The following is a 72,089-nucleotide window of genomic DNA, read 5'->3' as shown; positions in this document are numbered from 1 at the left end:
TGCAGGTTTTATCTGTCTATTTCTCTCCAAAATAGATCATTAGTGTGGTGCTGTTTATTTTATGAAGGAGGACAACTGACTTGAACAGGGAGAACATTTTTCACTGGCCTGGTGCTCTGCAAGGCCTTTGAATGAGAAGAGAGAGATGTGTTCGCACATCACAGTGTTATTCTTCTGTACACTAACATCAGTGGGAGAGGTTGCTGCCTTGTTCCAAGGATTTCTTAAAAACAGATGACAGCTCCTTGTGTTGTCTGTATATATCTTTTGGCTTTTAAACATCTTTTGGAAATTGGCTTGTAAACTTTTTGATGTAGCTCAGCTTACCCGTTGCCAACCTTTGGACTTTCATGTATCTGCTGGCACAGTTTTAAATTGTATTTCTTACATCTGACAGAGGAAAAAAGCTTGTTAAAACAGCATTTATGTGTCCTATATGCAGGCTGTGCAGACCAATGCAGTCGCATTTCTAACACGTGAAGGAAATATTCAACCCATAGATTTGGCTTTTAAGATGTGGATATGAACAGACAGAACAGCCAGTTGTTTGTTTGGGGTTTTTTCCTAGCAAAACTAAAGCTTCAAAAGCAGAGTCCTCTGTGTATGTGATTAAGTGAATGAAGCTTCTCCTGTGTGACCCATAGAAATAAACCAGTCTCTTGGTCTTCTAGGGATGCAACGCAGTGCTAACCAGTCCATCCTTTTTAATTCTGCTGCCCATTCTTCATCTGCTGCAGTGATCCCTCAGACACATCACGTTTGCAGTCCTTTCTCTTTCATAGCCTTCTGGAATGTCATATGGCCCTACTGAATTACCAGAGAAACAGGCTTTTCAGTGCAGGCAACTCTGTCCTTGCTTATAAGCATATTTCACATGAAGGGCAATACCTCAACTCTACAGACAGCAGAAGACAGCACAAGAATAAAAGGCACAGGAGTACGGCATGTCTCACAAAACTATCTGTGAGTACATGGCTCAGCAACTTTTCTTATGAGACCAAAAAACCCTAGCTATAGCATGTAGCAGCCTTTCAACCTGCACAGCATCTTTTTTTTCCTCCTTCTCAGTCTTCCCCTCCCCCACCTCAGCACACGGTATGTTGTATTTCACACTTAAGAGGGAGAAGATACTCAGCAAAGTCTCACGTTCCTTCTATTCAGAGTACTTAAGTCCTGAGCAATGTTCTTTAGAATATTCTTATTAAAATAGAATTATTGAAGTGCAGAGATGTATGAACATAGCCAATTTAGCATCTTAGCCAGAGTGCATGTTTTAAAGCCTCTGTGTAGAAAAAAAATGAAACCAAGAAGTTGACAGAGCTGTTGTGATCTACAGTACAAAGCAGTAAGAATAATTCTTACCACGTGTGTGCAAGAGAATAATGTTTAGATGTCATTCAGCCTACTTAAGATGTTTGACATATTATTTGAAGCAAAAAACATCCCTAGCCAAGCAGTTAAATAATAGTTTCACAATGTATTTTATAAAGAGCCTACTGTTAATGACATACTGGATTGAGACTTTTTTTTTTTTCAGAGATAGCAACCCTAATGCAAGAGGTCCCAAAGCACTTAATAAGCTAAGTTTATAACACTAAGAAACATTTTATCATTCAGAAGACTTTGCAGTAAATAAGGCAAGGGAAGAAATGTGAGAAGGCCAAAATTCTGAGTACCTGCTTCATGCACAACTGATTTCTGTCCTGTGCACTGCCAAGAGGAGAGAACCAGAGTGTGTTTAACTGAAGGTGGTGCAGTAATACCCACAGTCAAGCTTGCATGGCATCTTCTTACATTCTAGCTTTTCATGACTTGCATCTCTGGGTTTGTGCTCATAACAAACTTTTAATGTTATTGTGATTGTGGGTTTTTTTTCCTCCCCCGAGTGGAAGTGGAAGGCTCTGGAAAGCACCAGCTCTCTATTTTACCTTACAATAAACAGAATATGTGTCTTGACCAGTCACACAACTCCTGGTGGTCCAGCCGGGTGGGTAACTGCGTCAGGCCTGGCTCCTGGTGCCTGTTGGTGCCTTTGCTCTGTGCATCACCTCTAACAGACCTCAACCACCTGCCAAGGGCCAGCACCACCAGCAGCAGTTCAGTTTTTTCACTTGTTCACGCTTAAGTGACGTTACGTTTTCTTACCTCTTTCTCTGCTGAAATGTGTGACATGGCATTAAAAATGAGTTGATTCAGATTGATCCTAATTTGGTGGATTTCATTCCAGTGATATACCCACTTAAGATACTGACCAAATATTAGCACCACACAATTTTGTTCTAGTGCTGATGGCGGAAGCATATTTCAGCTGCAGGGTATTAGTGAGATTGTTAATTGATATTTGTGTTTAATAAACTCACCAATAGTAGTGCATTAAAGGATAAATATGCATTAGAGATGGTGGGGAAAAAAAATTGGATGCCTGTGGAATAATTAGTTTAGCAGAAATTATTGTTGGCAAGGCCATATGCTAGCAAGGCCAACAGTGTCTTTTTCAAGAATTTGAGTTGTCCTGGAAACGTGGAGGTTTTGTTTTCAGTAGTCTGTATTGTATCTACATGACGTAGATTGCTTGAGAAATCCAAAGTTAATGTGTAGGGCTTTATATAACATTGCAAAATAAACTTTCAGTATGATTTTGCCTTTTATTCTCAAGAAAACTGAGGCTAAAAAAAAAACGTTGTCAATCTGAGAAAATTCTTTACATGGTGCCTGTTTTAATTCCTGCCTGTGTAGTGACAAGAAACATGGAACACATGAATCATTTATTGCTAGAATCTGGGTTGATTGGTGATTATTTCAGAATTGAAGCAGGGCAGGGGGTAGTTGTAGGAGGGGTTTTGTGCCTTTTTTTTAACTTTTCTGAATACACAAATAAATGGTTAGCTTGTATGCTTGAATTTCAGCCAAAAAAAAATCAGCCTGAGTAGATACCAATTCTGAATTTTATAATCAAATATGTAATTCATAATTTTCACTGTTGGTGGTTTGCAACATAAATAGAAGGAGTAATTAAATCAAAATAGGAGTAATTGGAATGTTGTGCAGCTTATCAAGGAGCCCACACGTAAAGGGTTTTTTTTTTTCTTATTGCAAAATAGGGTTTTGAAATGTTTGTAGAAACCTGTATTTTGAAAGGTTTATGTTTGCTTAGTAAACGAACAGAAGTAAACCAAAAAATATTCTAAGAGAAATGGTCTGCATTCTTTTGATTGTGCGTTGCTGTCTTAGGCATGCTTTAATTTTGTAAATCAAGGTATATGAAGACACAGGGGAGATTTTTCTGACAATTTTAGGCAGAAATTCTGTAAGAGCTTTGACTTCTTGTATCACACTATGAAATGACCCACACCAATCAACTATTAATAGAATACATATTTTTATAGAGAATCTGAACCTACATTCCAAGAGGGACAGCTTGGCTTTAAACAGTATCTGCCCATTGCTAGATGGGTAGATCTGTTCTATTCTCCTCTGCTGTGTGGGAACTGTAGCGTTGGGGGATCTGGACTTTCATTTGGTCCAGTGAATCATGCTCTTTAGGCAAACTTCCTCTCCCAAATTCAGTGGGATAAAATTCTGTCTCCTAGCTCTACCAAAAATATCCAACAGCAAAAAAATATTTCCTAATGTTCATTTGGGTTTGCCATGGAACAGAAAAATAACTGTTCATAATTCTGCACCAGTAGCAAATGATTGGGCAACTTTCTGTTTTGTTACATTGCACTTAATGCTCAGAAGGAAATCAGTGTGTTTCTAGTAACAAGAAGTGTGGAGAGGAGATCTGTAAGAGATATACATTACCCATATGCATATGCGCGGGTTCATATACCCAGCAAAATATGGATTCACTGGCTAATAATTACTAAGAATATTGGTAAATTAAAGCAGTGTGTTAATCCCTTGTAGACGTTTATATTAGCAGCTTTCTTTAGGATTACATCTAATATTCCCACCTTTGATTTAGCTAAACAGTGAGTAGCTGAATACAATTGCACCATGGAAGCAGGGCAGGAAGCAATAACATGGATGACCTTGCTAATGTAATGAACAGAAAGGTTATGAGACAGTCCCTGCCTGCTGGTGGTGTTATTTACGGTAACATCCAGAGAGACAGCAGCTGTGATTTATGCCGCCTTTTACAGAGCATTTTACAGACCTCCAATCTAGGTATGTAGTTAAGGAAAATGTTAGCAGACATAAAAGCAGCATGTTCAGTTCATTACTTCTCTGAATCCACTGCTATCTAAGTATAATTGATTTTGAAGTCTTCAGCCAACTTCATTTCTCATTTCCACATGCAAAGTACTTTTAGTTTCACTTGTCCCCTCTAAAGAAATACCCTGCTTGCTTAAGGACCAGGTTGTCATTTTACCAGTCAAATGGGAATCTGTAGATGACTTCCCATCCGGCCTTCGTCATGACACCTGACCTTTACTTGGTGAAATCTCAGTGAGCTAATGAATGTTATGGTCTTCTCCTTACAGCAATGAATTTGCTCTTTCTCAGCTTCTGCCAATCTCCATTTTGTCCGTAGAGCTGGTAGATGTCCCGATGACCATAGAAAGAATTGAGACAATGATATTGTTGCTACCTGACCTGTCAATCTTTTTTGCATCTATAGATCCTGGCAGGAGTTTAAAAAGAGTAATTCCTAGTTGGTTTTGACTGCTTCCAGTATAATCCAAAAGGCTCAGGTTAGTAGGTGTTTGTCTTAAGAGCTCTGATGTATAAAGTCAACAACAATTCTGGCCTGCCACTGCTGACACCGAGTCACAAACAGCTCGCCAGCGAAATCCTTTGCCCAGCCTTATTAAAATGTCTCGAGGGGGCTAGGAAGGTGGTGGTGGGGGGTTATTTCTATTGATGGCTGTGTTAAGGAGAACATGTACTGCCATTTCAAGGTATAGCAACCCTGCTTCAGTGCAGGCTCTAAGACCACAGGCAATTAACAGCAGATAAAGGAAAAAAAGTCTGGTTTCACATGCCTCCATCCTAGCACCTGTCACTTTTATGCTATACAATGAACCAAAGACAGCCTCAGCTTATCTAGACATAAAAAGTTCATTGGAAATGGAAAACCGCCATGTGTTTGGCTCCTAGGAGACAAGTAAAATAGTGTAGGACATGTCTACAAAAAGTAATAGCTACAATCTGGACAAAGGCGTTTCTGTCCAGGCACCTGAATATTAATAGCCTGGAAAGCCGGTATCATTCATCGTATATTGAGTAATATAATCACTTTGCTATATTTGCTGCGGTTTGGATTCCAGGTTTCAGTAGGGCATGATGGTACCTTTTTTGATGTGCCATGCATTACATAAAAGTGAGAAACGGAGGCTTTGGCAAGTGCATTTGCAAAAGACAGGATAGAGCATTTTTGGACTAGAAAAGGAAAGTGGTTAGTATGCCTTATTGAAGCAGTTGAAATTTATGAAAGGGTTATCAACTATTTTTTTCCCATTGAGTGTCATGGAGATAAGGCTTCACAGTATCTGAAAGGCAGTAGTCTTCAGTGCAAAAGAGTAAGTACTCTTTGAGAAAGCATCTCATACTATTCAGTGCTGCAGGACAAAGTGAAACATGATTTTGGTGTGGGTGTTGTGTTTGGGTTTGTGGGGGTTTTCTGTTGGTTTTGTTGTTGGGTTTTGTCTTGTTTTTTTTTTTAATGGGAACACTTACATACTTTTTCTTGCTGGCAGCAAGGTATCATCATAAGACAGTGTGTGTAGGTACTGAATTGTATGCCACCAGATATAAAAACTGCTCTTCTCCAAAAGGGACTTCTCTTTCCTAGTTGGATGTACAGTTTTTCATCATTGACCATATTGCTTATGCTTGGAATGATGTTCTTTGTGTGAGTGCAGGATATCAAGCCAAATAACTAGTGCTATGGGAATTAGAGGCCAGCAGGTACCTTCTCCACCATGACAGGATGAAATGTCTAAACAAGGCTTTGAAAAGTGAGTCTCTTGAAAGGCTGGGTAACAATGTTAACAGTAAAAAACAACCAAACATCTTGCAAAGACATTTGATGTTTCTAGTAAAGAACTCCACAAACCAGAAAGTTTGATTTGTTGCACTTCATGTACTTTTAAATTCTGTATTACTTCATGATTCAGTATAGCTGACTCAACAAAAATCCATTCTTGTTATAAAGTACAAATAGAAGCGTGTTTTATTATATTTTTGTGTTCGGCATTTTGAGCTACATTTAATTTTTGGGGGAAACACGATGTGTAAATTCTGATCCATTAGAGAGAGGGAACCTGTACTTGTAAATCAAAGACTATGATTAATAGCAGGTATTTTTCCTCTTGAGTGGCAGGCACACTTAGGCATCAGGGAAACACAGTTTTCATCTTGAGGAATTGCACCTGTACTTGGAGCGTGGCACTTCTGTTCAGCAGTGGACAGGTCTAGAAATAAAGATGCTCTAAATTCAAAGATGTCTTTACCATGAGCCAAAATTGTAGAAGCAAAACATAACACATAAGTAATTCCTATTTATTCACCCAAAAATCCTAGAAATGTGATGAGAATGGCTTTAACAGAGAATTAAATGAAAGTCCAGTCCTTGAAACTGCTACCACCACTCCTCCGCCATGCTCATGTGACAAAAATGGCGTTAGATAATGGTGCTCTCTTCCTGAAATGTTACTTTAAAATAGCTAAAGAACCGTCCTGGGCTGCTGGGGTCACCCCACTGATGGGAAGCCCTTGGGCTGGCCTCCTGTCTCCCTGGAAGCTGAGGGAGGAGTAAGGACAGAGAGGCAAGGGCTAAGGGCTGCCCTGTCTAAATGGGGTTTAGTAGCTTCTTGGCCAGAATCCCTCAAAGGGAGAGGGAAGCCAACAAGAGTTAACCTCATCAAGACAGTGGTGGAAGACTGTCTTGCATACTACCTCTATCTAAGAGAATGAAAAACTGTACTTTAGCAATCTGCAGTTCCAAGATTCTGAATAGACAAGTTCATTGTATTTATTACATTTATTTATTTATTTATTATTTCATCCTACACAGAAGAATATGATTGCAGGCAGATACCTGTCGCTGAATCTGGTCATAATTTCAGTTGTTGGTATTAAATCAGGATTCATTCTAAGGCTTTACAGTATTTTTCCTTTATTTAAAGAGAATGACAAGTTATTTTGCAGGCTTATTTTCTGACATCAGCTGTTACAAACTTCTGTGCAAGATGATTTCTGCATATAGAGGATGTCCTGCTAGGACATGACCTGGCAAAAGGCAGCAGCTAATATAGTGCTAAACAAACTTAACAGTCAGCATGCCCAGAGCCTGGCACTTCAAAAGCTGCAAGTGTGCTCAACATTACAGTGTCTTCTATCTTGATATACCCATTTCTACAAAATAAAGGCACTCCCCACTCCTAAAACCCACACCTCATTTTTTTTCTTTTACAAAGATGATGAATTTTAGAAAGCAAAGCAAATACATCAGATGTGAATCAAATGTAAGTCACCACTGAATAAAAATACCCCACAACTTCAAGAATTATCCACCTAGTGTTTTCTATTCATCTTCCCCAAATGTATATATCTATATATTTGGATGGTATTCATTCAAATGTAAATCACTGCAGTATTGAATTTGAATATTCAGGTAAATTAATTTACATAACAGTAAAGATGGTAAGTCTGTAGAAAACAGAAAGTGTAGGCAGACTTGTAGACCCGCAGGCTTGTAAAATGGAAATTTGCCATATTGAAGTTAACAGCTCCCTTGAAAGGAGCTTAAGAACAAGTGAAGTGCTAGAACAGTGCTTTCATGAACATAATGAACATAGAAGTCAAGGTAAATTAATATTAAAAGTAGCGCTGATCCTCCAAGCAAGGTGCAGTTGATTTTTCAGAGGCAGGCTGCTGTGTCAGGAAGTCAGCTGCTCCGTCACGTTGCCATGGAGGAAGGACATGGAGGGAGTACAATGGCAAAACCCCAGTTCCATTGACTTCCAGTGGTGTGAAACTATAACAACTTTGAAACGCCATGCTGAGTGTGGGTGGGTCGTATGCAGCTCTTCCACGTGCTGCCATCTCTTTCTGGTGCTGAGCAGAGGTCTCGGCAAGGAAACCACCAGCAGCAGAGCTCCTAAGAGGCAAATAACAAGGTACTTTGAAGCCTCCTCCTCTTACAGGGGACCTGCTGCTGGGCTTGTAGCTTCATCTTCTCCATACAGACCTAGAGGATCTGCAGCATTTCAAAGTCCAGCCTTATGACACCCTGTGAAAATGCTTCTTCCATGAACACCGAGGTTTTTTAAACTACTGTTTCAATCTTTCTGATGTTTTTGAACATAAAACCTGAAGTTTGTCTCATATGATTTGATTACATAGTTCAGGATGTAGCTAATCCTCTGTTATCAGTATCCTCTCTTCTGCTACTTTGTAACTAACAGGAGAAAAAAAAAAATAATTTTGACAGTTAAAGTACCCTTAGTTTTTTATGTAACAGATTTTGATTTCCAGAATGTAAAGACCAGATGCTCCTGATCGGTATCTTTTGAGTTCTGTGTGTTGGGGGAGAGGAGGAGGAGGAGGAGGAGGAGGAGGAGGGCTGCTTTGGCGTTTTCCTAAAAACATTTCCAGAGTTCATCCCATGTCAGGTTTCCCTGCTCCTGCAGGTTTCAGTACCACTGAAGGGTCCCATCCATGAGTTACCTCCTGCTGTTTTCCCCTGTGTCCACCATATGTTGTTTGCTTATCAACAGTAATTAAATATAAATGATGAAAATAAGCTAGGAATAGGCAAACGTTTTACTAGAAATCAATGATGAAATTAAATTTTTTTCTTTTTTTCTTTTTTTTTTCATAGAAACAAGACCTTGCTTCAAATGGCTCTTCATCCAGGGATCTTGAAGTTCAAGTGCAAATGCCTCCTCTCAGAGATGGAGCAACTGAAGGACAGATGGATGGCCAGAATCCCTTCCACAGAGTATGAGAAATGTTCTAAAAACCAGTAGTCGCTAATTCACGTGTCCCCCTGCTAAAGGCACTGGATGATGCTTCAGAACATGAAACTTTTGGAGGGGTATGGAATGTGCAAACATAGATAGTAAATCTTCTGCTTTTCCCCTTGGATATACTTCTTCCATGTTCTGGAAGGATCTCTGACTGCCTTTGGGATGGCCTGCAAACTTGCTTTACTCTTCTGGGTCTCTGCTGAGATTATCACCGAAAATGCCAGCACTAATTGCGAAGGGGTTTTGTTTGTGATCTGGATACCTGCCCGTTAGGAAATTAATTGGAACAACTTGGTCTTTTAGGGATTAACTGAGGGAGAAAAACAATCTGTTTGTTTCAATCAATGCTTAATTCATATTTTTGCCTTGTGCAAGAATAAATTTTCTAAAGCCCAGATTCTGAATTCACAGAAAATAACGCTTGTGGGTTTCAATGGCAGTTTTGCAAGAGCAAAGGCTATGTTACTTCTAGAAGGTTTCCCTTACTGTTTTCCTGGAAATAAAATAGTTTGTCTGAGACTTGACAGACCTGAAGTTGGAGGGCCTACAAGACCTCCTTTAACAGCAACATTATGTCTTGTAATTTATGCTTGATTTTGTGGCAGTTTTGTGTTTGTTTTGTTTTATTTTTTTAAATATAGACACTAGCTTACCCTGTAGAAAACACCTGTTTTTGGAGTATTGCCACAATGTTTGCTTTCAACTAAGAAAACGTTAAGCAGAAGTTTGAATATTCTCTTATCTTTTTGTGTCCCTGGTTTTGCTTTTTTCTTTGCTTTTATGGATGAGAACGTGTATTTGAAGCAGGGGCTGATTTAGCAAGCATTTCACAGGTCACCTTCTGTTGTTTTATGAGCCGCCAGCGGTCCATGAACTACGAGCTGAAAAACAATTTAACGTATTGGGCTGGAGCCCTCTCCCTGTTTTACCATGCAGAGCAGCAGGACAAAATTTTGGCCTGATGTTCAAAACTAGAGAGGAATAGAGGGCCAGATTTGGCTGACTATACCTGCTCGTGTGCCATGAGTTCTCATTTCTTGGCTAGTGGGTAATGGCCAGCTCATTCCCTGCACAACCAGAGGATTTGCTGCCATGGCTGAGGTGCCCTGTGCATAGGCCGAGGTGCCTACTGGCAGGTACATGAACCGTTCCATATGTCCTTGCGACTGTCTCCCTGTGTCTTAAGGAGCCTTTGACCCATAAGTAGTGAGCGTCTTTTTTTATCATTAAGTTCCTGATTCACAGACCTGGTTATTTGTTTGTTAAGAGTATTCATTTTCTTTCTCTCTTTCTTTAAAGCATTCTAGATATTGATGCGGCTCTCTGGAATTTTAATTATTTTCTTCATGAGCTGGCCACTTTGCTAATGTTCTTAGGGTTTGAGGTACTTGGAAATAAGAAAATGTTCTTAGGGTTTGAGGTACTTGGAGTCCCTGGTATTGTTACTACAATATGCACCTTTATTCTACTACTTTTCAAAAGGTAAGCGCATCAGTGAATTTCCAGGAGAATCATTTCTGTTGAAGATCTATTTTCAGTGCTCAAAAGGGATGATGGTTTCTCACTGTGGAGCTGAGAGATCAGGCAGGAAGGAGACCACTGTGTTAATGAAAGCAAAAGCAAAACCAGATCCCTTAGGGAAAGGGTCAGGGGAAAACAGCCAAGGTGCAGGACCTTTCAAGTTTAGGCAAATCCCCAGCAGGGGAAACCTGAGGATCAGAACGGTAAAAGTAGGACAGATGGTCTTCCTTGTTAAAACCCTGGGAAGCTGTGAATTCCCTAGCATCTGTGCTGTGGTGATTATCCTCTTCTGTGCCTAGCAGTGTGCAATGCTTCCCTGCTTCATAACTGGAAATCACTATCCCTCTTAGAGGTATTAGCGTTCCAGCAGAAAGAAAACCAACAGGCTTGCTTGGAAGAAGTGGCTCCTTCAGCTAGTCACACCCGTTAAAATCATAGTCATCTGGATGAATAGTCCGAGGAGCAGCAGCTTAGGAAGTTGTCATGTGCACTCAAATACTGTGTCATCTTTTCTGACTGTATAGTCAACCCTTGCTGCTCCTGTGTTTCATATTCTGAAAGTGAATCAGGAAATTACGGGTTATTTTAAACCTCTATGTAACTTCTTTCAGTGTCACCATCTAACAGAGGTGGAATTGACTAAAATATATTTAGATTAGATCTTGACTTATTGAACCTCAGACTGATTAGGTCACTAAAAATAGCTGTTTGAAGTACAGCGCTTTCTCTTTTTTGTTGTCTTTCTAGATGGACAAATACCTAAATCAATAATTGAATATCAGATAAAATATCAGTGACAGGAAGACAGATTGTATTAATATGGATGTGGTCACGCATAAGAGAAATCTTACAGAATAATGAAGGTAAATGTAAAAACAATTGAGGTAATCACAAGTTTATTGTCTTATGATTTTTTTTATACAGTACAAAAGTTCTGTTTTCAGTTCTGTCTGCTAAGTCATGCGAGGACTAATTGTTTTTCTGTGACCATCAGATCATTTCAGTGAGTATCTATAACATAAATGTATATTGATGGGGTTTAGACACATTAACAGTCAACAAAATGATTTGATCTGATGGGCTAAAAAAGAACTGAAATGCAAGAGTATATTTAGGAACTGACAGAAGGAAAGTTCAATGTGAAGTTCAGTGTAAATCTGTCCATTTTCTGGAGGAAAGTCCTAACATTAGGAAGGGTAATACTCCCTGCCATCCCCACCCTGCCGACTCGGTTCAGGTACTTACTGCAAACTTGATTCTCTGCTTACCATCGGTTTTGGAAGGATTCCCCACCCTCCGACACTCAATTTTTGTATCTCTGGCTTACAAGTCTGGGCTCCATTGACTTCTCAAACTCAGAATTAAGCCCTGCATAGCTTTGCCTGCTGCTGAAAATTAATTCTTCACTATATTATTAGGTTTAAGCGTGCGGGTTTAATTTTCTCCATCTACACCTAGACTAAAGGGCATCTTTCAGGTTCTGGGTATCCTTATGCAGCGAAGGCATGCAGTTGCTGAACGCCCTGCCCTCAACCCTCTCCCCTGAGAGCCTGCAGAGGCCGAGGGGGCCAGGAGACAGCACCCCCGGATGGTCCTGAGGGTCCAGCCCTTGCCTCTCAATACCGCCTATGGACACCCTCTGCTGGGTAGCTAGAAGCCTGTAATTAATGTCCCATTATTATCAGATTTACCTTCCCAACCTCATCCCTAGTCCAGCCTCTTTCAGCTGATATTCTGCCAAACCCAAAGAGGCTGTTTCCTGAATATCACCATAGAGGCAGGAGAGCTGTACCATACTCCCCATTTCCCCACCACACAGATGAAACCAAAGATGTATTTTTCTAATATTTTTTTTAGCTTTGTTTACAAACTAGGGTTGGTCACCAGAGAACAGTTAGTAACCAGTAACTGCTTTCTTTTCCTGCCCCCACCCCCCCAGATTTCTTTCCTCCTCCCCCTTCCCCAATCCATCCCCCATTACAGCGTCATTTTGGAAAAAAAGAATGTTTTCTGCTTCTTCTGAAAATTCCCTCTACTTGTATAATTCACAAAATGACAACCTGTTTCCAAAGCCATTTGAGGCTTTTGAGCTTATGAGAGCCATGTTTTTCTTAAAACTCTAGGGTTTGATGTTATTTTATTGCCACTGAATTCTACTGGACACCATAAATTTTGGATTGCCATTTCTCTAGTAACAAAGAAAGCACACAGAATTTGGTGTGTAAGAGAATCACTTAAGTATAAGTTATCGTGGTTTAAAAAAGTAACATTAGAAAAAAGTAGTCCAGCTCTAGCAGTTAATGAATGTTGCATATACCTGTGATATATTATCTCAGACCACTGATGTTTGCTATGGCATATTTATTTGTATTACAGGTGTGAGAAAAGGATTGAAAATTATTCCAGATTTTAATTGATGTAGGCATTATTCATGAAGGTAGAAAAATTACTGCCTTGCAAAAAGTGCAAATCTACTGGACAAGAAAGAAATGAAAGATTATTAATTTTGATGAAGTACGCAAAATTAAAGGACTACCTGTAGCTGCATAGGAAGCTATAAACCAAATTGCAATCTGTCAGGCTAATTCAGGTTTGAATAATCTCAGGTGCTTTCACATACAATATTCTGGCATAACAGAATGGAAAAATGCTTTTCAAAGTTTGGCTGGGTTTCCTAAAGAAATGGGAATTTGCAGTCCTGCTGTTTTAGTAGTGTTTGAGCTCACTGGCCAATTTCAGTCCAGTTTGACAGGAGGCTGGCGGTCCTAGGAAGCATGAGATTTCATGAAAATATTCATTCAGTTGAGTAGCATGAAGCTGCAGAATGAGGCTATTTGGTGTTAGATATTGTGGAATCACGGGAGGGGAAAAAAATATTACTATTGCAGGAAAAGCTTCACACATGAGCAGGTAATCCATGGAAATCCAGACTTCATTTCTCATTTTGTACAATGAAAAACTTGTTTTTCTGGAGAAACTTTAGTTCTTTGGTGTTGCTTGAACTGGACTTCTTACTTTCTTAAACTTGTAATTGAAAAAACTTGTGATTTTTCATGATCGTGGTGAATGCGAGGGAAACTCGGGTCCAGGCATGAGGTGAGCCCCATGCTCTGCTCCCCCATATTTACTCCATGAGATTGTATTTGGGCTACTGCAGTAGAGCAGCCTCTTGCCAAGGACACCCTGGCAGGGTGAGGGAAGAGCACAGAGGGGGTTCTTGCTCAGTGCCAGGCAGAGTTTTGATATTTGTTGTTGTTCAGTGTAACCTGTGCCTCAAGGGTCTAATTTTAAAGAAAAATCTGGGGTAATGTATTTTCTAAACCCCAACGGGCAGCACTTAGTTTTAGGAAAAAGGACTTTGAGAAGTATTGATGACAAAATCTGAGTGGCTGTTACACCTTAACTTTGAAAATATAAGTCCCCTTTTTAAAGAGGGGAGAATGAGAGGTGTCGGAGAACTCAGAACTCTATTTCTAGGATCTCCAAAACTGAGGGGAACCAACCAGCACTCTAGCTTTCATGGTTTGATGGTATCCCCTTAAAATAACTTCTGTTATTCTCCCTAAAGGATTAGGTGCCTTCCTCATTCAATATGAAACATCTTTATTTTCTGACAGTGTATTTCTAACACATAACAGTAGGGATTCAGACTTCTGGGTTCCAGCCACTGTGGTAAGAATCAAGCAGTAAAGTTGTTGCTTATTGCTTTTGAACTGTACTTTCTGTATTCTGTTACACCAATGTCAGGTCTGTGCTCTGACACTCTGTCACTGTCACCCACTTCTCCACACAGACAGCTAAACACAGAGATGTATCAAGAGTGGAATGCACATGTGTTAACAGGACACAGGTTTCCACTTATTTGTCAAGTCCTTCTTTAATTCTTACCATGAAAGTCATGGTTGATCAAAACAGCTCTTTTTTCCCATGTGAAAGGCCAGGGGACATTTGCAATTTAGCCTGCTAAACAACTGTGTGGGTGGTGGAAGCAATTACAGAAAGGTCTGTGTGATCAGGGGGTGGTTCAGAAGTGATGTGAGAGCATGCTGGTTCCTTTAAAGAGAGGGTCAGAAAGGAAATTCTTGGTCTTTTTCCCCTCAAAGTAGCACACGCTAATCTTTGTTCCCTTTCAGTGCAGGAGGTTTGTGATGTGGGGGGAAACAGAGGTGTGGAGAGCTCAGGCTGGTGACAGACTCAAGAACAGTATCCAGCTGTCTTGGACATTAGTACCGACCCTTAAACTGAGACACTGAGGCAGCATAAATTTAGCAATGCGGCCTTGCAACTGCTGAAGCTTGAGGCAAAGATGCACACGTACTCTTTTCTGCTACACCTGGGTTGGGATGGCTTTTTGCTACAAGTTGTGCACCATCTGTAAGCTTGGAAGTGCCACGATAGTGATACAGCGATCACTGTAGGGACATAGTGCCCCCCTTTTGGGCCATTAGTTAAGTTTTATTCAGTATTTAAGGTTCTCTTTCTGCCACGGATCTGCAGAAAAAACCATCAGTGATGACCAGGGCTTATTCATCTTCGAAACAGCTGTCCTACTGCTTTTGGGAAGTAGAGGAATTGTGCACCATGCAAAATACTGTTTTCCCCTTGCCCTTGACTCTGCAATATGAGAAGTCTTTTGAAAGGTTCACTGAGACTTCCATGGTTTGACTAGTTCTAAAGCTTTTGATTGCTTAAGCGCTCTCCTTGCAAAATGAGTGTTCACAGTGGCAGTGCATGAAATGACGGTAGAAGTCTGGTGAGGAGCCCGAAACGTGTCTGCCAGCAGGTGTGTGGAAAGTCTCACTGGTTATGGCTAAAAGTCTTGCTGAAGTTTCGTTAAGGGGGAAGCTAAAAGCATACAACTCCCTAGCAGAAGTATCTTCTATTGCCCTCTCGCCCACACTGTTCTAGGCAGAAAACGTGGAAGAAACTACCATTTAATAGCTTCCATTCGCCAACTGAATCTAAAGGAGAAGCCAGAACTTGCAAAAAATTGGCTAAGTTAGCTGCACTGGGGGTGGACTTACAGACACACACTACTTAGGAGGAAGGCATAAGCCACATGCACAAATGGCTCTTGGGAGCTTCTACCTTGACGTGATGGTCCCAGCACAATGGGCAAGGCTGTCAGTAATGACTGTGAATGTCCCCGACTGCATTAGAGCTGGGATTGACTTGGATCAAGTGTTTACAGAGCGATTAGCTCATCTTAAAATTATGTTGCTAGGTGCTAGTGTGATTAGAATAAAAAATGTATTGAAAACTAGATGGACAAAGAGTTATAATTGTGGTGTGATTAATGAGGTGGATTAAACTATTCCCACAGGCTATTGAGATAGAAATGAATGTAATTAGCTAAACATCATGAATGAAGAAACTTTTCTTCTCAGTGAGCAATATGACCGTCTGACAGCAATTACGACTTAGTTCTGCAAGACACCAAATAAATACGGCTTTGAGACCACTGATGATGTTTTAAGACTTTGGAGGATTGAAGCCTTTGTATTTGGAACATCATCAAAGGCTTAGGGTTTAGCCCATGAGAAAAATCTGTTTGTCCTGTTGTTCCTTCACTACTTTTACTATAGATGTATACACAGGACACTTCTATCAAAGGATTAAATCAAATACTTAGAGGGTAATCCTCTCAGCTTTACTGAGGTAGCAAATTTGTATTGTTCTTGGCTTGCACAGATATTCCTGGTTTCAGCTGGGACAGAGTTAATGTTCTCAGTAGCCGGAGCAGGGCTGTGTTTTGGGTGTGGTGTGAGAGCAATGCTGATGGCACACGGATGGGGTTGGTTGGTGCTGGGTGATGTTCATACTGAGTCAAGGACTTCTCAGGTTCTCGGGCCCTGCCAGGGAGAGGGCTGGGGGGGCACGGGGAATTGGGAGGGGACACAGCCGGGATGGCTGACACCAACTGGCCGAAGGGGTATTCCATACCATGGGGTGTCATGCTGAGTATATAAGCTGGGGGGGAGTTGGCTGGGGCTTGCTGATCACTGCTTGGAGACTGGCTGGTCAGCGGGTGGTGAGCAATTGTATTGTGCATCACTTGTTTGGGTTTTTTTTCCTTCCATTTGGATTTTATTCCTCTCCCCTTCCTGCTAATTTTCATTATTATCATTATTATTATCATCGTCATAGTCATCATCACTTTATTTTGTTTCAATTATTAAATTGTTATCATCTCGGCCCTCAGGTTTTAGCTTTTTCCCCCAATTCTCCTCCCTGTCCCACTGGGGCAGGGCAGGGAGTGAGCAAGTGGCTGCATAGTACTTGGTTGCTGTGTGGGGTTAAACCACGACAGATAGCAAATCTCACCAAAGGTAACTTATTCTCTCAACAGGTGACCACATAATTAAACTGGATTTTTATGCAATAGAAATCAGGTACTCCATATAAAGCATCAAACTTTTCCAGAAATCATTCAGATTTTAAACCAGTGTGTGAGAGCAGTAAAAGTATTTGGAGGAGGAAAAATGGTTTATGAGTAGTGGAGAGCAGTTTTATTCCTTGGAGCATCTGACCTCGGCACATGGGCAGTCCTGGTGCGTTGGCAGTCTGTCACACTGAAGGCTGGTTCCCTCCGCACCTCACCCTCGCATTCCCTCTGCTGAGATGCTGCTTCCATTGCACAGACAAAACCGTGTTGCACCACGCGTTGCACCACGTGTTCCCCTGCGTTACTACCCCCCCCCCCCCCCCCCCAAAGTTACGGTGATGAGTGACTGTTTGCACTTATAGTACCCATGGGGGAAGTTGCTAAAGAAAGGGTCAGTGCCAATTGTGCTGCACGCTGTGTATTTGTAGAAGTCACCTCTTAGTGCAGTATGAAGATTTCATGGAAAAGCTCCCAAGACAAGCCAAGTAACTTAGGGGAAGGAGAGAAATCTCCACCTGCAAGAAGAGAGGGTCTGGGCCACGTCAGGCATGTTGTAGCGTGAAGCAGGTGACCAACAGTACGCTGGTATACCTGGAGTAGCTTCCTGGAATGCTGTGTTCATGTCACAAAAAATCATGCTAGGTTTACACTTTCTTGTTTTAAAAATACAGATGGTGTTTTCATATGCTCCTCTTTCCAACACCGCACTTCCTCAGACCTTACCTGAAGCTGCTTGTTTCTCTGGGTAGATGGAGAAACATTTCATAGTTATGTGCTTCTGAACTGGTGATGTTAATGGTGCAGAGAAATGTTCATGGCTCTTTGGAGCTCCAGGTGAGGGAAGGTTTTACTGAGAAAACATGTATATATGCCTGTTATGTCTGACCTGGTTGTCCTGGATCTGCTTTATGGCCAATGGAAAGAAACAGACACTTCTTGTTGCAAGTCAGTTCATCTGGGAAAAACAGTAATCTAAAATGGGTCAGATAATTGGGCCCTGAAGTACTTACTTCTCAGTGTTGATTATGAAGGGAGTCTAAGGTGACAGGCTCAGCTGCTGACACCTTTGCTGTAAATTTCCAGTTAAGTGAAATAAATCAGCCTTGGAAATAAATGGAAAATGAATCCCACTCTGGCCACAAACATGATTTTGTTCCTGTTCTTGACTCTTTGGACACTAAACAACTAGGCTGTTTTATGTATTTTCCTCTACCCAGAACTATCCACCTACACTAACCAAAGGATTAAAACTAAGCAAATAACAATGAGTCTTTCCACTGACTTCTCTGGCTTTGTATCTTTCTTATAGCCTGTGAGGGTTTTTGTGTTGTAGGGGTTTTCTTTGGTTGGTTGATTTAATTGTTTGAACAAATTAATTCTCTCAACTCCTGGAAACATTTTAGAATTAAATGGATTTGGAGGTGATTATTTTGCCTCTGTCGTTGGTGGATGCTGACATAACCCTCGCCTGTCCTGGAGGCTGGGGACCAAGGAGCATGAAACAGTCCTGGGCACAGCCAAAACAGCATGTGCTGAACTACAGATCTGTGCCTTGCATTTGAGGCTCCAAGCCTTGAAGGAACCTGCTGCAGTCCTGTGGGTCATCAGGTCTCTAATCAGTTGAGCTCACACTGCACCTTCTTCCCTGCTGAGCTCGGTGCTTTTATTTCATAGTCAAACCTGGAAAAATATGTATCCTTAAAAGAGAACTTTTGGTGTGCAAACAGCTGTGTACACATGTGCACGCAAAGTGTGACTGCAGAAGCCTGGCCTGACTGAGAAGCCAAGAGGGTTGCTCATTATTTTTTCAGGTTTTGGGGGTGGTTTTGTTGTGTGGGTTTGGTTTTTTCCTAAGAGAAAAAGGGGGGGGGGGGGGGGGGGGAGGGGGAATGAAGCAGTGGTGGTGCAAGGAAGAAATTGCAGAATGGTGGTGGTACAAGGAATGAAATGCAGAATGGTGGTAATGCAAGGAACAAATGCAGAATGGTGGTGATGCAAGGAACAAATGCAGCAGTGGTGGTGCAAGGAACAAAATGCAGAATGGTGGTGATGCAAGGAATGAAATGCAGAATGGTGGTGATGCAAGGAATGAAATGCAGAATGGTGGTGGTGGTGCAAGGAACGAAATGCAGCATGGTGGTGATGCAAGGAACAAATGCAGCAGTGGTGGTGCAAGGAACAAATGCAGCATGGTGGTGATGCAAGGAACAAATGCAGCAGTGGTGGTGCAAGGAACAAATGCAGCATGGTGGTGATGCAAGGAACAAATGCAGCATGGTGGTGATGCAAGGAATGAAATGCAGCATGGTGGTGATGCAAGGAACGAAATGCAGAATGGTGGTGGTGATGCAAGGAACGAAATGCAGAATGGTGGTGATGCAAGGAATGAAATGCAGAATGGTGGTGGTGATGCAAGGAACGAAATGCAGAATGGTGGTGGTGGTGCAAGGAACGAAATGCAGAATGGTGGTGGTGGTGCAAGGAACGAAATGCAGAATGGTGGTGGTGGTGCAAGGAACGAAATGCAGAATGGTGGTGGTGGTGCAAGGAACGAAATGCAGAACGGTGGTGGTGCAGTTAATGCGATGAGGCGGGGGATGCAATGCCCTGGTTCTGCGCCTGCTTTGCGAGGAGCCGCCGTGCGCCCCTGCGGAGCTTTGCGCTGTTGGTGGCTGCCTGGTTTGGCGGTGCCACCTGCCGGTAACACTGCTGCATCCCTTGCTTTAACACTGCTGCATCCCTTGCTTGTGCTTCCCGGGGGGGAGGCGAAAGTAAGGATGAGCTGCAAAACTACACGAGTGGGTTTTTACCGATTGATTGGTTTAATTTTTTTCTTGGAAATTTGTTTGGACTGTGGCCCTAGTTATTATTTTTATCAAATATAACATATATCAGTTTACTGCTCTGCTTTTTGAGGATTATGCAAATCACCAAATATTCAAGAGAGCAATGCTTAAATTGTATAAATTGCAGTTTTCATTTATTGCAGTTTTTTTAACCACTGTAACAAGCAGTTTTTCAAAGGGACCTAAAGGACCTGAATTTAGTAATCCCATTAAAACTCAAGAGTTTCAAATTGCCTAGAGCAGCTTTGGAGAGCTCATTTCGAAATGCATTTCAAAAGCTGGTCAGGGAAATTAAAAAAAAAAAAAAAGCAGCATTTTTTTGTGGCCAGAGTTGCATGCAAGGACACCGTATATTGCACAACCTTATTTTTGTCCAATGAAGATGCCTTTCTTGTTCATTTTTCAATTTTTTCACTGTAATATCCTCTAGAGCGTGACTGAGATGACCCGAGGAGATACATGCTCTGGATTTCCTCCTGGAATTAAGTGTGACCACCTAACAGCCCGTCTTGTTTCTGTCTCAAGCTCAAACATGCAACTTGTGGTGATTTGCAAGTTGTCATATTAATAGTGCTGCTGCAGTAACTGCTCATGCACGTGTTCCTGCTCCATTGGCTCCGTTTGCATACGTGACCTCTGCTAGCTTGACGCTCTCATGTACCACATAGCATTAAGAGCTTCTGTCTCTGCTGTTGAAATTCAGAGGTGTGTGTAGCAACTGTGCCGGGGGGGAGGAGATGTCCTTTGCTCAGAAAGGTGTAAGGACCCCCTGGGAAATTCTGCTTGTGTATGGTACAGCCCTGTGCTGACCGCTGCCAGTCAACACAGACCTGCTGGTCGAAGCTGGTCAGCCCTGGAGTGGGAGTAGTGGTGGTGATGGAGTTTGGTGGCCCTTTGCTAGCCCCCAGGGAGGGGAAGTTGTATGGAAGAGGAGGCCTTGAGTATCATATTGCTATCTAAATGATTACCCCTAAGTCCCGGCTTAGTGTTGCCAGCCCGTTTTGGGAACTGGTCTCCTTGTCTTCTGGATAGCATGTACTTTCACACAGTACAATAATTGTCAGCTACCTCCTGGCAATTAACAATTTAACCCCCTGTAGAGTGTGTGCCATTTGCTGTCTGAGCAGCAGTTTGATGGCTTCCAAAGGGATCTGGATATGGGCAAGGTCTGAGACCTCCTGTGGCAACCCCAGGGAGGGGGAGACATTTCAAACAACTGATGGGAGGACCTGCAGGTCAGATGCTTGAAGGGGACTTGCCACAGCAGGGTGGTTTTATTGAAGGCCATGAAGCCTGTGCTGTCTGGTCCTGCTCCACACCGTTGTACGTGCCTGTCATTTGCTTCTGACACAAAATTAATTTTTGTGTGGATTCAGCACTATCTGTGTGTACGGGCCCATGGGACAGTTCTGAAGAGAACCTGCTTTTCACCCTTTCATCTCTACGTAAGTATAGGGACAGGGGGCACACCAGGGTCCCTCTGCCTCATTTTTTTTAAGAAATATTTTTATTTTTGGCCCTCCATCCAGCTTGTGAAAGGGTTGTTTTCCACTTCCCTTTCCACCTCCCTTGTTAAGTTGTGTGGGGACCGGAGGACAGGCAGGTGACTCCTTGGCCTTCAGCTTTTCTTTCAAGGCATTATAATAAATGTTTATTTCCTTCCCTGATTAAAGATGGGTTGAGTTATAGCTAGGGTTGCCTGTTGTTAAGGCTGCCCATCCCTTTGTCTGATTGTGTGTTGCTAGCAGTTCTTTAGCTGTCAGGCTTTGACAAATCAGGATGACATTTTTCATGCTTAGTAGGAGTCTCAGATGAATTTTTATGGACAGTTTTGCCAATTCCACTTTTTATGAGAGAAGAGCAAGGGAAATTACTTTGATCATGTTTAAAAAGACACCAAAACCAACAAAAATTCCTCTCTTGAATTGTGTCTGTTTCTACCCCACACTTAAAACCTGGAATATGGAGAGATGTGTTTTAACATCCCTTTGAAACACTTGCCTATGCTTGGTCAATAAAATAGCATTTCAAGAGTGTAACTCGGTCCAAAAGAGCAACAAAATTCTGCAGATTAAAAAGATACAATAATGAACAGCTGTGAAGAACATCTTGAAGAAGGTGAGGAGCAGTGATGATGAGCTGAAGGTATGGGCGTAAATAGGAGATAGAGGCAGACTAGAGAAGGCAGGATAAAAAGGAGTCAAGCATACAAAGAATCAGTGGTGAAGACCATATATGTTTGTGCCACTAAAGCCTTCTCCAGGATATGTATATTTTGGAGAGGTTAGGTGACATCATCCTTGATTTTGAGACACCTGCATTTTGGGTATGTGACTTTGCAAATAGGGAATGCCTAGGGTAGAGCAGATAATTGTTTTGATTTGCTTGTCTACAGTAAGCAATAGAAGTTGACCTATTAATATGCCAGAAAAGTTACTCTGAAGATAGGATTTACAATTCCTTCTCAAATATTTTTACTTTTTTTGCAATACAGTCAGTCCTACAATGATTGCCATTCTGCCCAGAAGAAAATGTAGGTGCATAAGAGGAACGGTACACAGGGCTGCGCACCGCCCCAGCAGAGCTGGAGGTCAGAAGCTGTATATCAATGTGACTGCATCATGCTATAGTAGTATATATCGTGTGGCCAGTCCTTTAGCAGAGACCATAGACCCCTTACACTCCTCACCGGTTTGTGACTATGGAATATATACGACTACAAAATATTTCCGGCCTGGCAAATAGCACTGACTTTGGATAGACATTGCGTATGCTATTTGGTTGAGGAGGATGGGAATTAAAAAGAAGTGGTAAAGAAGAGCTCGTTACTGGCCACAGGAGAACGTTATGCACTCACACCCTTATTTTAAGGGTCCATGGCGAGGGGGAGGCAAATCTCTCGCTCCTTCACTGAATGCAGATAAGGTATGTTTGAAAGCAGTCTGAGTAGCTGCCACTGAAAGCCTAAAGCTTTCGAAGATTCTGCCTTGGTGCCCCCCTAAGAACTGTAGCTCAGTGAAATACAGTCATCCTCAGATTCCAGTCCCAGGCCTCTGAGCTCTGAATATAAACAGCCCAGTTGTAAAGGCTGCAGTGCAAGGAATGAGGCTGCTGAGACCAGAGAGGTGATGCTCTCAGCAGCTTGCTCATGGGGCTGGGGCTGCCCTCGGAGCGTGTTGGAACAGGTGCCAATTTCCCGGCTTCCAGAACAAATCAGCTGCTCCAGGCATGGGCATTACGGTTGCTCCTGGCTCGATAGGTAGGAGAGAAGGCTTAAGTGTTCTACCTTTCTTAAATAACAACTCCCTTGAATTTAAAATCAAAGCTTTTCACCCTAAGATCAGAAAAAAACAGTAGAAACCATAGTTCACTTGTTTGGGATGACAGAGCCCAGTGGCGAGTGGCACTGCACCAGAGCAGTCTAACTAGTGACATGTAACTCCGTGCATGTCTTCTGCTGTCAGTGGTGAGCTCCAGATCAGCAGCTGCCCCTGGTGAAGCAGGTGAACTCGAGTCACGTCAACAACCCTCTTCCCTTGTGCCAGTAGTTTGCAGCTCTGCTTTCTAAGAAGTGGATCTGCATGTTGTGAGAGAGAGGTATTCAATCTTAAGTATGTGTGATGTAGGGAAAGAAAAGCCGTTAGGTGCTTGCTAAAGCAAGAGGTCAAGAGTTGGGTGATCCGAGTTTCCACTTCTGACTACTGCTCGTTATTTTGTGAATCCTGAGCTAAATTCTGCGGACAAGCTTGCAACAGCTCTTGGGTGCCGATTCCTCACATTGTGGGGTCAGTAGGTGCTGGCACAGCACAAAGAATTTGTTGTTTCTGCCTTAGGTATTAAGCTGGCATAAAACTAAGAGAAGCCAATGAGACCGATCCATAATTAAGTTTTATGGTATCTGATTGACTTTGAGCACTGAAACCTTGCCAGATTATTTTATCCCTTATTGTTCTAAAATGAAAAGATTAATGGAGCAAATGTACACTTGAAGTCTCTGTGGTGCAATTTTTCTGGCCCTCTATAGAAAAACTAGATGAAGCCTACATAGAATTGAACATTGGATTGACTATGAGAGGGTTAACTTATCCACTGCTCTTTAGTTTGAGTATAGATATTAGATGCCTAATGAAACAAAGGAACCTTACTTCTGATTTTTTGATGCCCCAAAAATTCAAGCCAATGCTATGGAAAGAGTACAATGTAGAGATTAGCGTGTGTGTGTGTGTGCATGTGCACATGAGCACACAGCTTTTCATAATTGGTGTCTTTGTAACAGCTGATTACTTTTTATGCTAATTTTTTCTATAGAAAGGATTCAGTGTGTTGTAAAATATGGTGTTCAAGACATACTGAATGCTGCCAGCTACTTCTTTTTCTGAAACATCAATCTCAAATCAGTTTTTTTGCTCCTTTATTTTTCAATTACTAAGAAAAAAACATCCAATAAATTCCTTTTTATTAATGTTTCAATTTACTTCATTTAACCCTAATTCCCAAATGTTTTCCTAGGTATTTGATATGAAGATTTATCTGTTACCTGTGTTCCTCCACATGTCTGTACTCTCTCTCGAGGCGATTTTGATACTGTAGTGTCTGAGCATCTACCTGTACTTTATCGACCACTGTGGCTGACTGCTGTTGTTAATGGTGATCATGTTTGCAGCTAATTCATTTTTTTTAAAAAAAAGTATATCTTGCAACAGTTTAAAGTGTGGAAGAGTGTTTTTGAGGAGCTAAGGGGGAGTTTAAATTTATGTGTGGTTTACATTAGAAAACTGAAAGTAGAAGGTTACTAAGTGAACTCAGTGAGATTTGTGATCATTTTGTGTTGAACCAATTGCTAAGGGAATTCAGTTTGTTACAAAAATAAACTTTATTCCTTGGTTATATATATTTTTATATATATTTTTATATATAATATATATTTATATATTATATTTATATATTATATTTATATATATTTAATATATATGTAATACATATAACCTATATTTCTTGGTATAATGTCATTCAAAGATTATACTTGGAGATCATATCAAACATCAACTCTTGGTGATTTTTTAAAGTATATTTTGAGGTATTGCATTTAAAGTATGCAATAGCTCTCACTACCAGAGAACACAAAAATATTGGCTTAAATCCACTCTCATGCACATACTCTTCCATCACTTTTCACTTTCCAAATTTCAGTTAAGAGGAGGTGGTTGTATTTAGATATTGTCAATAAAAACAGACAAATGCTGAATAATGGGCATGATGCTTTCAAAAAAAAAGCTGGTCTTGATTAAACTTTTTGCTCTCTGTAGGAATTAAGGTTGGCAGCTGAGGAAAGTGGAACTAGCTGATACGTTCGAACAGACCCGTAGTCCAGCTTTCACACAACTCACTTTCTTCCAATTCAGGAAAGGGAGGGTAATTCTTCCCTTGTTTATGTACAGGTTTCAGTGCTAACTTCCCCAAAGTGACCTGTAGGCAGGATGGTGTTTGGACGCACGTGACATTTGGATAGAAGCTCTAAAATCCCCAAACCAGTTTGCTAAAGGCTGACAAGCTTTCAAATTGGAACAATATTTTCTCTGAAAATGGTACTGAAAATCATTATTTCAAATAGCATTCCAGATGTAATCTGCATCATTCTAAGAACAGTAAAACCCCCTTGCATGACAGTTAAGTACAAATGGATATTTATATTCTGTACCAGTTGTCGTATGTCCTCACATGCCATCGTGTCTCAGTGCTCTCAGTATTTTTCAGTCCTGTGCTTAATATGACCGAAATGTGTCAAAGCATTTTGTTTTATGACTCTTACTGTGCCATTTTTGCTAGTACTTTGGTTTCTTCAGCTTTTCTCAGAATGGCTTATATTCATGAAAACTTTGAAATTATTAGTTCAGAGTGTCCTTTCACAGAGTTAACAAATGTCTTAATTTTGAAAGAGGCTATATGGATATTAAACAGCTTCTTTCTTTCAGCTGTATTTGTGACATAAGCACAATCAGCGTTATCTCTCTGTCCAAAGCAAAGCTGTGAAGTACGTGGATATACTTGTATATAAATAAATACACGTTGTAAACATTTATTTACCACTTTTGCCCATGGATTTCCTACGCTTACAAGATGATTCTTGATCATGTAAAAATTCTGATCTTGCAGAAGTCACCTTCTGAGAGCTGACAGGCCCGCAGCAAGAGCCAAGCGTGCTACCAAAACTACTAATAGAAGAGCAGCCTTATTTTTAACATGTTGTTTAATGTAAGAATGTGGAAAATCTTATTGGGTTCTTTATGTGTTTTAATCCAAACTCACACTGAAAAGGTGTCTTGCCTACCTCTTTTATGACAAACAGTTTGTGTCAGCGTATCTTTCTAAAATGGCTTTAGTATCTTTCACTGCAAAGGAGACACTTTTGAAACAGCCATACCTAATGTGATGTTTTACTGGTTTATATCGTTCCTAACCATTGAGAAAATAGTGAAAATTAAATAAGCAATCTTTACCTAAGAATGATTATTTAAAACTAAGCTATTAATAAAATCCTCTGACAGGTGGAGGCACTTAGTAATATCAATTAGTTCTCTCTTTAGATATGAAGTATTCATTTTATAAATTTATTTATTCTCTATATAAAGTTTGTTGCCTCTTGAAAAATGGCTTGCAATTGAGAATAGATCATGCTATTCATTTAGAAGAATATTCCGTAGATGATATGGACATGCTTTCAACAGTTTGGGGAAAAAAGAACAAGTGGCTATGTTTTGCAAACATGAAGATGAGTCTGAGTGTTGGATTAAGAAAAAGATCAAGAGATGACTTTGTGGAAATCGTCTGCTCAGGTACCACGTTTGCTATGTGGAGATAAGGTTATCATAGGCGTTACTAGCAACATATGTTTTTTTCTATAATGCCATATTTCTGAGTTACCTTTCTCTGTTAAAGCTTTTGTGAACTCAAAGGTAATTTGTTTCAGGCTAGTATAAAACAGTCACTGAGAATGGTAGAATTTCATCTTAAAGACTTAATTCATCATTCAGATTGCTTGACTGATTATCCACATGAAAGCTGTATAGCAGAAAAAATAACAATAGCTGTGAATCACATCAGTATAGGGATGTTAAAAAAATCAAATGTTTTTTTTCCCAGGCATTGGGAAAAGTCATCACGCTCTCAGTGTGCTGGCATAGAGATGAGCAATACGATTTTGTGTCCCTTGTGCTCTGTGTCGGGGGGCACAGCGCAAACAGGGGGGCAGATGCCTGCTTGCTCTCTGGCAAGGAGCCGTCAGGTAGTTCACCAGCTTTTTTAAACAGCTCCAACACAACTGAAAATCAAAAGCTGGTGTTTATTCAGATCTAATGAAACCTCTGTCCTGTGGGACAGGTAGCTGTTTAGTCAGTCTGAGACAACACAAAGAGAAGTTCTGGAAGAAATCATCTTACTGTTTATAAAATTAGTGTTAAATAACAGCAATTGGAATATAGTGGTGTTACTATAGTCTGCTTCTAGTAAATGCCACGTGGCAGAGAAAAAGGCAGTGGGTTTCACCTTTACTATAGTTTTGTGACAGGGGATGTGCTGGGGTTTTTATTGCTGTGTTGTCAATGAAAATAAGGAAGTAACATACCTCCTGAATAAACTTTCAGTTAAATATGAAAAGGTTAGGTTGTACCTAATCTCTGAACAATTGTGCTGAAACTGGTTTTCTTTCAGACATGCCAGATCCTGTTTTATATTTATATATATATATATATATATTTGCTCACCTTGTAGTTTAAAGTCTTACTGGACAACAAGAAAAAGGTGCCATCCTCTAATGCAAGTGATTTTGCACCATGTCATTGAGTCATCTGTGTACTTGGAGAGAGCTTAGAAAAGGGGATTTTCTAGGGAGCCAGTTCCAAGTCGGGGGGAAGCAGGGTTTGGAAAGGGGAGGAAAAAACAAAGAGAAGTAACAAGGTGACAGGAAAGGGGGAAAATTCCTTATTTGTTTGGTCAATCAAAGGGCGTGGGAAAGATGCACTCAACTAGATTACATTTTGCAGGGTTGCCCGTTTCACGTGCTTAGTGTGAGGTTTTCCTTGTGGTTGACAATGGATTGTGTTATGGAAAGGTTAGAAAAGTTACCTTTTTCCTTTTTTCCTTTTTTTTACTCTTCACTTGAACTGTTTAAGTCTGCAACTGTAAATATATTTTATAGTGCAGTGGTGGGGATATGGTGCCATTATCAGTGTAGACCTTGAGACCTTGCCAAACTCAAAGATGCTGTTTCTAAACCATCTCCCTGTGCTTGCTTCCTCTCTGCTTCTGAAAATACTCATTTGTACTGATCTGAGCCAGAGAGGGTGAACAGGGAGGGGGATTCTTTTCTCTCAGGCTGTGTCATGCAGATAAGGAGTTCCTTTTATTTCTGTATATTTACACCCTGTGTCCAGGTAGCGCACGTAGGAAAGTTTAGTATTCCTTGTGTGTAGCCCTTTTGGTGTATGTAGTCTGCACAGAATCCCCTGTATTACTGACTTATTATTCAGCATCACACGTGGTTAACTATTCTCATAAAAGAAACCTGATAGTTCAACGGTGACTTATGAAGAATGCTATTTGTGTTTCTTGGTGTTTGGTTACTGCAAGGGTTGGCTTATGTCTTCCTTGCAATAACATCCTTATTTCCCCTCATCCACTGCAGTATCATGGTAAATGGTGGAAAAGGTATAGAGAATGGTTGTCAGTTTGTGCACCCTTTCCTTCCCTACCGTATCCTTGCTATGCAGGGGAGGCTGCAATGGTGAATGGCGAAATTTCACTGCAGTAAACTCCTTCCCCTCATAGGAAGGGGTGTGTGGAGAAAAATCATGTTTAAAGTCCCTAGGTTGTATGGATTGTGGTATGGGAGTTCCCTGAATAATGCATCTTTTGCACGAATGTCCTAACGGAGACTTCCTTAAAGGCATCTGAGATGCTGTGCAGTCCCAAGATGGGCACGGCCTGGCAGGTGAAGGGAAAGGGCATCACCTGGGAGGGTCCATTAGGTTCCTTGTGGGGATCTTGCAGGCACTGAGGAATAACAAGCTGGGGAGTGTTTGACTGCTCTGGAGGGGAAAAAATTCCCCTCCAAAAGGGAATTCCTATAAAGTTATCTGACTGCTGCACCTCCACGTGAAACATATAAGAGATTCTGGGTGGCTACACCATGCTGATGTTCCCCTGCTACCTGCTGGCCCCACACGTTGACCAACAGCCCCAGTAGAGGTGGAGACTGGCCCGCTGCCTCTTGCCGGTGGTGGTGGAACAGGAGGACGGCCACCACGCTGCATGACAGCTTCAGGTATGGCACAAGGCAGAGGCCACCCGTAACTGAGCCATGCTGAGAATCACGCTCCCTTACCCCCAGCCTACGGCTGCTCTCCGCGTAGGGCTCTCTTGTGTTGGGAGAAAAATGGGATTTCAAAGGTCTAAACTTCAGATTTCAGTTGCCCAGAGTGATGTTCTGCAAAGAAGCAGAAGTGTTCCACTCTCCTGCTTCCCCCCTCTCACATACACGTCTGAGTTGTGCTTGTTTGTTTTAACACCTGGAAAATGGCATGATATTTTACTTAAATATCTGCTCCTTCAGACCAGCCCACCTGCTGGTATAAAGTGAGAAGCTTCTGGCCATGTGTTACGTGTGCATGCTGTCAGACTGAAATGCGGTGCTGTGATTTAAAAAGACATTTCAAAGCCCCGTTGTGCCTGCCTCCCAGCGCGGTTTCCGTAAGCACAGCACCTGCGTGGCAGGGCGCTTCCAAAGGAGAGTGAGGTCCTAGTTAACAGAGCAGTGATGTTGTGAAAGGGTTAAGATGCAGTTCCAATGAGAAGCGTTAAAATAGTTGCCTTGGGGAGAAAGGAACGCTTTCCAGTGCTTTCAAACAATAAGTAATTCTTAGACTTCCAGGCAAATTGTTTATGACAATCGCCTCATCACTATTGTTTGAGTTTAGCTGTATTTTGCTTTGGGAAGGTTCCCACTTTCTGACTTTTACCTGAGCAATATTTTGGGAGATGCGTATATGAAAGAGATCATTTTGCTTCTCATCCTTAAAACTTCATTCTAGCTTACATTTGAAATGAGAGGATGATCTTTCCGCTGTCAACTTGTATTGAGACTGAATCAGCTCAGATCTCAGACAGTGGCTTCTGAATTTGGAGACTGGGCGAGTATGATCCTTTGCCCTTGGACACACCCCAGCCGGTGCAAGTGGAATTTTTGAGTCTTGTGTCAATCTAGTAAGACATTTCAGGCTTTCCCCCATGGCACAGGAATACATTTAAAAGCTGTATAATTTTATAAGCGAAGCATTGATCAAAATGTCATTGACAGATCTGGCTGCTCTCCCTAGGCCGGCCGCTGATTTTGTAGTCTCAGGGGTGAGCTACTTCACACACCAGTTTCCTCACCTATAAAATGGAAGCAATACCTCTGAGAACAACAAGGTCTTTAGATGAAAGGCGATACCGAAGGGCGAAGCGTATTATACCATGATGGTTATTTTTTTACTGAGAAGGCGGGTGCGCTTTTCAGGTTTAACACTGCTTGGTAATGATGAATTGAGTCATGTGAATTAAATTTTTAGTGAGATTTATGAAACACTTTCCTAAAGAATATTGCATTTTAAACGTTATGTGAGATTTAAGAATTAAAATTTTGTCTTGTATTTCAAAGAATTTTAAATGACCTTCAGACCGAGCCAGCCAGTGCCTTGAATATGCTGATGAAATCACTTTGCTTGCAAAATGTTTTGTTTGGTAATGAAACTCTAAACCACTGACCGTGTTGAGCTGGTGATGTTTGTCTGTCTAATACACTAATATTCATCAATGCAGTGTGTGCAGGCAAAGTTCAGGTATGAATATAGATGACTAGGATTTTCTGGGAGCTCATATAATAGTACCTTTCAGGTCTTGATCTTTGTAGCCAGCTGATGACCTTTATTTTACACTGATAATGAAAGAGGGCAGCATTATTTTATCACTTAGCTCCATTAATACAGAAATAATCGAGTTCTCATCACTAATTGTTTTAGCAAATTAGAAAGTCCCAGTTCACCCACATCTTGCCAGCTGTACTTGTACTGAGTTGTGTTTTTGAAGTATTTTGAGACTGCATAGAGCTTAACGTACTGCTCAGCAAGGATGTCAAAATCTGAGCCTAATATTTTGAATTTATTTTAGAGTCTGGTTTTGGGGTTGGGTTTTTTGACTTGATTCTTGCTGCCACTTTAATTAGACTCAACATAGATGAATATAGGAAATTTTTCAGGATGAAATATGAACGATACAGTCATCTTAGTAAGAAAGAGCAAAATGTATCTGCATAAGCTGTGATCTGAAGTATCAGAGTTGTTTAAAAGGCAGTAACCTCAGAAGATTAAATTCAATTTGGAAGTATCCACAGATTTATTTTTCTGTCTTGTGCCTTTATTACTGTAAATCTTATTAATTAACACTGTAATCCTACAAACTATCACAAATTTGGATTAATCCAAAAAGAGTGGATGTCTGGAAATCTTTCCTCCCACTATTTATTCCATATGAGCTATCTGCATTACCTGCATTAGACAGCACTGGTAATACTGCAGATCAAAAATCTTTGAATGTTTTATGTAAAACAGCTCAGATAATTTAAAAATGTATTTTATTTAATTTATGAAAGATTACCAAAGATACCTAGAGCATTAGGTGAGGCCTTTGATGTAGTTTCTGAAATTCTGAATGTCTTTTCATTAAAGCTGAAGCTTTCAATTTGATTTATTTTATGCCGAAATTGTTGAAACTGAAGATTTTGCTTTTTGTTTTGGAACAATTTTATAGGTGGAAAGTGTTCATCTCTTCTGCTGGTCAGATATGCAGATATAATTGGGAACATATCAACCTGTTCCTCTTTCCTGTGACACGTAATGAGGGAGGAGTGGGGAGCAGGGACAGGAGGCACGGAGCAGAGGAGGGAAGCAGATGAGCACATCACAGGGTGATTTTTATGCCAGAGGGAGAAGGTAAAATAAAAATAATAAAAAAAAAAAACCAAAACACCAAAAAACCAACCCAGAGAAGTCTCATTATTCAGTACATTTCCCATGAGTTTTAACTTATCCTTGTCCCAAGTTTCTGATGAAGTTGAGCAATGGGCAAAAGTATTAATCAGTCTTCCAGAATGTGATTTCAGTTGTTGCCTGTTACACGCCTCCCACATTTCCCTGGAGAGGCTTGGGCACGAGGCATACATTTGCCTCTGGCTGTGAATCATGAGAAATTGCTGGCAGCTTATAGTGAATGCCTAGACTACCAAAGTTTACTTGGTATTCATTCTAATTAAGTTCATTTTAAAGAGTAGGGGATGAGGTCACGTGAAGAATATATGGTAAAACATGTTGTTCTACTCTACGCCGTGAAGGGGTGGAGATGCTTATGCGGATTGCCTTGCTATAGCAGAAACTTTGCTGTGATCCTCCAAGAGCCGGAGGTGGGTTTAAACCCCAACCATGAAATTCATCTTCCTGGGAAAATACAGAAGATGTTATGTTATTCAAACAAGGCACAGGCTGTAACGCTGAAGGCATCTTGCTGCGATAAACAGCCCTGGAAGAACCTTTTGAGCCTTTACATGTACTCTGATCCTTTCAGGGGTTTTGACCTCTAGAAGGAAATTTCTGCAATCCTTTCAAAAGATAGTGAAGCAGTATTCAATGCCCTCTCTTGGATTTGAAATGAACTTTTGCTTTGGGAGAAATGTGAAGTGAAAGATACTTTCCAGAAAAAGATATCTGGGGGTTTGTTCATTGTCACTTTAATACAACTGCTGAATTGTCTAAGCCCAGTTTCTGAGAAATAGTTATGTTCGGTAGACTTTTGCACTTTGAACAGGGGAAAGCTTGTGCTGCCAGTTAAATTCTGGCTTTTCTGACAGCTCTTGTAAACTTTAATAGTAAAGGGACTAATTCATAGCAAAGCTGCAGAGACTAGATGATGTGCTCTTAGGCTGTATGTAACGCTGATGAGTTTCAGTATCAGGTCGGCAGGTACTTGGATGGCCAGTCTGGCTGGTTCCAAGGCATTTTCTGGGGATAGTTTTATGATCTCAGTGATGTGGGTTAGCAGCTTTACCCTGGCAAGCTATCTCTCTAAAGTCTGATTCATTTGCAGCACTTTCTTTGCTTACACTCATTCCTGTATTTTCTTTCCTTCCATGTTTGTGTCGCTTCAGGGTATAAAAGGGCATCTCTGTAACATTTCAGACCTGGAGCTGGTCAATTCCCCACCTTTTCCTTTTTTTTTTTTTATTTTTTATTTTTTTTTTAATTATTTTTAAAATAAATATGACTTTTGGATTACCTGCATTTGAGGACAAACTCTCATGCTAATGGAAGTATAAACTGAGAAGCAGGGGATGTATAAGTTTGCACCATTTTGGGGAATGTGAAGGGACCTTTAAAGTACAGATGAACATAACTCATTCCTATGCTATAATAACTTTTAATGTTAAAGTTTTCCAAATATTTTATGCTACTATCCAGCAGACAACACCCCCACCCCCACATATCTAACCATTATTTGTTTGCCCAGGTACCATGTTGAGAGCTTTCTCTTTTTTAAGAAAGTACTGTGAAATCAGTCTTGGCAGGTGATACCACTTTACAATGTTTGACCCTTACAAAACTACTCTGAGTTTCTCGTTTGTTTTAACTAAGTTCTAGTAATCTTATACTATGTGATGTGGATGAATGATCTGATCTTTTGAAAGTTGTTTTTTGTAGTTGGACATGCTTTTGAATCTGAATATAGCAAGAAATACGACTTCTGACTGCAGAAGTTTGATTCTTATTTGACAGCTTGGCTTAGATACAGCTAGGCAATGAAGTCAAGTACTTTGAAACTGCGAGGCAGCGTGGAATTTGCAAGATTCATGGTACTATTTGCACTGTATTCAGTGTACGTGAGTATTTACAAAAACTTTGTGAAAGCAATGTTTGGCTTGTAATATGAAAGGGGAAATTAGGAAAGAATTAATAGTTTGGCTACTATAACAAAAGCCTATGTGTGCATGATAAAATTTTCCTGGTGTTACAGACACCCTTTCTAAAATGACATAAGAAAAATCAAAAGAAGTCACTTGGACAGGAATAAGAGTGCTCACTGAAAAGTTAGGTTGTTAGAAATAGCGTTGGGTGGATTTACGTTCATAACCAGGTATATGCAATTTTTTTCTCTATGGAAAAGTTCCAATTTTCCAAATGAAAAATTATGTGGAAAAAAATAGACTTTCACCACTGAAAAGGATGTTATGTGGCTCTGCAATAACTGAAAATGAGTCAACCATAACACATGGGAGTTTCAAACCTGGCCTTTAACAATTATGAAACTGTTAGTAGCATTTTGTAAATGTTTTAAAGATGTTAACTGTAACTTTTTTTTCCACGTACTTGGCTAAATTCATGGCTGGTTTAGGTCCACTGGCTGGGCCCAGTCGTAGCTGCAGCCTGATCTGCCACTGCTTTGCACTGGAGTTAAACGGAATGAGCTTGGACCACTGCCACAAAGGGCCAGGGTCCCTCCAGCAGCGTGTGCGCCACGTGTAACGTTCTGAGAAGCACCAGCCTGGCAGCATGAAGTGAACCAACGGGGCTTGTATATCTGTGTTATTTAAGTTTGTAGATCTCATCTATAAGTTTACATATATTTTATGATGCTCCCTGTATGGGGAACTGCTGGCGAGGCTCAGGCTGTGCTTTGAGAGCCGTGGGAACAGCACCTTTCCCTGCGGGTAACATCATGTCCGTGCTGTACGTTCAGGGGCTCTTTTTGGCAGAGATGATCTAACGTTAAGGACAGGTGGTTCAGAGACGCAAATAATCTTGGCGTTCTTTTTGGTCTTTATCAAGTAGTTCCACTTGGTCTAAATCAGGCTTTAAGGCTATTGTTTGCTTTAATGCAATTACACATGTTTTTCACTCCGACTCCAGCGAACCAGACTTTGGCAGCAAGACCAGATAAGCCTTCTATAGGTTTTCAAAAGTAAATTGCATTGTGCTGGTCCCTGGGAAAGAATCTTCCTTGAAAATGTTTAATCCACCCTCCCTCCCTCCCCATCATCTGTGGATGAAACTATCCATGGCATATGCTGACAGTTAGTCAATTTATGTCTTACCTAAGAAAGAAGATTTTAATTTGTATTTTCCCCTGTGCACAATGTAATGTACTTAAATGTCTTTTTCATTTACGGTGTGGGAAGTAAACCATACGTGTATGATATCCCTCTGTCTTTTAAGTATTTCAATAACATGAGCACAGTAATTTCAGTTAAAGATCTTCCTGAATAGGAAAAATAAGGCGAAGAATTGTGTAAACATGCAAGAACTTTAGAGCAGTTGTGAATTACTGAAAATACTAAAATGTTGCAAAAATGACACAGCATCTCCAATTGTATCACTAGTGTTTATTTCCATCCAGGTCACCGGTTTTGTGGGATAATACTGGCATATTTAATGCTTACCTTCCAAGAGGTCCTGAAATCTCTCTCAGCCTTGCCTCTTCGTGATGCTCAGCACTTCCAGCTCCTATTGATATCACCTACCGTTGGGACCACTCACTCTGTGAAGACAAGCCCTTGAAAAATACAGTGAACTTCTGATACTGTGGAGCAGTTGAAGCATCTGTATTTAAGGGGCTACCCTCACGGTTACTGTGGGCTTCACAGACCAGGTTTCTGATGCAGGCTGTGCAGCAACAGTAGAGTATTTCCGTCTGAGAGATGAGGCCCAAGTGTGCTACTGCACTGGGAGAGGAGGAACTGTGCACTTGCTGTTCCAGTAAGGATCTTTTAGAGTCGGTGTGCATGTGAAATGGTCTCCGCTACGTTTTGCAGATGCTCTGGTTACACAGCAGTGAGTAGGCAAGTCTTGGATTCTTTACACAGAACAGTTACATCAGACTCCTCGGCTTTGCATGACTGCTGAGCAGTGCAGCATGTACCAGTAGTAAAAGGAATTAAGAAAATACCCTACACAGAGGAGCAATACAACTGAAAGCCCCAGTACAGCTGGGAATCATTGGAAATTGGGGATGCAGTTTGAGCATGCTCAACTCATTGTTTTATTCTGTATCTGCAAAAGAGTTACTGGCAAAATAGAAACAAGGCAGAAAGTGGTTTTCTTTTTCCTTTCTGTTTCTTTTACAGCATTTACCTAACCCAGTGAAAACTAACCATGAAATGATGGAATTAGAAACTGGGAAGTTAAGTATTCTGCATAAAAATGAAACGTGACAGAGGAATTTTTACGTACAAGTACATTGTGCAAAAGCGTACAGAAGTGACAGGATGCAAATTGTAGTTGTATCAGAGACAGAAGGAGTTAAAGATCCCCCACCCCACCTCATGTGCAGTAAAGGCAAAAGTGAAACTTACTTCCCAAGGGACCAGAGGTGCTCTGAGATGCATTATTGGGAAAGAGAGGTGTGTGTGTCTGTATCTATATACACACTCCCTCTCCAGAATGCAAATGTACATGTGAGTGAGTGTTTCAGTGGGACATTTTTCAGCCTTAAGAGTATCACAGCCATTATGCTTGTAGAGACGTCCACGGCTACAAGCTCTTTATTTGAACAAGCCTAATATATTCAACTTATATAGAAAAGGGTTTGGAGACTCAGCAAAAGGAATGAATACATGAAGCTGCCAAGACCTGCATTGTGCCTGATTTCCTTCACAATTATGTACTGTTTGGCAAAGGTGAGGATGAAAATCCATGTTGTTGATCACCATGGGATCATCTCTTGGGAGCAGAGATGCTGTGGAACAAAAAAAAAAATGATGCTGTCTCACAGCCCGTCCTGAGAGCCTACAGTGAGAGGTCCTTTCTGAGCTGAGAAAATCATGCAAAGGCATCTTTCTGCCATGAAAAGAGAGAGCTTAATTCTGGCTGAGCAAAACCTCCAAGGGTTTTTGAAGGTGCTCTTCAGTATTTTGGGATTCAATCAGAACAGATTTGAGGGGAAAAGAATCAGTCTTCTGACATGAAGTAAAAATTGGAGATAACTTAAGGGAAATAATTAAGGTGAGCTCAGTATCATCCCATAACAGACAGTGTAAAACGGGGCTCAGTCATTAAAATCTTCGTTTTCCCCAGTCCTTCTTATAGAAGTAACGGCCACCCAAAGGGCTAGTTTCAAATAGAGGATCCAGGAGGGGGAAAATGGACTTCACTGTGATATTTACGAACATCATATCATTATCCAAATGGAGAAAATGGTCTGTGTCTCAGAATACCCCCACTGCATTTTTAAGGACACTTGTAAGTGTAGGAAAGGTATGATCTCCTTCAGTTGGTGGCTGCAGGTCTGAAACTCCTGTAAGACACCCTCAGCTGAACTGCTACTCTTTCATTTTTAAGTACTAGAAGACAATTTGGAAATAAAGGAAGAGTGAGTTCTCTGGCTGGTGATGACTTTCACGTATGTTGCTTGGCCCACTTGAGTATGTCTAGTGAAGCCTTTCTCATTCTTCAGGCACTCTTCCACCAGAAAAGGACACATCTGTTCAGGTTTCCATATACTGGCAGAACTTGGGATGCTGAGTGTTGAGATTCATGTGGTGGTTGGAATTTATTAGTACGTAATTAGTAAATTCCTGTCTTTCTTTTTAAGATCTGTCCAAAGGATGTAGTTTGGAGGGAGGACAGACACAGGTTATACAATGAAGTAAGGGGGAATGTTTTTGCTCTGGGGCTATAAATAAGCTGGTTGATTTCTGCAGAGGAAAAATATACCTTGGGGAGTCTTTACAGTCCTGTAAGATTAAGATTTAAAAAAAAACAACCAAACAAAAAAAAAACCCAAAAACCCCAAAACAACAAACAAAAAAACCCCCTGACATTGCTCCAGGTCTCCCGTTTGTGGTCTACTGGTCTGGAACAATTTGGGTCTTCTGTGAGTGTAGCCAGAGGAGAGAACCTGTTGTTATTTCAACCTGACTTCTCCAGTGCCAAAGTCTGCTTGCTTCTTGACACAGGAGAGGAGCACTGCATCATCCTTTTTGCTTATGTTTAACACATTCTTATGGCCAGAGTGGAATGTCCTTGAACAAAGAGCTGGCACAAGTTCCTGAGAAGTCAGCATGGCAGTAAGGAGGCACTTCTCAGATCCATGTGGCCCCAGGGCCGCCCTAAACCAGCAGAAGAGTATCTCTTACTGCAGATACAGATAGGAGTCGGGCTAAGAGCAGCAAATCTTAACAAAATCCTTCAGCTGTGAGGCAGGGTTTTAAAACTGACCATGAAATTACAATACAGAGAGCCATATGGTAACTGTGGGTAAGGCAATCTGAAGCCCAGCCAAGCAGCAGAGTGTGGCTAGCATGACGGGGCTCCACCACCAAGGAATTCTTCTTGGCAGAACAGATGTAGTAACAGACTTAGCAGGACATCTACAGAAGGCTGTAACAAAGCTTTAGGAGAGGTGCTACTCTCACTAGAAGTACCCTTTATTATTCTACCTGGTGAGTGTGAAATTTGTCACATACCTAGTAAGTGACAGAGTCTGGCTGTTCAGAATCCTCAAAAAAGCTGCCAGATAAGCTATTTTAAACCGAATGCAACTAAAACCTCAGCCGTAACAGAACAAAACAAAAAATAGTGAAGTTGTTACCTGTAATGAGAGTAGGCCATGTGGCACAAACACATAAAAATAAAAATCGGAGTCATTCAGCACTATGAAACGCAGCACTAAACAGTAGTGGCATGAAACCCACATTTGGGTTGGTGTCTGGAGTGGTGTCACAGAACAGCTTTTTGCTGTACTCTGAGGAAAAGTTCAATGCCTCACGACCACTGGGTGCGTGTACTTTCCCAGTCTCTCTTAGTCCCAGCTTCTGTGGATGAGCATCCATTATGAACTACGGCCACCTCCTCTAATGAACTGTGTAGGTCTGGAAAGCTTGAGCACCTGGGCACACTCAGGTAAGTCTCCTGACCTCAGGAAGAAATGGAAATCTGGAAATGAGCTCCATCTTGTACTTGTACAGGCTACAACTTCTTTGCATCTAGCTATGGGTTTGCAGTAAAAATATTACTTGTTGTTGGGATTTGAGAAAAAAGAACTGCCAAGGACAGGGCTGTAAAGTTATTCTTAGTGTTTCTTTTCCCCCCATGGCTTCAGGACGCCAGTAAGTAGGTGGACTGAAGCCCTGGGTGAATGTATCATGCTCCTTGCTGACGGAGAAAAGGTTACCAGAGGTGAAAATGTATAAAATATTTTTTTTTAATTTCCACTCACTTGAGTAACAGCTGATCCATAGCACTCTGGCTGAGTGTTATGTGTCTGCCATTGGAGTCTAACAAAATTATTTGTGTTATAAGAAGGATATACCATTTGAGAACTGTTTATGGTCTGTAGGGTGTTATAAGGCAATGCCATCATTTTTGGCTTCTGTCCTAGTTTACTTCAGTGCCATGCTATGATCTGAGAACTGGGTCGATTCCAAATACATACCCTTAGCTGAGTGAAGTGCTAGACTTTAAGACTCTGCTCTCACTCATTAGTCAGCATACTCATGAATCCACAGATGTTAATATATATTGGGCCAAGCCCAAAGTAATGGAAATGACAGTTCACTTGATGACAGTGTCTTCCATGATATTGCATTGATTATTTTGATCGGGGTTTATGTTTTGCAATATGGAAACACACGTACAGATAATACTTACAAGCATAGAGCCTCACCCCTGTTAAAGCGCATGTGCAATCTGCCATACGCAATAATTCTTCTGAAATTTTTCCACAACCTCATACATGGCCTTTTGCAGAACACATTTACAGATAATATCAAGGGTTCTACAGAGTGGGTCGATGCAATACCACTTGTCTGCAATAATCCATGAAGAATGACACAATATCATGCATGTTTTCTCCCATATCACGTATCTGATGTCTATGCTATCAAAATCCTAATTCAGACATTTGAACCAGTTTGGCATACCAAACACACAGAAAGTATCATTGTCTTTACATAAAATAAATAAAAGGTCTGACCCAACCATCTTTGGTCACAAAAAACCAACAACAAACCACCACCCCAAAACCCCTCAAAACCCCCAAAACCAGACCACAAAAAACCCTCCCCATCAATACATTTCACTTCCTAAAAAGTAAAAATAAATGAAATAGATACCTGTGTCATTTTTTCCTTCAAAATTTATGACATATACATAGAATATGTGACCACGATATACTGCTTTAATTTTCACTGGTTTTAGTGTAACCTCTATGTTATTTACTGCTCCAAAGTAATTCCAATCTTGTGCCAACAAATCATTTGGTAAATTCTTTGAGGAAAGCTCCTGGTTTTACTTGCTGTGTAATGCAATAAAGACCAGGACCTTCTGGATGAGATTGTAGATACCGTGGTAATGCAAATTAATAATAGGAACTGTGATTTGAGTTTTATGTGACACTATGGGTTCTTTCAAGAGTTGATCTTAGATAAATTTTTAGCATATCATGTAAATGCTATCTTCTGTAAAGATAGCTTTTGTAAGTATATGTAAGGTTTATGTATTATATAAATAATAGGCTTATGTAAAGCTATCTGTTCAGAAACTTCCTCCTGGAGACAGCTGCTCCCTATTACACGTCTTTGGTTTACGCTAGTATATGTTAAGACAAATGATCATTTTGCAACTGATGGGAATTAGGTTAATTTAGATTATTTTGCTATATGCTCTTGACTTTTGCAGACTTTTGATTGACCTCTCAGCTGGGTTGCCTTCCAGACAGTTGCCCAGATGAGATTCTGGGGGCAGGTGTTTACTGTAGAAACCTGCTTAGTATTAAACATACCTGTCTCACTGCTACTGACTTTGGAGACGATACTTCTATATTTTTTTCCCTGGTCATTGTTCTTCACAAAAGACCTAATTGAAAATATCTGTCAAATCATGTCTCTGGTTTCCCTCTTCTTCCCCCTGCCCCCCCCCCCCCCCGCCCCCCCCCATTAATTGGACACGTATTGTGTTTGTGTGGGAAGGAAGGAGGCTCTATAGCAGTATAGCAATATTGCTGGGAAAAGAACATTAAAATGGATAAAGGGATTTCCTAGCGGTATAAATACCTGCACACGACCTCCCTGTGCTCTGGAGCCCTCCTGTATATGTATATGCAGGTAAAAAGCCTGGAATAGAGTTTGAGCTGCCATTAATTGCGCAGGATCTGTTCTTGTTGGAAAACAGGGGCAGGCGGCTCTTTTGCCTGTTGGAGGGTATGACTTGCCAAGCGTTTGCTTCATCTGACACCTTTGTACCCTTGAATTCTGACTCTTCTCCCTCTCTGCCTCTGATAATGCATCACAGCGCTGCAGAGTGCCTGCCGGTTTCTAACCATGCCACCAATGTTGTGTCAACAGGTACTTTTTAAAGATAATCTCGTGCTCAGTAACTCTCATTCTTATCGCTTTTGGAGTGGTATGTGCTCCTCAATGCCTGTGAGACTTAATCTGTTCGGTATCAGTGCTCTGTGAGATTGGGACTACATTAAAGTAGGAGCGTTTTCAGAAAACTGCATGATGAGTGAATCAGGAAAACCCCAAATGTTCATGGTTTAGCTAAATTTGTAGCTTTCTCTAAGTTTATTACAAGATTAGGCTCAAGTGTGCTACCAATGCATTAATGTAGAAAGGTTCAAACAATGTCACTGTTGTTACAACTGTATAGTCTTCAATGGCAGCTGTCATGTAGATTAATCAAAAGTTTGTTTCTTATGTAACCACAGTTTAAAATAATATTAATTACTTTAAATAGAAAATGTATTTTAAACAGGTCAGGTCTACATATGATTTTGGGAAGCTTTCAAGAAGGAAAAACATTGCTTTACAAAGCGTATTGCCTGCTGAATCAAAGCTAAGATTTAAGTGGGATGTTAAAAATTGGTAGCAGGAGCCTCATCAATATTTTGGAATTTTGTCTGTTTGTGTATATAAACCAATTAATTGCATTTAAATACCAGGAGTATGTAATTACTGAACTATCTGAGAGGGACACAGAGAGAAAGAAAGCTTTCTTACAGCCTTAAGCCTGCAGAAGGGGGATTCTGGAATACAGTAATTGTTGATGGAAAGCTTTCAGGAACAGAAAAAGAAATAGTTTTGATTTATTTGAAATTGCATTAATGTAAGGATTTTATTTGGAGTCTTAACAAGAAACTAGCCTTCTTCTGAAATGCGTAGGTAATAAAACATCTTAATAATAAGAAAAAGAACGTAAGTAATGAAAACTGAGCATTAGTGGTAGATAACAGGATCTTATACATTAAGCAGGAGGCTCAAAATATCCTATTATGGCTGTTGGTTAGCAGCAGGAGTAGGGAAAAGGAGAATTTAAATTTTGCATGAGACCAAATTTATGTATCTGTATCACAGCAGTGTTTTCTAGATTCGTCTTATTCATCATGAAAAGTATATGATGACAGTCAGCCAAAAGCATTTGCTTGTCTGCTTCAGATTTGGCGTTTGATATTTCATAGTTACCAGCCAAGGACAAATACTACTGTAGTCGGAGGGAATTCTGTTTGCAAGACCACATCTAGCGGGTGACTCTGTGAGAACAGAAGCAGTGACAGAGGGTGGTAACTATAATGAGTAAGGGTTTATAAATTTCATACATAGATTCAGAAATTGTAATAACGCCATGCTACTGAAATCATCTAAGGAGAGTTTGTGTACAAAGTAGATGTGAAAGAATTTTGAAGAACGATTTATATTAAATGTCGATTGTTTTAAAAACTGTGTGTGATGGTTGTGCATCAGAAAATATAGGTTAATATACTTCTGTTTGAATACCATGTCATACAGCTCATGTTCTGCAGTATCCTCTACACTTTTTTATTATTTAATTTAAATAGCATCATCCTATTTGATTTTAAATCCTTATTTGCAAGTTGAAAATTATATTTTTATTTGTAATCCATATATTATAATTTTTACACAATAGGAAAAAACACAGGTAAGCACTTAGATCTTATCTTAGCAGAAAAGTTGCATTGCTCTAAATGCATTAGTATTATTAATGAGATCTTTTTTTTTTTTTTTTTGCATTTATACTATTATGAGCATGCCTGTTTTAGTAGGTTTTATATTTGTGTAAGTGCATCTAAACCGGACATTTTACTGTTATGATTACTGTTGTAAAAACCCGGAGATTCTAATCCCTAATTAATGATAGTTTTGAACAGGACTGTGCACTCTAAAATGCAGTTTTACGTATCTGAATGTTTAAGAACATGAATTTTTAATATGTTTCATAGCAGTTGTTAGAGGGGACAGTACATGCATTTCTGTGCCTACATATGCATGAGCCACAGCCACATCTCTTTTTGCATTCAGCAAAAACCCACCTGATTCTTCAGGCACAAATCTGAAACACCGCTGTGAAAACACCAGGGATAAATTAGCGGTGGGTTTGTTGGTGCTGATGATGGAAAAAGTTGATTTAGGCCTAACTTTTTGGAAGAGCCCAGAGTCTATCGTCCTGTTTCCCTACCACTCTGCCAAAGCACCCTGAAATGTTTTTGATGACTTGGCACATAAGAAAATGTGACTTCTGGATGCCTCAAAGCGAATGTCCCCGAACTTCTGGTATTGGAAACCCAGGTCTTAGGCATGCATAACATGTGCCTGTTTGCACTGGGGGGTTTGCATGACAGCCAAGTCAATCCATTTGCTGGGAACATAGAGCAGATTTTTATGCAAGACTAAACGAAATGGTGTGTGGAAGCTGGGTGGGAAGAGGAACTTGTCTCCTCCTTGAGAGTTTAATGTTTCCCTTGCTCAACTGTATGTGTAAACTGGGTTATACACATAGATTATACTAAAAACAATGCATCAAGACCACAGCATGACCATTTCTAGTCTTGGCTCAGAGTGTACCTCGTTATTTATACTGACAGTCTTCATCTGGGGCCACCTGGCCAAGCATCTGGACTTCCAGCAGCGTTAACCTGATGGTTGTGGCCCGGAGTTAAATGCTTATTGCATGCACACAAATACTGTGTACAGGGGTACCGTCTGCCTCTGAACTTCAAGGCTGTGTCGTGAATCCTCGCACATTTTCTTACCGGTCCTATCTGTTTTGTCTTTGATCCAACCTCCTATATGCTCCTGTATCCGCTTTGCCGTGACGACCCTGGGAAACTCTTTGGCAGGCCTTCATTACTCTGTGCCTTCCTGTCATTATGGAAACCAACCGTCTACCTACGGGGTGATGGCAGGTAAGGGACATACCCTCAGCTGGGCGAGCTCTTAGCATCTTGGTTTCGGTCAGTTTTCCTTCAGAGGGACCAGTTCAAGACAGTCGCTTAAAGAAGATGGGATGGGGGTTAAGGCACAAGAAAATGCGTTAGGAACTTAGGGATCCGTGCCCAGAGTTTCCCCGAATCTCTACATCTCTCAGGAAATCAATCTGCTACTTATTTCTCTCTACAAGACTGGGGTGCCACTCTTTTTGTTCACCTATGTCCACTTCCCTTGGCAATCAACATATTTGAGGGACCAGGAGTGGTGTACCCAATATACCTGTGTATTACCAGTACCGGGGGTGATGGAGCCCTGATGGAGCTATAAAATAAAACGGTGGCATCATGGAAGGATAGCTGAATTCAGCAGGCAAATCATAAACATGATCGTGGACTTTTACACTTACAAATTTATGCTCACACCCTGCTCAGTTTTCCATGTCCCCAGCTGAGCAAGAGGAACTGTTATTCCACACAAGTTCAAGTAGCAGTCAATGAGATAATGCCACGAACCAAATTAACGCGACTACGAGGAAATAGTTGTGTCTTAGAGATAATCCAAAATCAAACTCAGCATTTTATTTCACTTAAGAATGAAGGAAATTAATATTAAGGATTAATATGATTAAGTCAGCATAGATGAATATATCTGCATAGGGACTTTTTACAAACAGAGTGTAGACTTCCTTCACGGTGTACAAATGTCCAGATGCTCCTATTTCATTTATGAGTCTGTGCATTTATGCGTCTGTTGCAAACATTCCTGGTACTGTTCAGATCCCTGGGAAAAGTGCATAGGTATTAAAAAAAAAAAAAAAAGTATTACTCAGAAGTTCACTTCATTCCAAAATAAATAATCTTCATTTCTCTCCTTTCTTATTTTACTCTTTTTGTTGTTGATGATGTTTTTTAGGCATCAAGCCTGCAACTCCAGAGATGCTATCAGCAAGTCTCTCCCAGAGTCGCATCTTACAGACATGCAGCATGCCCCATCCCAATGTGGTGAACAGCGTCAGCACCTTGCAAAGCAAGTCCTCCTCTTTTTCAGTCTCTTCCTTTATTCTGTGAGGGTTTTTTTGGTTGTGGGCTTTTTGTTTGTTTGGGGTTTCTTTGTGGTTTTCCTGTGTGAAGTGTATAAAATATTCTTATGCGGTAGAACCTCCAATGCTGCTGAGAGCAATCACAGCAGAGAAGACAAGAAAAATAAATGGAGGAAGGGGTGGGAGGTTAATGAAGTTCTGACTTCTGCTACGAAGTTTTGTGTAATTTAGGAAATGGGGAAGGATGTTCCAAGAACCTGGAATTTGCTGGCCACTCCAGCTACACTGAAGAGTATTAATATTATTTTCTCCCGTGATTTTCTTCCCCCCCTTCAGGTCAGAGGCTCTTTAGCTGTATGTACAATATCTAGCAAAAAAAACCCCAGTCTTTGCCCTTAACTGAATCTGCTTTTTAAATTTGACATTTGTGAACAAAAGGTAGCATTAGGTGGATTTGGTTTGTCCTTGAGCAATTTCTTTTTAAGACAGAACGATCATTCTGAATATATTCTGGGTTTGGGTTGGGTTTTTTTCCTTTAAGCTTTTACCTGTATGGTTTCCTCAAACAAATTTTATGCTAAAGCTAAACCAAGATAGTATCTTGTCCAAGCATCAAATAGGATTTACATAGAAATATTCTTTGTACCAGAAAATAGTCTGGCACATTTTAGATGACTCAAAATTATATAGATCCACCAATCTTTTTGTGCCACTTAATTCCAGATGAGACCTTGAATTGTTATTTAAGTTTGGACCACTTATCATCTTAAAGTGCATCATATTTTGCTAAGAAATAGGATGGCTGTGGCCTGTGGAAAGTGGCTGTTGGTGGGTTTTCATCCGATGGGACAAAAGAGAGACCGTATCTCCTAGGAGATCCTCCCTCTTGGATACTTTAGCGTATGCTCTATCATAAATATTACAGACATGGATTATGAGATCACAAAGGCATGTTTTTATTGTGTGGGGGTAGACCATAACTGCACTGAGTTTTGGTTCTGGTGTTGCTCAGGTAGCCTGACCCCCTGCCTTTATAAATTCCCGGAGCACGCCCTGAGTGCCAGCTCCTGCGCCCTGGGCCACGGCTTCACACCCATCCACCAGTCCCTCCTGACAGACGACCCCGCTGCCGCAGACTTCAAGCAGGAGTTCCGCAGGAAAAGCAAGTCTGTCGAAGAGCCCGTCGACATGGACTCCCCTGAAATCAGGGAGCTGGAGAAATTTGCTAATGAATTTAAGCTGCGGAGAATTAAGCTGGGTATGTGCTTTATGTCTGCGAACAAAAGGCTGAAAAGTTCCAGTGAAAGCCCAATTATTTCTAAATGTTTTACGGTTTAGCCTCTGCAGTTGTCTAATTGTAACTCTAAGCCTGCCTCACACTGCCAAACTTTCTCCGTTCCTACAAGACTTGCACGGAATTAATGAACTTCGGCTTTCTGCAGCTTAGTATGCAGAAAGCGACTCCAAACTTCCGTGCCCTTAAATTATTTGTCATAAGTGCAGAGAAAATTATTACTGTTCATTAAATTACATTCAGTAGCAGGTGCATTGTTTTGCACAGCCCCAGATTTTCTGCAACTTAGGGCAACACATGCTCTAACCTCTCACTCCCACCCTCCTCCCTGTGAAGTGCTTTGTCTGATGCTGCAATGCCATTTCAGTATACAAGAAGGATGACATCCATGGCGAATCTTTCATACCAGTAGAAAGCTTCTCTTCCTGGTTTATTTTCTTGTGTCAAGACACAGGTACAGCAGCAACTGATATCTTTGTTTCTGTCTGGTAACTACTGGGGCTGATGTGAGATGGATTGCTTTAGGGAGTCTCTGGTGAGGTGCTTGTCTTTCACTGGAAATCCTAGGCAAGGGTCAAGGTGGACTGAGCCTGCCTTTCTCACTTGTAGGAGATAGAGGTACATTGCAAGGTAAAAGCCTGTCTCACCCTTGTCTGAACTATACTGAAAAAAATTAACATCCAGCTGCTGCAGATTCAGCCTACTTAGGCATATTGGGGCCTCTGAATGAGGAGTTGCAGTTCTGACATTATCACTCGTAACACTACATTGCACTACATTACAACATAGGACATCTTTCTAGCTTTAAAAATGTGAGAAGATTATAAGGTTATTACAGGTATCTATGCATTATCTCAACAGCTAGAGAGATTGTGTGTTCCATTTGCAGTGTAAACATAAGGACTGACACAAAAATGTAGAGTTTAAAATCGTATTTGCGACTTGGTTGGTTTTGCTGTATATCATGTATTTAATGTCAGACACAGCAATGGAAAGGTTTGTGAGGCCCCACATGAGCACACGCTGCTAATCACTGTAATTATTACCGCATCTTCACCCCAGATTTATTAGGGAACAAAAATCCCTCTGATGCAAACAAATGACACAGAGCCTGTCGAGCTGGGCTTGATGCTCTGATGAGAAAAATGCAATTTGCACAGGAAAACTAAACTGTGGTTGAGCTTTGCAAGGGAAGACAAAGTTAATAAGGGCTGTAGGTCTGAGACTGAGACACGCAGAGCTAGTGCAATCAAAAGGGAGGTAAAAAGCTGCCTCGTGAGACGTTCAGCATCTCAAGAGATCCAGCCTGTTCTGGCACAGAGGCAGGCAGGGAGGATGACTAGCAACACTTTCTAGAAAGCTCCAAAGTGATCTTGTTCTCTTCATTTTTGACAGGTTATACACAAACCAATGTTGGAGAAGCACTGGCTGCTGTGCACGGCTCTGAATTCAGCCAAACTACTATCTGCCGGTTTGAAAACTTGCAGCTGAGTTTTAAGAACGCGTGCAAACTGAAATCGATCCTGTCCAAGTGGCTGGAGGAAGCAGAACAAGTAGGAGGTAGAGAACCAAAATCCTCTACATATCGATTTGCATTGAAAACAAAATCCCATATGTCTGTTGAAGGACTAGTACATGTCTTCTGTAGACTAAAGTTTTTTTGTTTTACCAGCTTTAAATACTAAGGTGTGCTTGTATTAAATGTTTATCTTTTTAGGGGGAAGCAAGAAGGGGAAAAATTAAATGTGTGGAGGGTACAGGAGAGCAGAAACTTCACTTGGCCTACTGGAAGTAATCTCTTTCTGTCCCATCCCAGCAAACCAGCTCCGCTCCGGTAGCACTGGGCAGAGCTGTCACTAGGGTCTGCAGGACAGCCCATTTAGCAGCCAACGGGGATTCTTTACTGGCAAAGGACTCTCCCTTCCTGCCTCTGGCATATTATGAAATGTGGCCGTGGGGGAAAGGATTTGAGTTTAGCTGAGGCAGTGGTCTTAAAACCCTGAGGAAGAACAGCATGGCATAGAGGTTTTTGATGCAAACTTTTTGCTGCTAGGGGGTTCCCTTCCTTTTGCCTGATGAGTTTCCAGTTGCAGGAAGAGTCATGGGGTTCACTGGGCAGAGTGTATTTTAGGACAGTTTGGTCAATGTAGAGGGCATGGGTTGCCCTAAAGAACAGCCTTTTCAGCTGGGTAAATTGCGCTGCTGAGAAGCAGCCGGGGCTACCACTGTGCGGCACTCGCCTAGCATGGGAAGAAAAAGATGATCTTAATGATACTTTTGGGATTTGTGATTGTATTCAACAGCAGGGAATGTTGTTAAATAGCTCTGTCTGCCACACACTTCAGTTTCCTCTGAACCAAATTGTAGAAAGCTTCCGTTCCCTGTAACTGTGCTAGCAACCAGAGGTTTTCCCAATGCGGCTGGCACATTGCGAGCATCACTCGTGCCAGGGAGCAGGGCAGCCGCACAGGCTTCAGCTGCAGAGCGGGACCATGCAGGCAGGCAGCAGCCCCTGAGAAATCAGGGGGGACGTGTCCATCAGAGAGTGGTGTGGAAGGGGCAGGTGTATAAATGGGGTTGGGGGCCAGGGTTGTATTTCTGAGGAAAGTGGGTGAGGTAGCCAAGGGGTAGGAAATGGGCTCTGTCTCGCCAGACCGTGCCCTGCAGGGCAGGAGGGACCAGGTATGTCAAAGGAGGAGGCTGAAGTCCAGCTCCACACGTACACCAGCACGGAACTGCTGCTGGTTGCAGCTTTACTAGCAGCGCACCTGTTTTGATTGTAACTGTATATAGCTGGAGGTAAAAAAAATGACCAACCATCTTAAAAAAAGAGGTGCCCCTATGCGTGGTGCTGCTCTTATTGAGCGGCGTTATCTGTTATGCTTTCTTCTGTCTTCAAAGATAGGGACTTTTTTCTGGAGATGATGGTGCTTGTTTTCCATTCCCTGTGCAAAGTAACTGCCAGGTTTTCTTTTGTTTTTAATACAGCTTTATACAATGAAAAAGTTGGAGTGAACGAGCGGAAGAGGAAGCGCAGAACCACCATAAGGTAATAAATAGTTAGGGCGTTGCACAGTAGAAACCAATTTGGCTAAGATGCTTCTTTTTCTTGGGTTCAGAATCAAAGCGTTACTTTCTATTAATGAATGAATATTAATTCTATTAATGAAGCTAGTGTTTTAAAATGTTTCACTGTTTTGAAACATTTCAGTGAAAAATAACAGCCTAACCCTCCAAACCCCCCAATTTGCTACAAATATACTACTATTCCAAATTAAATTTTTTTTCAACATATGACAGCGCATTGTAATATGAAAAAAAAAATTTATTTCAATTCTGCCCAAATGTTATGGTATCTATATAGTAAATAAGGTATCAGAGCACCCTGATTTAATAATTAATTAATAAATTGCATTATTTTGTCAGAGGATTGAGGTCTGGGAAGTTTGAAGGCAAGATTTTACATGTAATATTGCAACCCTGTCCCTGTCCTCTGTCACTGGATTCTTTGGAGTTCCCAAAGAAACACTTTAATGAGCGGAAGGGGAAAGAAAAAACGGAGTTGTTCTGGGAACCTTCTGTTTCTCACATCTCTGGTGGCCAACATCCACCATCTCTCTAGCTTCAACTCCATATGCAAATCAAGTAGACTGGTAAAACATATTACAAAAACAATTACCAAACAGGCAAAATGAGAAATAGGGTACTTCTTTCTCCTTTAGATATTCCAGACTTGTATAAGCTTTGGTGAAGAATTCACTCAGTGGGCCTCCAAGGAGCTGTAGTATTCCACAGAAAGGGAAACTGACTGCCTCTGGGCACACCTCTGGTGCTGTCAGGCCCTACCCATTACAATGAAGTGCCTGTCCTTTGAACACAGATCATTCCTGATGTGCAGCGTCACTTTCTGGAGATGTAGGCTGCTCTATGGTCCCACAGCCACAACACGTACCTTCTCTTGCATTCAGCTTGAGACTTGTTTTTTAGTCATAGAAGAGTTTGTGTTGGAAAGCGCCTTTTAGAGGTCATCTAGTCCAACCCCGCTGCAATGAGCAGGGACATCTTCAACTCGATCAGGCTGTTCAGAGCCCCATCCAGCCTGACCTTGGATGTTTCCAGGGATGGGGCATCTACCACCTCTCTGGGCCACCTGTTCCAGTGTTTCACTACCCTCTTTGTAAATAAAATTTCTTCCTTATATCTAATTTAAATCCACCCTCTTTTAGTTTAAAACCATTACTCCTTTTCTTATTGCAACAGGCCCAACTAAAAGTTTGTCCCCATCTTTCTTATAAGCCTCCTTTAAGTATTGAAAGGCTGCAATAAGGTGTCCCCGGAACCTTCTCATTTCCAGGCAGAACACTCCCAGCTCTCTCAGCATTTCTTCACAGGAGAGCTGTTCCAGCCCTCCGAACGTTTTTGTGCCCCTCCTCTGGACCCACTCCAACAGGTCCATGTCTTTCCTGTGCTGAGAACTCCAGAGCTGGATGCAGCACTCCAGGTGGGGTTTCACCAGAGCAGAGTAGAGGGGCAGAAGAACCTCCCTCAACCTGCTGGCCACGCTTCTTTTTAATGCAGCCCAGGATACGATTGGCTTTCTGGGCTGTGAGTGCACATTGCTGGGTCATGTCCAGCTTTTCATCCACCAGCACCCCCAAGTTGTTCTCTGCAGGGCTGCCCTCAATCCCTTCATGCCCCAGCCTGTGTTGATGCTGGGGGTTGCCCCAACGCAAGTGCAGGATCTTGCATTTGGCCTTGTTGAACTTCATGAGGTTCACATGGACCCACTTCTCAAGCTTCTCCTGGTCCCTCTGGACGGCATCCCTTCCCTCAGGCATAACCACACCACTCAGCTTGGTGTTGCCTGCAAATCTGCTGAGGGTGCACTTGGCCCCACTGTCTATGTCATTTCTGAAGATATTTAACAGTACTGATCCCAATAGGGACCCCTGAGGGGCACCTCATCACTGATCTCCATCTGGACATTGAGCCATTGACCACTACCCTCTGCATGCGACCATCCAACCAATTCTTCATCCACCGAACAGTCATCCATCAAATCTATACCTCTCCAATTTAGGGAGAAGGATGTTGTGGGAGGCTGTGTCAAAGGCCTTACAGAAGTCCAGATAGATGACATCCATAGCTCTTCCCTTGTCCACAGATGTAGTCACTCCATCATAGAAGGTCACTAGGTTTGTCAGAGAGGCCTGGCCCTTGGCAAAGCCATGCTGGCTGTCTCAAATCACACCTCTGTCCTCCATGTGCCTTAGCATAGCTTCTAGGAAGATCTGTTCCATGATCTTCCCAGGAACAGAGGCCAGGCTGACAGGTCAGTAATTCCCAGGGTCCTTTTTTCTACCCTTTTTAAAAATGGGTGCAGTGTTCCCCATTTTTCAGTCACCAGGGACTTCACCTGACTGCTATGACTCTTCAAATATCATGGAGAGTGGCTGGGCAACTACACCAGCCAGTTCCCCCAGGCCTCTGGGATGCATTTTGTCACCCATATTGCCTTTGACATACAGAATAAAACGAAGATGTGATTTCTCTCCGACTTTTGAACTATATATTCTTCTGCAGGAATGCTTCTCAGTTAGGAGTGAATTTGGGATGGGAAATGCTTCGTAACTCGTGCTCATCACAGCACCTCACAAGGGATGAAGCTTTACTCTTGGGAGACCAGTTTCTTTTCTCAGTTTCTCTACAAGCCCAGTAAGGACACGAGTGGCAGCACCACAACCTTGCCCATACTTGGCCCCACTGTCTATGTCATTTATGAAGATATTTAACAGTACTGGTCCCAATAGGGACCCCTGAGGGACACCTCATCACAAGTTTATGAAGTATGGCCTGCATGGGAGCTGAGAGCATCTCAGTCCTGGGTGGTTTTCCCCCTCTCTAGAGGAGCACACTGAAGGCTGCTCATTTAACACTGTGGGGTTGGGTGGTGTTAGTTAACAGCTATTGTGAAAATCAGTCCTTGTACTAAGCATTTTGTAATTATTCCTGCTTTTACATCTTACCCCAGTGCACTGGGAGTATCGAATACGGCAGGTTGTCAAGGGCACAGATAATTGAGGCGAAGTTCAGGACCAAATCCCATCTAGTGAGGAAATATTAATTGTTCCTTTGAGGGCATATAGGATCTCAGTTTGAAGACCTGAAACTAATCAGGGAGATGGACTTTATCTGAACCACAGCCTTGCTCTTAACCATTCTTAATGGATGTTTGAAGGCAAACTAGGGGTAAAACAGAAGCCTCACAAACTAAATTAGGTTAATCACACGCTGAGCAAAAACAACTTAATTTGAATTTGTGGAAGCTATTTTGTTTTATGCTTTGATTAAAGCCTAAGAAGCTGTTAGTCAAAAATAATGATGTTTCTATACTTCTGTGTGTGCAGAACACCATGCAATTAATTAGGTAGTTTGGGTAACATCAGTAAATATTGCAAAATTGACTTGTAAACGAAAGCCCAACAAGTTACAGATGAAATAATGAACTAACTAGAACTCTAGCAGATACTTTGTATGTAACAGAAACACCTGCACCTCGTTTCCAGACTAAGGCATGAAGTGCCCTCTTGTGTCCAAAGGAATTAGAGCTGCTGCTGAAGCTCTGGTGCGTCCTGGTGGCACACGGGGATGTCACAGACACTCTGTAACACAAGCGGGAAGCAAATCCTACCTGACAATAAGAAAAGATAGTAGCCTTAACTTGTTTTGTTTGTTGAGCCACTCGAATTTGGTCACTGCTGGCTGAGGAGTGTATTAAGCAGACTAGAAAATGTGATGGCTGCTAAATCAGCGTGCCCTAATCTGTGGTTTCTAGAAATACTCTAGTGCCCTCTCTATGACAAAATGAGATGCAGAACTTGATGCAACATACACCACTTCCCAAATTGTAAGCGATGGAGCTCTTCCCCTTTGTAAACCCAAACGGTTTGATACAACCAGGTAACCCCGCTGACGTGCATTTGCTGAACACCTACGGCACTGCTGTGACTGCGGCAGAATGGGTGCTCAGGCTTGTTCGAGTTCCTGCGATCCCATTCATGTCTAGTTAGTAGCTGTATCTCCTAAAGAACATCAAGAACCACAAATATTTCATGATTACCACTAAAACTACATCGAATTCAACTACAATCAAATTGCCTTTAAATTACTCTGTGCTGAAATTCTGCATGAAGTCGTGCTGTTCATGTCAGCAGAAAACTAGGGTGCACTTCAAGTTCGGTGGGTTTCCTTTACATAGAAAAAAAGGGGGAAAATCAAGTCACTACCTTCAGTGCTGTTACCTGACCCTTCTCCTGAACTGGTGGTGAAAGCCTGAATATGTCAGAAAAGTTTTTAAAGGTGAAATTTTATCCCTTTATCCAGTATCGCTGCCAAAGAAGCCCTAGAGAGGCACTTTGGAGAACAAAGTAAGCCTTCTTCTCAGGAAATTATGAGGATGGCTGAGGGGCTCAATCTTGAGAAAGAAGTTGTGCGAGTTTGGTTTTGCAACAGAAGACAAAGGGAAAAAAGAGTGAAGACAAGTTTACATCAGAACACCTTTAGTTCTATTATCAAGGAGCATCATGAATGCCGGTAAAGATTTTCCAATGTATAATGTGGATTTCTGTTTTGCTTTTTGTAAATACTGTAAATACTATGTTGGATTAAAAAAAAAAAATAAATAAATAAAATCAGTCACCCACTTGTTTCTCTTACAAGTTAGCCAGCTTTGGATGTAGTATGTTGTGGAAGCCTCTATTTTAATGTAAAAGATTGGAAACAAATTAAATGCTACTGCATATATTTGGAGTTGGATGCCTCTGTTTAGCTGCAAGGAACCTATTATGCATTTTTCAACTGGAAATGCTTTCCAAGTTGCACAAATAATTGCGGTTTCCCTGTGCTCTGTCTTTCCTGCATCTTGGGTACATTTAATGATCAATGGAGAACCCTATGTAGGTACCGTAAAGCATCAGGAAACAAAGTTGTTCATGAAGAAAGGGTACAAAGCTTGCTATCAGTAGCTACAGTTGGAAGTATTTTGCCTCTGCACATCCTTTACACAGGCCTCCCACCCTCCCCTAACTGTGCTAACTTTTGCGAGATTGTAAACCATTAGGCACATGGTGGGGTCCCGTCTCCAGTGGCGAACACTGAGCATCAGTGAGAAATGAGAAGTTTGAAGAAGATCAGGTGAATAAGTGACCCTAAACAAGCAGTGGTGACGCTGCTGAGTATCCAGTTGTGGCCAAGGATGGGGACACAGCCGCAGGACCCTGTGGGACTGCCGCTGGCTCCGAGAGGAACGCTAGCTGAAGACCTGCTTTTCCAAAGGGCGGCTCAAACTCGGCTACCCGTACACCTCCGAGCGAAACATTCCAGGTAAATCCCTTGTGTAGGTTCAGGACAAAGCCAAGACAAACGTGCCATAATTGCTGTTGTTATTTACGGTAGAATAAGCTTACCAGTATGGAGCTGCTGACGTTGTTCCTACTCAGTGCTGTGTCTCAGCATATCATTTTACTGCCTTAAATCAGCGCCAGGTAGAAGTGATGGGGTTTTATGTTTGTTATCAAAGGTGATTCTTGCTGAATTATTAAATGTCTTATAGTTTAATTTGGATAGACTTTAGCTATAAAAACTGAGATACAATTTACCCTTAAGACTTTGTGACCAGAGAGGAAGAAACTAGAGAATTGTCAGGGTTTTTATTACTTTGGGCTTTCTCTGCATTATATTTTTTTTCTGATTAAATCCATGTGCGGACATACTTCTACCAGAGATGGTGTGTTAAGCTAAAAAAAGGCGGCCTTTGCACTCTGAAATAAGCATTCATACAAAGTATTTATTGCACTGCACATTCCCACTCTCTTACGCCCCACTAATTGAAAATAATCCCTTATTTGTCATCCTCTAGCCTAGAAAGGTAATTGGAAAAAAAACCCTCCGTGCCAGAGCTCCACCTATCAGAAAGACAGGCGCTGAAAAACGGAATTAATGACTGTAGTACTCACCAGGGATGGATTACCCAGCCAGCTCATCAGCCCGGCTCATTGTTATTAGAATAGTCCATTACCATATATGCATTTTTAACTGTTTTCCCAGGACTGAAATTAAGTGAGTATATGCAAGTAGCGCTGGCCAGATACCTTTTATTTTTCCATAAAACAGACCTGATGATTTAGAAAATGTCTAGATAATAGGCCCACAGAAAGCAAAAGGAGTTTAATGTTCAAGACCACTTAGAAGCAGTGGGTACATGTTAAGCACTCTCTCTCCAGTGCACGTTAAATTATCTCCGATACCTATTACAGTCACCACAGGCATATTCAGCTATAGAAATCAGCCTCCTGGATTTAAAAAAAATTACATTTTTATGGATGAACGCATTGCTATAACCCCGCAATTTAGAACAAAACTTCAATTTAATAACTCAAAGGGGAGAGATTGTACTATCTGCTCTCTTCAGGCTGTTCTCATCAGTAGCATAGCTCACCCACCACAGCAGAGGAAGACCAAGCTGTAGCCTTTATCACCGCATGTTGACAGACCACGAATCTCCCGAAAGGATGAAAGATAAATACAGGTGAGATTAGCACTCAGTGAAGGTGGCAGCATCATTTATGTACCTTTCATGTTATGTGATCTAAAGTTACATATGTTGAAAGTACTATCTGATATATATATTTTATTTATATCCTGAATTATTTTCTTAATTATAAAACACTTCCTAGAAATGCTATAAGCCTGTACTTCTCAACTCCCCCATCCAATAAAGTACTCTTATACACTTGGTATTACAGGCAATGGTTTGCAGTTCTGTTTTGGTAACACCTTTTGTAGTTGTGTGTTACAATGATGCGCTTACTCATTTTAGCATGCTGTAACAGGTAATTCAACGGCAGACTTACCGTAACATTGTAATTTCTAGTCCTACAAAAAGTCTCACAAATTGCAGAAGCAAAGCAAAATAGAATGAAAGGCGACACATAATGCCATTTTTTTTGCAAAAGAATGACAAAAGGCTAAGTGGAAGAAGCAGCCACCATTTAAACACACCTAGCTGTTGCCACAGAAATACAAACAAATTGGAGCAGAACTGTTGAAAGAAAAAAAGCTGGATGATATCAATTTAATGTGCTACAGCTGCAGCCATTACATTTCGAGGAAGTGGCAATTTTATTTTTTTTTCTGTATGAACAACTTACTGGTAATTGCCATCAATCACTCTTGATTGGGGAAAAAACCCTAGGTAAGAATTCTGGAGGGGTAGCTTTATAAACCTGCAAGAAAGTGTTTAGTTGGCCATTTGACTAACATGGGCTGCACTATTTTTCTTTGAGGGGTTTGTGGTTTTTCTTTTTCTTGCTCTTTACTTTTCACATGGTAACTTTAGGCCGGGTGTTAAAACTAGAAGAGAGGACAAACCAGGATGTTAAACCAACATATAAATCTGTGGTTCACCTGCCCCCAAAGTACTCTGTAGCATTCTGTCCCCCTCATCAGAAGAGTACGACAAACCTAGAAAAGCCCCTATACAGGCAAAGCTGACGGTTTTTCATCATCATATTCATCAATGCATAACTGTTTAAGCTGTTTGTCTCTTCTAGATTTAATGTGCGTGCACTGAATGCTATAGAGGTCTACTGAATTAGGAGCTGTATTGAAAGGCTGGATGGTGGCAGGCTGTTCATCATCTTGCCTAACGTAAGAACTAGGAGCAAACATGAAGCTGGGGAAGAAGTTTTAAAAAAAACACCTCAAAGTGGTGGCTCTTAACATGGTGGAGGGAAAAAAAATATCTGTGGAACTCCTCTAACTAAAAAATGTGGGTGCCAAAAGTTTATTTATATGTACAAGTTCACAGATGAGAAATCCACTCAAAGTTTTGTATATAGAGGAACTTACACAGGGCTCTGGGAGCGCTTTAAATTGAAAATAGAGGTTGGAAGAATATTAGGGGAGCAAATGCCACCTACACTTCCCTTGTTTTCTCTTATTTTCCTGGGAGCTGGTTACAGGCACTTGTGGAGTAGGATTCTGGGCAAGACTGACCTCAGTCTGCCCCAACAGAGCCACTCTTAGGTGAGTGCACCATTGCATTGTTACTGGATGGAGGACTTTCAGATTCAGTTGCTATTAAGGTGTCAGCAAGGATAAAGGAGTCTTAAGGATTGAGTGGAAGGGGTTTTTGAGTCTGTTAGTGATTTAAAAGGAATCTAAGTAAGGGAAGCAATTTTATTGTAGACAGCAACATACTAACTAAACCTGAAATAAATATGAGCAAGCCTGCAAACCTACAACACTTCTTGCTCTGCTACTGAAAGACTTTTTAATACAGATAAGAACTCAGGACTTAACAGTTAACAGAAACACCGATAGATACTGACAGTAGCCCTAGTTCAGCAGTCTTACTGACACCAAAAAGCAACGCCTTGATTTCTGGTTGTCAAAGACCCCATAAAAGAAAGAACTCATAATAGAATGATGCCCGATTTGGACAGTCGTTAAAAGGATGAAGCGCACACTTCATTCAGAAAGGACATAAGCCTAGGTGTTCAACCAACATATAACCAATAACACTGTATACCTGACTGATTTCAGATTATGGTTTCTCCTTCAATGCCTAAAAGCAGTACTTGGGCACCTAGTCACAGACAGAAGGGAATGCAAACTTGATCAGGTCTTTAATGAGTGTTGAATTTAACTCAAAAGGCCCACAAGCAGCTACAAATATTATGCTAAATTTTATCAGAGCTAACAGGAGTCCAAAGAAAGCCCACTAAGAGATATATGTGTAATCCTACAGAGAACAAAGTCACTGCAGAAAAAGCCTTTTATTAGACTTTTACAAAGTAAGTTGTAAAAAAAAAAAAATATTTCACCTCATATGGGATATAAGCAATATATAAACTTACACATTCCTACATACTACTTCAGATTCGTCATTTGTCCGTTACTTTCTTCAAAGAGAAAGAACACCTGCGCTTCTACGTCAGAAAACAGATGAAGGCTCACCTATGTTTCTTCTTGCTCTGCTGACTTCAATCCTAAAAAGCAGATGGTGCAACAACAGTAGATTCACAGAGGTTACAGTTTCCTGCTACACTTTCTCTAGCAGCAAATTCTCTTTATCAAGTTAGTTTGTCCGTCCATGTGTGTGTGTGTCTGCCAATCTGTCGTTCCTGTTCTGCCACCACCCAGTTATACTGGTTTCACTCTTGAGAGAAATTTTGTTTTTCTCTTTTTAAAGCCAAAATGATTTCGTTGTTTCTGTTCAATGAACAGCCCCACTAAATCAACACAACTGAGGAGCAAATAATGTCTAGGTGAGTAAGGGCTGAGGAATTTCACACCATCTGGGACATCATAATGGGGAACTGCATTCTCAGATTTTGCCATCTCTTTAAAATATCAACAGTTCATATTTCATTAGCCCAATACCTTCCACAATGCTAGAATCATGCTGATGCAGTTCGGAAATCATAGAAAAACCTTCACAGAACCAGAACACTTTTATTATAGTGTTTAGAGAAGTAATCATCATGTATCATCCAAAATTGTTCTCAAAACTAAAATTTAGATTTAGCTTATCAATGTGATCAATTGCATCTTAGTAAACAATACAATTATGCACAGTTATCTTCCATTAAGAAATACTGTAAAATATATACAAATGTTGTTTCAGGCAAATGTCCTTTTTGCAAGTGCGCAAGTTGCATTTACTGAACAAGTGCATTTCTGAACTTCAGCGTTGAGTCCCATCAAGTGTACACAGAGGTCTCACCATAGTGTTTTGTGAAACCATCATAATTACAGGTTTACTCACCTTTCAAAGACTCATTCTGAAAAAAAATAATAATCACAAAGGTACAAGATTTATATACATAAAGGCACAGCAATTCTGTTGAAAACAGCTATGCTACAGTACAATAGAGTTCAATTGGTGCCTTTCATGCAACAAAGTTCACTAACAAATTTAAATCCTCTTCCCATAAAATTAACTGCACAAGGACCGTATCCTTCCCTTTCGGTAAAAAGAATAACCAGCCATTATTTACTCAACCCGGAGTAACTACAGAAACTTGAAAAAAATACATAAAATACTTTTTCTTTCTGCCTAAACTTGCTCAACTTTCAAGGCTATTTCTCATCAAAAGAAAAAAAAGAGTTTCCAACTAAGAGCAAAGGTGAAGTTTCACTTGTGCTAAGATGACAGACTAAGCATTTTTCTATAGTTATAGTTTTATAAAAAATTATATATATTATATAGGTGCTGTCCTAGGAGGCACCACCACCAGCCACAGAACAGCCAACGCTAAAGATAGATCGGGAACCAAGATAGAAGTAAACTTTGAATTCAGAGGACAGACTCAGATCAGGTATAAGTGAATTTATCATTAGAGCTACATCCCCGGTTGGGCCTGGGCTCGAACAGACTCCATGCAATGGGCACCCCAACTGTACACTGATTCAAAATATTCTCCCCTTCTCCTTCCCCCAGTACCAACTTCAAGCTGTCATTTCTGAAGCTTCAGAGTTTTCCGAGACATCAATTGCATTGAAAGAGTATTTGCACTTTTTACAGCTGTCTGCAGTTGAGTAATTAGAAGGCAGACTGTATATTGCTATCAAGCTAATCGACCCCCAAAGCTTTGAGCTGTCGTTCAATCTCTTCATCTGATATGGTAGCAGCTTTTGACGTTGATGCAGATGGTAAGCCTCTGGCAGCTGATGGAGCTTTGGCCATCTAAAAGAAGACAGGAAGTTTGCTTCAGTCAAAATAATATGTGTTATGACAAGCTGAATTCTAGAATAAAACTGTAAAATAAAGGCTGCTAGAATAAACTATTTAAGAAAAGGGAATGAAGGGGAAGAGCACATGGACTGGGTAAAAACAGCCATACCTTTCCAGAGATTTCAATTCCAATCTCATCAAGCACTTGGTTAACAATATCTTGGCTTTCCTCCTCTTCATCAGAAGCATCAAAAATGTCATCCAGAGTATCATTAACTTAGAAGAAAGAAAAAAAAATTAAATCCACACTGCATTAAGCAAAAGGTTTACTAATGTAGTAGTAATACCACTGTGTAAGATACCAACAGAAAGCACCTGTATATTGGGGAGGCTTTCTTACCTCTGCCTTGCAAAGCCCGCGAGTACAGCTAAAGCAACAACAGGGTAAGGCATGACTGCTTTTATAGAAATGTTTAGTTTCACCAAAATAGTTCAGTTGCCCAATCCCCCCCGCTACTAGATTTTCACATTTCTTAAAAACATCATCCACAGTTCCACAAAAACCCCTCTCCTCTTTTTCCTCCAAATGAGTTGTGAAATTGTCAACTACTCAACTAATTTCTGAATTGCAACAATACAGTTCTGCGCAGCTGAGGTGTTTGCATATTGCTCAACGATATCGTTTGGAGTCTGTGCTACTTACTATGGCCACCACCGTGGCAGGGATTAGAACAGGAAGGAGACTGGGCTAGCAACACCAGGAAGTTTGGTATGACATAGTAGACAGTGGACAGATGCAACTGGGAACAAGACACTTGCTACCCCCTCAAGACATTTCTGGCTTAAAGTAAAAACAAGGAGGCAAAACCATCCCATACCACCACGTATGTAAAGCTGAGAATATCAATAATATCTAAATTAAGTGTCCAGTCCCAGAAGAAAAAGTACATGCAGAACTGTCAGCTAGGGGAAGGGCAAATTTTCAAGCCCCCCTACCAGTTATGCCAACAAGGTTTTGAACTGGTCTCAAACCCTCTTCCCTTCCAGTATGTCCTTTCTAGAAGCATGAAGATGAGAAGGAACGGGTTCTATATTTAGTAACTAGAGCTATTAAAAGGCTCAGTCTCCCTGCTCAGACATACATTGTTTTCTTCGCTCTTCATTTTTGCTGTCAATCTTATTAATTGTGGAAATAAAACTTCAAGCATCAGTATTTCTAGACTGGTTCTACCCTTCCAAGAGCACTGTGGGCTGCAGCTAGCTGTTCCCTGCAGTGCAGAACTTACTCATTTCTTCAGTCATTTCCATCTTCATGTTCTCCTTCTGGAAATTCTGCATAGTTTGTAGTGTCTTTTGTGGATCCATTTTCTTATTGACTGCTTGCATTGTCTATTAATATTGGAAAAAAAACGCCTTTAGTAAATACCAATATATACATTAAGAAGGAATAAGACTTTTCTAATTTAAAAAAGCCCTTCAGTCCAAATTTCACTTTCCTTGCCTCTTTACATCCCATGAGAACTGTAGATGCACAACAGACCAACAGTAGACTGTGCACCTAGTAAGAAATATTGCTATCTACTACCCCAATACACATGCTTTTAAACGTATGCATCTTTCTTACACCACAGCCCTTCTCCTGGCCTTGTATTATGAAAAAATCTGCCTGATCTAAATGAAAAAAAATAGAACAACACTTCTTAACTTGCAGGCTATAAACTTCAAAGAGGTAAATGGTTGCAGGTCTTTTATTCAGTAAGGAACATTTATTTGAACCACCACTAGAGGACAGGCATTAAATTGCAATTGTTTCTTTATGTTATAATTTAACAAAAAGTTTACTTTTCTCTAATAAGCAAATGTCAGAGTGTTCAGGAAGTACGTATTAGCTTCGGGTGAACTCTTGTAATGGGTAGAGATCTTTCTATGACAGTGTAATAAAGTTAATCTGTTTTACCACAAGTATGCAGCACTGCATTTGCAGGCATCAGTAATTTTTTTTTTTTTTCTTTCCTAAGCAGCAAGCTACTGTATCTCTCATGGGACATCAAAATCTAAATGTAGACATGAGCAATTCAAAACTAAAGTTTAACCATCTCTGAGAGGATAAAAAGTTGGTTAATTAAAAGGGATGCTATCAAGCTACTACAGCTGCTATTTGCTTCATAGAAGCTCTTCTGCCTTCATGTCTGTGTGATAATGTATTATGTTTCTAATGTTACTTGAATTTTAAAGACTGTGTTCATAGTCACATTATTTGAATTTTAAAAGTTGTTCTGGACTTAGAAGGTGATGATTCTTTAGCATTCTTTTACAAGTTACAGATGGACATAAACATTATTTGTACGAAACTGATACAGAGTTTATATATCTTTAGAAAATAAGGCTCAGAAGCATGATTAAAAGAAACAGGTAACTATTAACTGGATTTTACTATGTCCAAAATTAGTGCCATACATGCTAAAAAAGTGTATAGAAAATACTTGGAAAGCTTTGCATTCATGTATTTGTCTTGCTTGTTGAGGCAACTGATTCCACATGTTTTTCACTGGTGGTTGTATGAGATCAAGAGTAGTTTACAAGCTTTGAAATGAACAACAGAATACTTTTCTTTTTTAAGCATCCCATGCTGATAAAGCAAAATACTCACTATAAAAGTGACCAAAAGAATTTAACGCCTTCCTCCCCAATAATGTTACACAAACTAGTCCACAGAAGTACCTGCCGTGTTTCAAAAATCATCACTTTTCTGGATGCTAGTTAATTTATTTGTTTAAAATTTTGGGGGTTTCTACTCACTTAACCTTCATAATTAGTCTAGGGACACTTTGGTTTTGAGAAATTTAACTTGTTTAACTTGAGCAGCTGTGCAGTCAGACAAGCCCCCCCTTGCGGGTTAGCCATGGAGGATGGGAAGTTTGCTACGGAGCCACAACTTTTTGTCACTGAACAGCTGCTATCTGCCAACATACTGCTTCTAAAAGACATCCAACAGCAAAGCCTTAGCAGTAACTACTTTCCACACCAAGCTGTGTTCCATTACTGTGTTTAACTGGCATGTAACTTGGACTGTGATAAAAGCACAACTTGTCTACAATGATGCATGCTAATTCTGTTTCCTACACCTCAAGCTGAACAATCCTTCTTGCCAAAAGCAAACTCCCTATTTACCAATTCAGGCAAATAGGAGAAAGTTAACCACCACCCTTGGGTAACTGAGGTTTTCCAGACTCTTTTATAAAAGAGATGATTTTTGTCAGAAAACTTAACGCAATACTGTTTGCTTAGAGCACAGAGAGGGAAATGACAGGGAACTCAGATTAGATTTCCTTAGGAACTTAAGATCCAAAGCAATAACCTACTTTTTGTACAAGCCATAAAGCTACTGTGACACACTGCCTTGATTTCTAGACGAAACATGCCCTACTTTTTCCCCAGTAAAAACTGCTTGTGACAAGATAATACAGGCAAGACACTGCAGAGGCATAGTTTGGGTTTTTTTGTGTACAGAGTTCTTCCACTGGCATTTGACAGATGTCTAGCCCCAGAAAACAGGCTTATGTGCTAACTGACTGGATTGACTACACAAAAATTTCATAGTATGAATCAAATTACATTTCCCTACTGTATCCTCAACACCATTTGAGGTATTAAGCAGTAAGTTTTATCCCTTCAATTATCTTATACAAAATAAAACAACTTAACTTTTGTAACCATATGCTGCATTTTAATGTAAAAAAATGTCTTGTAATGCCTTACTTTTGCTGTAGTTGACATAGCTCCTGCCATCTTCATCTGAGAGTTCATCACCTTCGTTTGAGTCGACATAGAAGTGACTTTAGAGCTGACAGCGTATGTTCGATTTTTCTGCTTCCGCAGTTGCACAAGTTGTTTTGCTAGAACTTTACAGGCTTCTTTGTTACCAGTCTTAGCCATTTTCTTTATTTCCAGTTCCTGTTAAAAAAGGTATAAGATTAATTCTATAGAATTTTCATTCAAACAAAGACTATAATTATGCCTTAACAAAAATAATTAAATTCCAGAAGTTATCCTCTTATTTTTTTTAAAGACATTTAAAGTTATATAAATAGTCTCCCTTGCTTTTCTGCCAAGGCTGTTTAGTAGAATAAACACAATGCTGCTATGACTTGACCAGAAGAAAAAAAAAACCAAACAAAAAACAAAAGAAAACTGAATTATGGCATGGTAGCACACAGTGCCCCAAAGGACTTCAACTTTGCATAACTTCATATTCACTTACACATGCACATACAATTCCGTATCTGGACAGGGAATAACACTTGACACACCCCACCCCCACCCCCCAAATGAAGAAATTATTACAGCCGGCCAACTATTACTGCCATGACTCTAATCATCTTTGATTTCTTGCATTCACGGGCAACCAAGCCACATCGCCCATGGAAGAAACAGGGCGTTCATAGCTTCTTTTTAACACTTTTTCAGCCTCGAAAGAACCTCGCAACCTTTTTGGGGAAGAAGCAGGTAAAGTTAGATGAACAATAATTACAGACTGCTTGCCCACATAATTTAGCTGAACGTAAAACATAATAAAAGTAGCATAATTTGTATACAATAACGTGTTTAAACCTTAAGACAGACACTTCTGGCTTAAAAAAAAAAACCACCCTAATCTATCAATTCAAGTAGAAATAGCAAGTTATTTAGCAAAGAGGTACCAGCAAAATGTTTGGCATAAATAATCTTGACAGCTGGGATTTTTCAGTATACTTTCTGATTTGGGACTTGGTAATACAAACTTTTCAACTAATTTTTCCTTTTCAGCCTTTTTGAGGTGAGCTTGCCATAGTATTTCAGTTCTTTGTATATGTGCAATTGTATATTTTGATTGTTATCATTAAGTAAAAGCAACCTTTAAAGACCAGCTTTCTCTTTATGATTCTTCTGGAGAACCTGCCTGCTACAGGAATACAGTTACTTTATGTGCACTGGTAGTCCAGAGAACTGTACTTATAAGAAGATACATTGCTCTGAAAAGGTAAATACTTATCGCCAGGATATGCAAAACAGTCACGTTTAAAGGCAAGTTTAAACTGAACCACTGCATTAGCTTTACCACTAAGAAAGATGATGGTTAAGTTTACTACGGAGATGGCACTGGCACAAGATCTTCTCTGTACAACCATGTTTTCTGAGAGGTTGTGTCATACATACTATTTTTAATCCAAGAAGGTACAGATCAGCAAATAAGGAGGACGAGAATGTTCAAACATTAGAGGCCTGAAACAGCTGTAAAACTGCCCTCTTTGTAAGTAGCTCACAGAGGCCACAAAACCAGATTTCTATACATGTCCAGAATATTATCTCCTTTTTTCATACCTCAAGTATTGTGAAGGATAGGAAGGATTAGTTTGCCCACTACCAAACACTAGTTTCCCCGTTTGTTTTAACAGCAAACATTTGGAAACATGGGTTTTCTCACTGAGATGAAATAACTAAGTAGTGTTTATAACCTGACTTTCAAAGCTATTTACAAACCTACACCAACCACTGCTAAATCACTGCAGATAATCCAGCTGCAGAAATCAAACCCTACATACAGATGGCTTTATTCTTGAGAATTTGGGTAAAGAGCTGCAACACAATATTTGCTTTTGGGAGGGGCAAGCTTATTAAAGTCAGTTATGTTCTTCTGGAAAAAAAATTAATCAAAACAGTCATATGAGTTTACTGAACTGAAACAGAACTGTCTGCATACTTTAAGGTATCTTTATACACAGAATTAATATAATCAGGTTTTCTCATAGTTAAGGGGAAAACCACCAAAACCAAACCTTTCCAAAGAAAGTACATAACAAAATGTTCTGAGATTGACTGACAAGCCCTTGGTTGTTTCTCACCTGATCTGACTCTGAAAGTTAATATTCATTGTCTGTTGATCCTCTCATCCTAACAGCAAATTTTAACTTTTTCAAAGATGTAATTCACCACTTCTTTCTTCTTCTCCTCAGAAATCCAACATTTCTAAAGCAATTTACTGTAGCAATCAAAACTTCAACCTCAGTATTCATGAAAATTAGGGTTATTTCCAGAGTCAGAATATTTCATACTGTAAAATGTCTTCTCCAAGTAACCTATTCTGTCTTACATGTTCAAGGCTTCCAGAACCAATTTCTCTGATCTCTTTTAGTTTACTATTCCCAGCTCTTGGTATTCATGCAACCTGCTGCCACGAAACACCACCTCAATAGCTACTGAAACAGGGGCAGGATTTGCATAGCTTTTCCCACAGTCTGAGCATGTCTTCATGCATCAAACCCCACCATCTGTCACATCCATTTATCCAGTTGTACTACCACACAGGTGCAACATCCATTCACTAAATACTTGATAGCTCACACACACTTAAGTTTTAAATAGATCTTAATTTAGGCAGACAGTTTTACTATTATTAGCTGGTTTTAGAGAAGTTCCATATGAACGGAAAATAACAAGCTCAAGGGGTACTCATGATACCCTGTGTTTTATATGATAGCACTGACACTTCTTTTAGCTTTTCCACCAGAAGATCACTGACTTATAAGCCTGTTAGAACAAACCTTCTGAAAGATAGAGAATGCTAAGAACGGAAGCGAAAAATGAATGCAGCTATTTTATCTAAACACATTGATTCAAGCTTTTCCTATATTAAAGACCAAGATTCACTTTTAGACAGCGAAGTTTTTCTGACCTTTAATAAATGAAAAGTCAAAAAGGGAAAGGCAACTTTTGTAGTGTTTCAATTATTATACGTTGAGTTGTATCTTTAGCACTTTGCAAGTTTCCTGTTATATGGGGTGGGGTGGGGGGGGGGGGCGTATTTGTTCTTAGAAAGTAAAATAAAGTTCCGTGCTCTACTTACCAGTTGTTTTTCCTGTTTTTCGAGTGCTGCTCTATCTCTGGTTATAGCCCTTTGTGTACCTCTTAACTCTCGATTTTGCTCCTTTATTATATCTGGAAAAAAAATATTTATAGCTGGGTAAAGTTTTCAATACTACATACACATCTTATCTGCTAAGCACCCTGCAGACATGCAGTATGTTTGACAGCCTCCTTTTGTTCAGGATGAACTGTCAGCATTTCAAATATATGAAATATTAGGAAAACACAGTTTTATGTATACAATATATGATTAAGTTTCAGCAGCAGAGGCCATACAACATAAGAAAAAGGCTACTTTACCTAGTTATGTTGCACCATAACAAGAGCCTTAACCACACAGTAACTTAGTTATGCACGCTTTTCTGCAAGTTCAACACTAACTCGTCAATAACACATTCACTGTCAGCCCACTGCTTTCAGCCAGGCCTAAATGCAACAGGTAGATCAGCTGAAGAAACCTTAGACACAGATCTCCAACCAGTTAAGGAGTTCCGAAGTCCATTAAAACAGTGAAGATACTCCTAGATGCAAGTCCTGGATCTTGTTCTTCTCTGTCCTTACTCTGGTTTGACAGAGATTACTCTCCTCCACAAATGTACCACATCCATGCAGCCCAACTTCAAGTCAGACTATAAAGCAACAGCGTTCAAACTTTTTCAATTAGCAGATGCTTAAGAATATTAGGATGTAAAAGTGGAGGCCTTCATAGCAAATTTAACTTTCCTGACAACTGACATAGCCAGCAGAAGCTTGAAAATTGTCTGTCAGGTAAAACATAGCAGCCTTCAAAGGCATTTGGTCCATTGTACTGTTGAAAAATTATTTACCAGTAACATCCACTTATTAAAGTATTATTTACAATACAGGCATCAATCGTACTAGCTACAATTAACTTTTGCTAGAATTTACAGCACGTGCTCAGGTGTGATTCACCCGGGCAAAGGTAGGGAGGTCTGCATCTGACTCAGCATCCTCTGACCTTTATAGAGGAAAGCAGTTAGTACTTGTAGGAAGAGATTCACCTACTTCTGATGTATGTGTCTACATGACATTAGATAAACTCCCACGCAAAGTTTAACAAAAGCACTGTCACATAAACTTTGTTTAGAGCTTGCTCTTCTAACCCGCAGAAGTACCATCATGGCAGGGCACTGCTATTGTACCTACGAAGTTTGAAGCACGTGAAAAATCAATATAAATAGGCAGAATTACTAATAGAAACAATGGCACGAAGGATTAATTCTAGAAAACACAGACACCCTTTTCATTTTTTTAAGGCTTGCAATATTTTTTCTACAAACAAAAAGAAGCATTCAGATTCTTCATTCCCACAACCAGAAATACTGTTAAAATATCAATTGCTGACATTATTTCAACCTTAATAGGTTTGAATCAGAAAAAACCCCAAACTCTCAGGAGCATTTTAAAGAAGGCACATACACTACCCCCTCCCACCAATCGTTTTTGGCCAAATAAATACATATTCCAAGCAAACTCTGTGAAAGAGAGACCTGTTTTTACAGTACTACTACTGCTCCGAGAACTACACAAAAAGCATCTTCAGGAGATGTAGATTTTTCAATGGACTATAATGAAGAGCTGCAAGTTGACATGGAATGTAACGCTGCGTTCTTCACACTGGCAAAGCAGCAGTCAAAATTATTTGGTAAACGATGCTATAGGCAAGTAATTTTGAAGGTAGACAAATGTCTATTACTTGCACAGCTGCACTTGCACAAATGAAAGAAAAAGCTTAATAGCTACACAGAAGACTGTCTTTTCAAACTACAATAACTATTAAAAAAAATTTAAATCCCTTAGTGTAGAAATCCTGAGAGGTAGGAAATTCAAGATGATAACAAACAAGAACTGTACTTAAGAGTCAGGAGACAAGAAGGGTGAGCAGAATGCTTGTTTCTCATCTCACATAGTGGCTCAAACAAAGGACAGTAATAAACTGAAAGCAATAACTATGTACAGTTGCAGGCCCTTTTATATGTTTTTGCAAGCAAAGGCCAAGATAAGAATTTGGTTCTTGCTTCTCTGGGATAACTGACCGACGCAAATCTTTAGCTTTACTCCAGCAGGCAGAAGCTGGGTATTCCCCAGACAGCCTTTTGCCAACAGCCACTCCCGTGTGTCACGCTGCCGCCTCCCAAGCCAGGGTAAGGAGGAAGCACCCCCATTTCATAAAACAGGTTGGACGAGGGACACCCAGCAGGGCTTGACCTGGCTCCTGCAATCCACCTTGGTCATGGAAGCTTAGCGCCACCTCCCTCTTCCTCCCCTCTCAGGTGCTGCACCAAAAGTGGGAAAGCATTCGATGAGTGGGAAACACATGACGCGTTCTCCCTTGGTGACACACAACTGGTTGGCGCACAGCGTCATTTCTGGCGAGCCCTTTTTGAACGAGGACCCACCTGTGTGATGCAGGGCACCCAACACACGGGGACAGCCAGCCCCTGGGGACAGCAGGGCCCACCGTCGCCCGCGGGAGCGCTGTCAGGTCAGCGACCTTTTCTGGCCTTACTTTGGCGCCTGTTATTTCTGCACGGGTTTCAGCGACGTGCTGACAGACCGACTGCCAAACCGCCAAGCTCAACGTGACCCAGACACAAAGCACCGGGGCCCCAGCGGTGCGGGCTCGGCAGCTGCCCCAGCGGCCCCGGCTCCGGCCGCCCCGCTCGGCCGCCGCCCCCCGCCGCCCCAGCGGGCTCCCGCAGCCGGCACCGCTCGCGTCCCGCTTCGCTCTCGGCCCCCGCAACTCTTCGCGGGCCTGTTCTGCTCCCTCGCTGCCAGCCAGAGACCTTCCTCCTCCTCCCTCACGGCACAGCGGGATCACCAGGGCCCGGCTCCCGCACCCCGCCCCGGCCCGACCGCCCCGCAAGGCCCGATGCCCCGGGACCCCTCCGCCTCGCTGTCCCCGGCGGGGGCCCGGCCCAGCCCCGGGGCTCCCCCGCCGCCCCGCCCGACCCGAGCGCCCCCGGTGAGTCACCCCGGGCGGGCCGTGGCCTCCCCCGCTCCCAGCGACTTCCCGCTTCGCCGGGACACAGGGCCCGAGGCCGCTCCGCAGGCACCGCCAGCGCCCCCGCGCTCCCGCCGCCCCCGAGCCCGGGCCGGGGCCAGCCCCGCGGCCGGGACCGTACGAGGGCCGGGGGCTGCCTCCCCCGGGCTGCGGGAGGGGCGGCAGGGCCCCAGCCCGGGCGCCGGTGGCCCCGCGCCCCCACTCACCGTCCACAGTCTTCTTCTTGAAGAGCGAGGCCATGGCGGCAGCCAGCCCCGGAGCCGCCGGACCCCCACTGCCGCCTCAGCGGGCTCCTGCCTGCTCCTCAGGTGACCAGGAAGCGGCCGGGCCGCGCACAACCCGCCCGGCTCCGGCTCCGCCTCCCCGCCGGCGAGGGGCGGGAGGGGGCCGGGCCGGGCCGGGCCGAGCCGCCGCGCTGCGCCCGCCTCCCCCGCGGCGGCGGCTGCGGCTCGGGGTGCGGGTCCCGCCGGGGCTGCCGCGCAGCGGGGCCGCTTCTCCCCCGGGGGCGTCACCGCCCGGGGCGGGGCGGGGTCCGGTTCCTCTCCGCCTGGGCTCGGTCACCGCCGGCCGCGGGAGCGGGGCAGCCCCGGGGTGTGCGTGCGGGCAGGCCGCGCCGTCGTGGGTGGGGTTTACTGGTTATTAAAAGTTAATGGCGCTCGGCAGCGCAGCGCCCTGGGCCGCCCCCCGCCCGCAGGGCACACGTGTGGGGCAGTGTCCGGCCGTGGTGCGGAGCCCCCGCGGGAGAGGGGCCCTGCCCCGCCCTGCCCCGCCCTGCCCCGCCCTGCCCCGCCCTGCCCGGCAGCATGTCCCCTGCTCGAGGGGGGCCGCTACCCCAGGGTTGCTGCCACCATGCTGCCTGGGGTGTAAAGAGCGTGGAAAAAGGAGTAATAATTTTCCTGGGTTTCAGTGTCTAATTACAATCCTTAATTTTTCATAAGGCGGTTTGTAATGAGGCTGTGGTCCCATCACTGGCAGTTGCCGACATGCGCATCGTGACCTTAGGAAATAAAAAATGAGCTCCAGCAGAAAACGCGGAGCTGCTGGTTTGGATACTAGCTAGATGTACCTCCGCTTACTTCGAAGCGCTGGGGTTGGGGGTGTGTTAATTTGCAAAGGAAAACAAGTGATTGGAATATATTAATGCATTTTGATAGCTAGATATAAATTTAACCTGGGAAAGAACTGTGAGTTTACGGTGCCAGTACCCTAATAAACCACACTTTTATAACCTTGCATGGAAAAGCAATCTATTGGAATATTATAATAGCAATATAAAGATGTATGTGGATGTAGGGAGGTGCAAACTATGTCTTTGGTGTCAGTACTTCTCGATTTTCTTGCACATAGCAAGGTTTCATTGTTTTTCATGTGGCCTTTTAGTTATTTTTCACTCCTTGGGCTAGACTGAAACCCAGATCATGTGTGACGACATTGATACTATGGAAGTTTAGCAATTTGCTATCAGATAAATAAAATACCCTTTACAAGTTTATTCCTGTATGCCTGTGCTGTCTGTTAGGTCAGATAGAGATGAGTTAGTAAGCAAAACTGAAACCCTGGCTTTGGAAACGCACAGATGAAGGGGAGGAGAGTGCTTGCAATTGAGGTTCAGTTCTCTACTTTCCTTGAGAAATGGGTCAGGCAGCTTAACAATGGGGTACTCTCAAATTGTGCTAATTAGCTATGAGACCAGAAAAGCATTTCTGCACAATATTTCGTCATGGATGTTTATTTGTGATGAGGTAAACAAAGATGTCCATAATATGCTTCATGACTGCTATAAAGTATGTCTGAGCTATTGCTTGCCAAGACTTACTTTTCTGTGCTGAAGCCTGAATGCCGGGATGCTGTTGTATACTTGATTTGAACCTTTTTGGTAGTAGTGATAGGGTAAGAGAAGCCCTTGAATTTATCTTTTAAAAGAATAACGCTTAAAATTCAGTGTTTCTCTTAAATTGTCAATGTCCTGTTTCAGGATCTACTTGGAAATCAAAAGGTATAAGGAATATCTTAGTCCTCTGTGCTATAGGCAAACTTTAAAAATCAACCAGATGGAATA

The 72,089-nt window shown here is 41.4% G+C and overlaps 2 protein-coding genes across 2 annotated transcripts; one reads left to right on the top strand and one right to left on the bottom strand.

Annotated features, from left to right (window-relative positions):
- The first annotated feature begins 41,006 nt into the window (after positions 1-41,006).
- On the top strand, positions 41,007-54,081 carry POU1F1 (POU class 1 homeobox 1). The gene is made up of 7 exons (XM_056328612.1): positions 41,007-41,145; positions 43,854-44,006; positions 44,944-45,061; positions 46,087-46,328; positions 47,760-47,924; positions 49,353-49,413; positions 53,748-54,081. Exons 1-7 carry the CDS (start codon positions 41,007-41,009, stop codon positions 53,959-53,961), a joined length of 1,092 nt encoding a protein of 363 aa, XP_056184587.1. The 3' UTR covers positions 53,962-54,081.
- Positions 54,082-58,860: 4,779 nt separating this feature from the next.
- Positions 58,861-70,401, bottom strand: CHMP2B (charged multivesicular body protein 2B). Its single transcript, XM_056329248.1, has 6 exons — positions 70,237-70,401; positions 66,986-67,077; positions 63,862-64,056; positions 61,389-61,491; positions 60,272-60,378; positions 58,861-60,114 (listed from the first exon to the last, which is right to left on the bottom strand). Exons 1-6 carry the CDS (start codon positions 70,268-70,270, stop codon positions 60,001-60,003), a joined length of 645 nt encoding a protein of 214 aa, XP_056185223.1. The 5' UTR covers positions 70,271-70,401; the 3' UTR covers positions 58,861-60,000.
- Between the last annotated feature and the right edge of the window lie 1,688 nt (positions 70,402-72,089).

The sequence above is a fragment of the Falco biarmicus genome, chromosome 2, assembly GCF_023638135.1.
Source record: "Falco biarmicus isolate bFalBia1 chromosome 2, bFalBia1.pri, whole genome shotgun sequence".
Lineage (NCBI taxonomy): Eukaryota > Metazoa > Chordata > Aves > Falconiformes > Falconidae > Falco > Falco biarmicus.
This window is presented reverse-complemented; position numbering and strand designations above follow the sequence as displayed.

Bases quoted from the DNA above. Each gene is read 5' to 3' on its own strand.
- CHMP2B (XM_056329248.1), bottom strand. From the start codon at position 70,270: ATGGCCTCGCTCTTCAAGAAGAAGACTGTGGACG. The intron at 61,492-63,861 runs GTAAGGCATTAC...CAATATTAATAG, and splicing joins CTATGTCAACTACAGCAAAA to ACAATGCAAGCAGTCAATAA. The intron at 60,379-61,388 runs GTAAGTTCTGCA...CTTTCTTCTAAG, and splicing joins GGAAATGACTGAAGAAATGA to TTAATGATACTCTGGATGAC.
- POU1F1 (XM_056328612.1), top strand. From the start codon at position 41,007: ATGACTTGCCAAGCGTTTGCTTCATCTGACACCTTTGTACCCTTGAAT. The intron at 45,062-46,086 runs GTCCTCCTCTTT...TTGCTCAGGTAG, and splicing joins GTCAGCACCTTGCAAAGCAA to CCTGACCCCCTGCCTTTATA. The intron at 49,414-53,747 runs GTAATAAATAGT...CCCTTTATCCAG, and splicing joins AAGCGCAGAACCACCATAAG to TATCGCTGCCAAAGAAGCCC.